This window comes from Thermobia domestica, chromosome 18, assembly GCF_964235325.1.
Source record: "Thermobia domestica chromosome 18, izTheDome1.hap1.1, whole genome shotgun sequence".
Lineage (NCBI taxonomy): Eukaryota > Metazoa > Arthropoda > Insecta > Zygentoma > Lepismatidae > Thermobia > Thermobia domestica.
In genome coordinates this window covers 126,724,192-126,796,280 of record NC_137471.1, presented here as the reverse complement: position 1 = coordinate 126,796,280, position 72,089 = coordinate 126,724,192, and the positions used below count along the sequence as shown (strand labels likewise).

The window sequence follows — 72,089 nt, the reverse complement described above, 5'->3', positions numbered from 1 at the left end:
TCATGCTCCTTACAATATAGCTCATGTTCTTGTAATTGCATCTCATTTTTAAAACGTCTCGTTAAGCACCTATCACAGAAGTATAATTTTTCAGTATGTTTTGTTACTTGACTTCTTATTAATCTCAATAAATCCTTTATGCAACCAAAATGATCGCTATTTTCATCCTTTACATATAATAAATTAACGTGTTTGTCCTGCTTATCTTTTGTGATTTGAAGTGAGTATATATTATTTCAATATATTCATCATAGCTATACACGTTAATGGATATGTTACTTCTCTTTTCAAACTTTACTATATCTTTTAATTGTACAGGAAATTCAATACTATTACAATATTTCTTTTGTAATTCATCCACAATTTCTGTATAATGTGAAGGCCGTTGAGGATCTTTTTCTGCTGGTTTTAAATAACTTGCAATAGGATATAAGAAACATTTATTATCTTTATTTTGAACATTAATTACTGCTTTCTTATCTTTAATTGGTTTAGGAAGGTCAATATAGGAAGAAGCTTTCAATGGTACATATTTATTTAATCTGATTTCTAAATATTTAATTTGGTGCAATGTCCATCCTGATCCTCTACCTTGAAATTCCTCCATCTCTCTACAAAGTTTTTGATTTGCGTGAGTTATATATTCATCTAGGTCAGTTGATTGTAATATTCTTTCATTCATAGTTTTAAAATTGTTCTTGTACTTCTTTATCTTTAATATTATCACAAATGAATGCAAGGTTGACTTTTAATGGGTGGTGCTTTAATTCTTCCTTGATTTTGTTAATAACAACCTTTCCACTTATATTTAAAAACTTCACCGGATCTTTATATCCTCCTATGTTTTCAATTGTGATAGTTTGTAATCGTTTCTGTATTGCTGTTTCCTTTGTTTCTACTTTAATTGGTATTCGGTTTGGTTTCGATTCTTCAAAAACATCTTGTTTAAATGGAAATACGTTTCTAATTTGCGATTTGTTTTGTTCATCTTCATATTTTTTAATAGGTCAATAAGTTCAGCCTTTCTTAATTTAGAATAACCTTTTATTCCTTTCCTTTTACAATGGTTTCTTAATTCATCAACTTTCATTGTGTATATAACTTTCAATTCATCTGGTTCATTTTGATATTGTTCGATTTTTTGATTAATTCACTCTTATTTAAAGAACTATAGTTGCGGATTTTCTTGACTTTACATATTAGTTTTAGTTTTTTAATCGACATCTCCCTCATCTCTTCACCAGTAAAATTAACATTATTTATACTCATCTTGTATGAAAAAATACTGTATCGTTTTTTTATTTATAAAATTTTTTAGATCATTTTAATATTTTTTCATGTTATATATACCAACATTAGCATACTTATTTTTTCTAACACAACTGCTAATACTTGTACACTCCTGCCATTGTCTACATATATTAGTGTGTTGTGTTAGTATATGGCTTTTATGGGATCACCCCATCAAAGTCATTATTAATATGATAAAAACTGAATCATTTTCATAAACTCAATCATCATAATTATCATTCACCTTCTAATCCTATTTACCTTTTATGAAATACCATTTATAACATTATATTACTTTTATTTATTTATTTAATTATTATGCAATTATTAAACCCTAATTATTTAACAAACACTTTATTACCTTTTATTTATTTAATTATTACGCAATTATTAAACCCTAACCATTTAATAAACCCTAATTATTTAACAAACACTTTATTACCTTTTATTTATTTAATTATTATGTAATTATTAAACCCTAACCATTTTATAAACCCTTATTATTTAACAAACACTTTATTTCATTTTATGAAATGACATTTATAATATTATATTACTTTTATTTATTTAATTATTATGCAATTATTAACCCCTAACCATTTAATAAACAGTTTATTACCTTTTATGAAAATATTCATAAAAGTTAAACACATTAAATTTACACTACAACATTTTCCTTATTTTATCAAACTATTATGTGAATTATTAAACCATAACATATAATATTTATAATAGTATATTATTTATTATGTGAATTATTATACCATAATTATAACATTTATAATATTATATTACTTTTATTTAATTAATTATTATGTGAATTATTAAACCATAAAATATAGCATTTATAATATTACATTACTTTTATCTATCCAACTATTATGAGAATCATCAAACCCTAACTATTTAACAAACACTTTATTACCTTTCTTTCTCAATATTATTTCAACCAAATACTCATCCTTATATTTAGTTTTCAAGAATTCTGGTTCATAAAATCTTCCTCTAACTTTTTCATTGTTTAAATCTTTAATTTTATATGTTGGTGGATTAGATGGTATAACCTCATTAATAACAAACACTTCTGCTGGCCAATTTGGTGTATAACCTTTTTCAAACAAACCTTTAATTTTACTTATACGAACATAATCACCAATCTTATACTTTAACTTATCAGACTTATATTGTTTCTTATATACTTTTTTCAATATCACATGCTTATTTTTCTTATTCACTTCTACAGGTTTCACACCAATTGTTCTATGTACTTTGTTATTATATTCATTAACCAAACCTTGCAATATTTTTAACCACTTATAATTACCTTGAACAGTAAATTTCTTCCACATATTTTGTTTAAGTGTTTTGTTAAATCTTTCAACAACAAAAGCTTTTTTACCACTATATGTTGAGTAAAGATTGATATTGTTTTTTCTCATCAGATCTTCAAATTCTTTATTGTAAAACTCTTTCCCTTGATCTGTTTGTAAATTGTTGGGTTTTCTTACTTTTAACACTGATTCAAATGCTTCTGTAACATTCTTCCAACTCTTATCTTTAACAGGAACAGCAAATGCATATTTTGAAAACACATCTATAATCGTTAGCAAATACTTATACCCTTTTTTGATTTTGGAAATACCTTTTAACACACCACTATTCATTTCAACAAGATCTGCTTGCCATAAATCATCTATACCTTTAACAATAACACTTAACCTAGGATAATTCTTTCTAGATGGTTTATGAATTTCTTCTATAATGTCTTCTCTAATACCTTCACCATCATATAGTCAATCGGGCTTTTTAATGAATTGGGATTTATTAGTACCACATACAACACATATACCTTTCTTAACATATCTTCCATTCTTTGTTTGTTCTACTCTAATGGTACCTTTCATTGCACCTGATGATTTCTTACACTTAACACAATACATCATTATTTTTTTAAAAAAATCATAAAGGTTCTCTTTCTATATACATAATAACTTGCAAAAATTTTCCTTCTTCCATAGCTGAATTTTTTGTTCTTGAAACATAATTATATCACCCTTTTTAATGTTTAAAGGAAAATTTACCACTAAAGTATTGTTCAAAAATATATCTAAAAAGTATATATCCAAACTTAATTCCATATGCATTATTTTTGCATTGTAGAGAAACTCATAACCATTAGATAAATTAAATATTTTGAAGATTGGATTTGCGACACTTGTAGTTCTCAATCGACATAATAAATTTATAGTTTCTTTTTGCATAATTAGATTAAAAGTTTCCTTCTTCATCATTTGGAAACCTTCTTTTGTTGTAAGTGTGTTTAACTGGGATGATATTTCTGGCTTATATTGAATAAATTCTGAAACAGGAACTTTTGCTTTAAATAGAAAATAACATTATTATTGGTCTTTTTAAATTCTTCCATATATTCACCTTTTAAAATCTCAATATCTTCTTCCTTTATATGTGTGTCTTGTAATGATTTTAATACATTTTCAAATTTCTTTCTATCACTTTCTAATTGGTTGTAAATATCGCTTTTCTCTGACTCAAGCTGGTTTAACGTAATAGCATCTTGTTGATCGATACCATTATTTATATTAACTATTCTTTTTTGTGTAAAATCAATCCACGATCTATAATTTGTTGTGAAAATTTTATTTAGTTCAGATTTAAAATTTGTACGACTCATTAAATTTTGATGTGTGTAATAATTTTCTCTTTTATATTTTTCAAATTTTTCATTCTTAACAACATTATCTAAATTCCTTAACTGTTACAGCTGCTCTTCACTAATATCACTTACCTTCCTTTTAACATTACCAAAATATCTATATTTATTATATAATTTGAATTGTTTAACGGCAAGTAAAACAGTTATACGAGCTCCACCAAAATCAATCAAATCACCATTCCCATCTTTAATGGAAACTTTCAAATTATTAAATTTATTGTGATGTATTGGGAAAAATATCTTTTCTTTAGAATGATATATAATTTGTTCTCTAAACTTTGCATTTGTTCTAAATGTTGCAATTAAGTCTGTTTCGTTGTGTGTTGTGTCATCATGTTTTAAAATCATACCTTCTGCTAAATCACAGTGAATATTTATAGTATCAAACGGATGAAACCTTAATGGCTTATCTCTAACATGTTCTATCTTTTCAGCCAAGTTTTTTTCACTAAAACCTAATACAGTATTAATGGTATCTAAAGTTATATCACATTGCTGGCTAAATATTTTAACTCTATTTTTCCTTCTATCCTCAGTAAATTGAATATTTTTAAAAGGATCGTTGGTATATGGAAGGTATGATTTAATATATTCTTCTAATTCTTGTAAACTATATTGACCAGGCTGAATTATGAGTTGTTTTGTAAATTTTGAGTTACTATTACAAAATGTTAATTTGTTGTTCTTTTCTGTAATGTTTGGAGTTAAGTATGTTGTGTAAAATCCTGCAACAGCTACTTCTAAATTGTTTTCAAATGGGTAATGCAATGACATGTTTAATACAGATGAATAACCATTTAAATTAAATACTTTCATTTATTATATAATAAATAATTAAAATGAATAATTGAGATATTAAAGTAAGGTTAACAGAAGAAACGTCGAAGAGAAAGAGGAATGGTGAGTTGTTACCTGATGATATAAGATGTTTAATAGTTGGACCTAGTGGGTGTGGTAGGACAACGCTAATGATTGATAATTTTTTGTTGGCACCTAAATGGTTAAAATATGCAAATGTTTATATCTATTCTAAAAGTTTAAATCAACCTAAATACCAAAACTTAATACAACTTTTTCGAGATATAGAACGTAATATTAAAGACACAATAGCAATAATAAAAGGAAACAATGAAGAGATTATTCCATTAGATGAATGTGAGGACTATTCTGTCGTAGTATTTGATGATTTCATATTAGAAGAACAAAATCACGTTAGAGAATATTTTACTCGAGGTCGTCATAAGGGTTTGAACTGTTTCTATCTTGGACAAACCTATCCTAAAGTACCAAAACAATTAATTAGAGATAACCTAAACTTTCTTTGCATCTTTAGACAGGACAATGTAAATTTAAAACATGTATATGATGAATTTGTTGCATCTGATATGTCGTTTGAAAAATTACAATTATTATGTAGCAAGTGTTGGAGTGAAGAACATGGTTTCTTAACAATAGATATGACTAGGAAGGTGAATAATGGTAAATATAGAAATAAAATTAAAGAATTTCTAAAAGTGTAAACTAAACGTATATGAATGCAGGTGAACGTATATGTTATGTTATGTTATGTTATGTTATGTTTTTATTTTTTTCTTTATATAATAAATGGATGTTAATAAAGCTAAGAAGTATATTAAGTTAAAAGAAGAACTTATTAAAAGATTTAAGGAAATTAAACAAAGTAATCGAAGTAAGTATGAAAAATTTAAAGAACAAGATCAGCCTGTTATTGATGCAATTAAAGATTTAGGGCAAGATATATCAAAAGTAGCAGAAGAAAATAAAAATCTAATTCAAGAGTTAGTTCCAGTTGTACATAAAAGTGCGAGAGTGGATTCAAGCTTATTAGAAACACCGCCTATGTATGATAGTTCTATAAATGAAAGTGATACGCCTATAACAGAAGAAATAAAACACATGAAAAAACAAATTAAATATAAAGTAGAAGGAATAGAATCTTTAGCAACAACTCATTTTGGTAATATTGCCTCAAGATATTATGCAACTAGAGATGATAAAAGTTTTGGAATACAACCATATGATGAAGATGGGAAAATTATACATATGATAGGAAATGCGGAAGTTAAAATTCATGGTGATGATTTAGTTATTAATAATCGACATTATACAGGAACAGAAGGTTTATGGGAATTATTGACAAAACATAATCCAACAAATTATAATGATGATGATCTAGAAAAATATAAACAAATAGTAATTGATTCTAGTGTTGCATTTCATAATAATGATCCAAGTACAAGAAAACAAAAATCTAGGATAGGTAAAAAATATAAAGAAATTATCAAACCTATTTGGGATGAATATATAAAACCAACAACACCTTCAAAAAAGACACCAAGAAGGAATAAAGGTATATAACGAATGATCAAAAGAATACATATGGATGGATAATGTGAGAAAACTGATTGATGGCTTGATTGTTATTGATGGAGAAGAAAAATCTAGAAATGATAACTTTTATAATGAGAAAGTAGGTATTATGGATATGATTAATTCAAAACTTTTACAATTTATACCTAATGATCCAAAAGGTATAGGTTATTTGATAAAGATATTGAATACGCTGCCACCAAAATTTTGGAATAGTGAGAAGTATGGTAAAAGATTAGTAAATTATTTGATTAATAAACTTCCATTTGAGTTGCATACTCTAGGATTTCAATATTGTGGTCCGGGTACAAAACTTCAAGAAAGATTAGAAAGAGGTGATAAACGTATTAACCGATTAGATGAGGCTCGTAAAGAACATGATATATACTATAGGGATAATAAAGATACAGAATCAAGACATATTGCAGATAAGGAATTAGAAAATAAAGCTTGGGAAAGAGTTTTTGCTTAAGATGCTAATTTAATAACAGAAAAACTACCTGCTCTTGGAACTGCTTTAGTGATGAATACAAAAGTAAGATTTGGTTTAGGTTTATAAGGAACAAAAATAAGATTTGGTTTAGGTTTATAAGTAACAAAAGTAAGATTTCGTTTAGGTTAATAAGTATTTTTTAGATTTAGGTTTATATGTACTTTTTATGGAAATTTATCATAAAAAGCTTTTAATTGTATAAAAAATATGCAGTTAAAAGGTTTTACATTTACGATTCCTAATGAGGAACTTAAACAATTAAATATAGATCACATTTTAACTAACAAACAACTCAAACAAAAAAAGCAAAAGTAAGTAAAGGACAATGTATGTCTCTATCTCTTTCTATACCACAACTTATGAAAATAATCAAAGAAATGAAGACAAATGATAATAAAGTTCATTATGGCGGTTTTATATTTACTATTCCAACGATTTCAGCTTTAATAGGTGCTCTAGTTTCTGTTTCTGGAGGTGCGGCTGTTATTGCTAAGACTGTAGATGATGCAAAAAAGAATAAAATGGAATTAGAAGAACAAAAGCGACATAACTTAGCAATGAAAGAAAAACAAGGTGGTAAGCTTTCGAAAAACGTAAACTCCAAAACAGTAAAGAAAAAGAAAAAATTAAACCTTTATGTAATTTAGACCTAATACAACTTATTAAAAAACTTAAGATAAGAAACTTTAGAGGTGTATTTATGAGTGATGAATTGCCTAAACAACCAAGGAAGAATGAGTGTGGTATTGTTAATTTTGATACCTCTAAAAATATAGGAACGCATTGGATTTGTTATTGGAAAAAAGGAAATAGAAAGTATGTGTTTGATTCATTTGGAGGTAATCCGCCAAAAACACTCGTAAAATATCTTGGTCATAATATAGAGTAGAATAGCAGCCGTATACAACATTTTAATGAGGTAATTTGTGGACATTTATGCATTACAGTGTTAAAAATGTTTACAGATGGGTATAGTTTTTCAGAAATTATTAGTCAGGTGAATAGGAATAAGGATATTTGGAGAAGTTATATTTAAGTTTTTATGGGTTTATTTTATGGGCTTAATTCATAAAACGATTACAAATATTTTTTACAATAAATATGGATAAGATAGAATCATATGAATTACAATCCTTTAAACTTAATCAAAAAACAATCGAGAATTTAAATAAGCCAAACAGGTCTATTGAATTTGATATTGACGTGGGTGATGGCTTCATACATCCTTATTATGCTGATATTTATGTAACTTTTGAAATTAGAGGTAAAGACGCTGATGTAGAGTATACTGCTGGTCAAAATATTAGACTTATTAATAATTTCTTATCACATTTGTTTTCTCAAATTCAAGTTAGTTAGCATGTACATATATTAGATATTATAGATTATCCTGGTTTAACTTCAACAGCTGTAAACACATGTACGATTTCAAAACCCGAGGCAAATCACTATGATGAATGTGGATGGGGAGGAATTACGTGGGCAAGAACAGATGAAGAAATAGTGTTTTTGCTCAGACTTTTGCCAGGATTTTGTTCAGATTTTAAAGATATTATGTGGAAAGGAGGTTTGAAATATACATTTAAAAGAAGTGGTTCTGACGATAATGCTTTTGTTATTTGGAAAACAAAAAGCAGGATGGAACTTATGAAGACAATCAACCGCATCCAGGTAAAGTTAAGATTACAAATATGGAGTTAAGAATGCCTATTGTTAATTATGAACCTAACTATGCCACCTTGTTAAGATCTAATATGTTAAAAGAAGGTAAGATTCCTATTTCATTCAACACGTATCAATGTTTACAGTAATCAGTTAGTGGCAAATATTTAGTTTGATTTAACCACGCATTTTAACTTAAGTAAATTTGATATGCCTAATTTTGTGATTGCCTTTTTTCAAACTGATAGAAATGATAATCAAGAAAAAGATTCAAGCTATTTTGATCATTGTAAAGTTCAGAATATCCATTTTCGTAATTCTAGAAATGAATCTTTCCCATTAGAATCTTTAAACTTAGATTTTGCAAAACATAAGTATTTAAAAGTTTATGAAATGTATACGGTATATAAGCGAGCTACAATTGGAAACACTGAGATGTTTTGTTACCCGAAAGAGTTTTTAAAAAATAGACCGATGTTTGTAATTAATACAAGCAAACATAAATCAGTAACTGTAAGTGATAGAACCAATTTGAAACTGACTGTTAATTTTGAAAGCCATGTGCCAGATAAAATAATTTGCTAGGTTATGATTGGTAAGAAAAATTTAGAGTATGATGTTGAGGAAGAAAAAATAATTGAGAAGATATAAATCAATTATATGTTTATTAGATTTGTTTAGTTTGTAAGTGTTTTTGTGGCAATATCATAAAAACTTATTTAATAAAATGACTATTCCAGATAACATTCCATATAAGAATTTAATTGCGTTAATTGAAGATACTATATTAAATCTTGAGAAGTTTTTAATGAAAAACAAAAGGAAGTTCAAGAGAATAAAATATGTTTATACTACTCTTATTACGGTATCAATTCTATTATCAGCTTCTACAGGGTTCATCAATATATTTATTCCTGTTACAGTGTATTCAATTATTACAACTGCATTTGCTTCGGCTTCTGCTGTTATCACTGGTCTATCAACATGGTTTAATATAGCTTCAAAGAAAAAATATTATAAAAATATGGTGAATCGAATTGGGCTGTTTAAAGATGAGCTTAATGTAATTAAGCTTATGAATGGTGAATTAACAGATGAAAATGTAAGAGATATTGTTAACAGAATCAATGACATACTTAACGAAATTCGAGACTATTAGAAATAATTCTATATAATAAATATGGCAAAACACGTTGATTTTTTAAACAAGCTTGGAAGTCTTGAACAAAAACAAGTTATTGGATTAAGAGAATTAGAATTAGATACATAATATAAGATTGAGGAAATGGAAAAGATTAAAACAAAGTTTGGAAAAAGCATTTTAGTTGAATGTGAAGAGTTTAAGTTCTTTCTTCCACCTAGATTTATAAAACACTTAACAGATAAGATGATTGATGAAATTGTTAAAGATGGATTAAAAATAAAATATACTGGTTTAAAAGATAATTATCCAACTGTCGAGTTCTGTGTGTAACAAAATTGATGCAAATAAAAACAATCTTATAAAAAAGTGAGCTGTTAGTATGGAGCCTCAGAAGAAATTTATTCTTACTAATTCATTCAATGTGATTGTGAAAGATGTACAAGATCAAACGCAAGTAGTATTTGAAATCAATGGATGTTTATTCAGTTTGAACTATGATCAATGGACTGAGTTTAAGAAATCATTATTTTCAATCGAGAATGAAGTTAGCAGATTTCACTATCAATATACTAATTTGTAACTATCATTATACTAACTTGTAACTATTATGTAATTATGTACAATTTAGTTAACTTTTATGGTAAAATCATAAAAGTGTTTTTGTAATTTTATTTTACTAGATTTAGTGATTTTTTATAACTAGATTTAGTGATTTTTCTATTTTTTAACAAGATTTAGTGACTTTTTAACCAGATTTAGTGATTTTTGTTTTTGTAACTAGATTTAGTGATTTTTTTAAACCAGATTTAATGATTTTTGAAGTCAAAACCGGTTATAACCAGATTTAGTGATTTTTTGAAGTCAAAACCGGCTATAACCAGATTTAGGGATTTTTTGAAGTCAAAACCGGTTATAACCAAATTTTTGTAACCAGATTTAGTGATTTTTTTGTTTCGTAACTAGATTTAGTGATTTTTTGTTTTTGTAACTAGATTTAGTGATAGAATGCATTACAAGTTATTATGAGTAAGACAGAAGTTATTTGAGATGTGATAGAAGTTATTTGGGGGATAGGAAGTGTTAAAAATTATTAGGGGGTAGATTAGAAGATATTTGGAAGCAGGGGTGCGCTATGTTATTGAGGGGTGGGGGTGAAAGTGCGCTAGAACATACATTTATCCCCTACTGACAAACACCGTGTGCCTGGGTTTTCTCGGGGTACTCCCGTTTCCTTCCACTTTCTTCATTCCACCATTTCATTCATTTCTCATCTTCACCGTCTCCTTTAGCCTAACCGGCATAATCATGGGACGTAAAACTCAAAAATTTAATTTTTAAATTTCCTGCATATTTGCAATTTTTAGTGCATATTTGCATATTTTCAGTGAATATTTTCGTGATTTTTAGTGCATATTTGCATGCATATTTTGCCGTTTTTTAGTGCATATCGATCCGAAGTCTACTTATTACATCATGTAAGACCACGTTTGTCATGTGAAGTCTAGGAGACTGACCCAGTAGTACTTGCAGGAACGTTGATTGGCGGCTAAAATTCCGCTCAAGTTTTTTTCACTCAGTAGCAAGTACATGTGGGATAGTACCTTTACAGCAGGCCAAACTATTGTATCTAATTCTTTCCCTGCATTCTATTGAGCGTAAGGAATGTAATCTCTTTCTAGACTTGATATAGTATATTTAGGGTGCAGAGTCTATCACGCAAGTAACTAGAAATAAGCAAATAATTGACAAACGGAAAAGTGTATTATGCTTCAATTTGTTTCAGAAGTTATTGTAAATAAAGCAATAATTCAATCATATATGTACTTCGTATTAAAATAAAGGTGAAAACGACGTCATTTTAAATTAATTTCTCTCCGCTCCTCACAGAAAACACCAAACCGAAACCGAAAGCAAAAATAAACTCGATTTAAAAATTCCTTGAAGTAAAATGCATGTTTCAAGCTTAAGGTAACCAGAAAATCCCTATATTTCAGAGAGCTCCTTCGTGGCTAAGTGGTTAGCGTACGCGCCTTTGACATGAGGGACAAGGGGTCGATTCCCAGCGGGAGATCATGTAGTTCGGATTCCAAGTTAATCAGTAGGTCCACGTCTCATATAGCCACGCTGCTGAACGGTACGTTAAACTCCAAATAAACTAAACTCAACCTATATTTCAAACGCTTTACCAGAATCTTTCCATAATCCCTGACCACATCAAAAATCCTTACACCGCGATATTCCTCAACATGGCAACACTAAATATTGTCCATCGTGTTGTGCACATATAATGTTGTGCACACATATGATACCGCACATCTTGTTATATGAAACGATTTTTTTAGTTACATAGTGTCTTTATTATCAATGATACAAATAATAATAATAATAATAATAATAATAATAATAATAATAATAATAATAATAATAATAATAATAATAATAATAATAGAACAACATCTATAAACATATCTGAATACTAAAAATTATATAATTTGTTTATTGATTGACTGTCAACCTCGGTCGTCTAGAAGTCTTCAAGAGACAAGGACATCGTTCACGAGGTTATGGTTTGAGTTCCAGACGAGCAAGTATTCAGGATCGAGCCAAAAATCGTTAGTAATAGGTCGCGGGCTAAATATGTTCAAAACTGCTCGGCCCGGGTTTACGGTTGTCAACGGCTCAGCTCACAGCTCATTCACTATCGAGCCGAAAAGAGAAGTGAGCTGAGCCAACAGCTCACTCATCCGACCCGACTAGAGCCCTCAAAATTTCTCTCAAAAGCTTTTAATGTGCGTTCATACATTAACGTAAAAGACAAAAGACAGGCAAAATAATTGTTTTATAATTCTAGTCGCTAAATTCTTAGAGTGTCTTGATTTGTTAATACTTTAAGTATATATAAGGTATTCCAATGACAATTAACACACATTTTCTTTATAAGCAGTTAGCGTACGCGCATTTGGCGTTGGAGAACTGGGTTCGATATCGGCGGAGGATGCTGTGGTTCGGATTCCACATTAATCAGTAGATCCACGTCTCATATAGTCACGCTGCTGAACGGGACATTAAAATCAACTCAACTCAACTCAACTCACATTTTCTTTATTGTTCTTGGATTTTGCTGCTGGGGATATCAGTAAAAGTGTTTAATCAGTATCAATTTGGACACAAGAGACATGCTGAGGTTCTCACAGCCTTCAAAGTTTACGCGCGAAAATGCATAAATTATCAGAAATGAATTTTATTAAAACTTAAGCCAATCTTTTGACTGGAAATAGGGTAAGTTTGAATAATATGGGCACAGTAAAAGCAAAATGAAAAAAAATATTTTATTGATATCAAAAGATAATTTGACGGAAACATGAAATGTCTTGTCTAGAGAGAGTTCAATATTGACTAAGTTAAATTCCAAAGCATTACCTTGCATCAAATTTGTCTATTCTCAGCAAGTTTGTCGCCTCGGTTCCAACAAACGGTATGCGCAGAAAGAGACCATTTAGAACACCAATGTCATACCGAAAGGAGGCGCAAGGAACCCATGGTCTCACCCACCTAAACCAATGGAAGCTACTAAACACAGCTTCAATCCATTAATTCATCAAGATAGATATACAGGAAATTTATCAAGTTGGAAATTTATACCTGACTGTACAAGAACTTTAATTCGTAATAGTCTTTTTCACAGCCGAATCAAGGATTTCTTTAAACCAGACCCCAGATACAAGAAGACCCATTGAGCCGAATATACAGTCACTTCCATAAAAGCCACATCTGACCTGTAGCGAACCAACTCGAACATTTGATCACGTTAAATGATCTGAGCTTACTTTACCTACTCTAATGGTGCAATTGGTGTAAATGGGTCGACTCACGGCTTGTTCACCACAGAGCCAAGCTCAGAAGGACCGCTCACATGTCAGGTCTACCGAGTTGGCCGGATCGAGCCGATGGCTCACTTGAGCAGAACCGAACCGAGCTAATGACTCATCCAACAGAGCCGGCTCGAGCCATTGGCTGCTGAGTTGAGCCGGGTCGAAGCGAGCCGATTGACTCGCTTCTACCGAGCCAGTGCTAATCCTAACCGAGCCGGCTCAAGCTGTTCACTCACTTGCACCGAGCCGAGCCGGTTGACATCACTATCCGGGTTCTTCTTCTAATTGGGCTAAAAAATCAACCAGAGCTCCTTCGTGGCTAAGCGGTTAGCGCACGCACCTTTGGCGTGGGAGACTTGGGTTCGATTCTCGACGGGAACTCTTGTGGTTTGGACTCCACGTTAATCAGTAGGTCCCGTCTCATATAGCCTCGCTGCTGAAAGGGACGTTAAAATCAAAATCAACTCAATTTAAAAATTCGACCGTGCAAGTATCAGCCTAGATGGTAAGAACTACAGTAATTATATATTTATTCGAGTCGAGTTTCGAGTAGAGTCGAGTTTTAGCTCAACTCGTGCCCGTCCCTAGTTTTCATATTAGTGGTACTTGACGTTTTATCTGATGAACAATGAATTCAAAACTAATATCTGTCGTTTTCGATTGCTTGTAAACTCTCGCCCGCCTCACTCGGGAGTTGAGTATGACCTTGAAGTTGAAGTGGATTAAAACTATCACTATTCATATCAGCGACCCCAAAAACTATGAATTCAACTCAATTCAGATGTGTTTCCGAAGGGGGAGGCAAATTATTTAGAGCACAGAGGCGCACAATATACAAATACGGGCCTGCATATATGTTTCAGCAATTACTATTATTATTATTATTTCTTTGCCATACGGGATTGGTTAATTCATGTGCCTTAAACCGTTAATTCTGCTTTGTTACATTAGCCTTGTTGTTCGTAAACGAATTCATCCTGAAAATAACGATGATTATTGTAGTAAAATAATGGTTTGTTCAAAACTGCCCCACGTATGTTCAAATCTACCCCATGCTTGTTCCAATCTACCCCCCAAGGGGGTACATTTGAACGACACCCCCTGCGCCTTTGCATAGAATGACAAGATCAAGCAAAGTACTCTATTTTATGGCAAATATAATGTATATTACATTTAGCTTTTGCTACAGTTCTATATGGAAATTTACTGAGTGTTTGGAAGCAAAAACGAATATTCGAAAACAGATGTTCAAATGTACCCCCCTCTCCCCTACCTTATGGGATTTCCAATTGGAGTTATTGTTCGGTTCATTTATCTTCAAAAGGTTTCAAGATATTTCCATGGAAATATTAAAATGGGCCACCCCATATATATATATATATATATATATATATATATATATATATATATATATATATATATATATATATATATATATATATAACTTATTTAAAGTAAAATTTGTAACTAACAAATAAAGTAACGTCTACATACGAAATATTCGATTTCCGGTGGAAAATATTGACATTTGAACCCACTACAGTGGTTCGAATTCCAAGTTAAATGGTCTCTCTGTACTTTATATAGCTTCGGTGCTGAGAAAGGCCTATCTAACCTACTTAATTGAAGATACCTTAGTGAACTTAGATTTAACCGATTACACCAGCTTATCAGCATTCGAAAAATGTTTCCAATAAAATTTACGTATCGAATCTTCAATTAAAATGACGGGGTTTGTAAACAGTTTTTCAGTTTCGCCGTACACCTCTAAGGGGGAAGGGAATTTTAGCATAGAGAAATTTCTGCCTGCAAAATATGAATTTTATTTCGTACATTTTCTCGTCTGATGCTTTTTTTTTTAGATATTTTGCAGTATGGAATAACAAAATTCATTCTATGTTTACATTTTCATCAGTCATTTTAATGAACCTCCTTTAAATAAAAGGTCAGTGGTAGAGCGTTTATCTCTGGTGCAAGGAGAAAATGGTTCGATCCCAGATTGCGCCATGTGAGCTTATTTAGTGATGGGCAGTGGGAATATTCCCGGTGGGAAGGAATTTAAAAAAAAATGGGAATATTCCCGGGTTTTTCCCCGGCCTATAAATTCCCGGGAGGGAATTTATTTCCAGTTCTTTACTTTATCTTTCAAACCATAAGAACTGTATGACTAATTACATTATTTTAATATTTTATGATTTACTTCTAGGTTTTAAAGAATTTGAAGGTTGAAAAATTTAAAATTCTTTGACAGTACTTTATATAACTAGTAATATGATTTCTTAAAGTTTCATTTCCATTTGCAGTAAAATGTAAAGTAATTGTTTAGTATTGGGGGGCCAAAAATAGCCGAAAGTAGGATGATTTATTGAAGAAATGAGTTGAAAGTAGTGTTCAAGTAGTCAAGAAAGTATCGAACACATTTGTTTTTAAGGGCAGTAGGGGATTTGTACAAACCGTAAAGGTAAGTCGAAGTGATTTATGTGAGAAAAGAAAGTGAATTGTTGGTAACGAAGATAGAAAACAACGTGCCCTGCGGGGCTATAATACGCCTTCACTCGCTAACGCTTGCTCGACAATGCTCTCTAAATTTAATGTTGGTAACGTAATTTAACGTATGAAACCGTAAAACAACAACATCGGAATAGAATATTGCAAAAAAGTAGGTGCAAAATTTAGGCAGCCAGAATTTAGGGGGGCTAGACCCCCCTGAATACGGGCCTGGAGACAACTGTAATAATATAGCTACTGTTATATAAAAAAAGAACTTAACTTTGAAATAGAATGCAATAGTAATAGAATGCAATTTTATTTAAGACTGTACATAAATTCTCAGAAAAATTAACATTTTGGGAATCTTCCCAGGGAATATTCCCGAAAGATATCTTCCCGGGAATTTACCCATCACTAAGCTTATTTTTGTGGACCGCGGGGCTTTTCTCGCGGTTCTCCCATTTTCTCACACATTCTTCATGCCACCATTTCCTTCATTTTTCATCATCACCGTTTCCTTTAATCACCCTAGCGGACATATTCGTGGGACGTAAAACTTAAAGATTTAATTTAATTTTCATTTACAGAATTATATTAAAATAAGTTTGCTGATTATTTGAAATCAGACGCTTTTCTAAAATGCACATTATGACTATCTATTCCGTGTCAATACTATAAATTATTGAGCTTTATAAAAGTAGAGGGAAAAGGAAACCAGTCTAGCATATTTTACAACTAACTTTTTATTTATTTATGTATTTTAATCGAAGTCTGTGCAAACCATTGAAACATTTCCAAATTGCAAATGAAATTATTATTTATATACAAAATATATTAAACAAACGATGGGACAATTTATGGTTTAATCGAATATGATGGTGCTTGCTACGATTTAGAAGAAAGCAATTTTCTGTTGGCACTGGCATCAAAACTATTTGTGTACAAACAAGAATTTCGCATAAGCATTGTACTTGACTTGTTATTATAGTTTACTAATAATTTAACAATTAGATATTTGTGTAGAGGCGGTTTAGGTCGACCTTTGCAAAAACAATCACCTCACATATCTATCTAGTTCAATTGCACATATGCGTATGCTGATGAACTAAATAACTGAACGTGTTTCAAAACTGAAGTAGCAACACTGAATGCAAAAAATTTGGAATAGAGACCATGCCGACATCTCATGAGAAGTAGGTAAACTAGAACTATGACTGTGTAAGTCTGGGAGTTCTTAAGTTGACATAACCACAGCAACAGGACATGACGTCACTTAATGTCGTCACTACCCTTGAGCACTTAATGCGCAGTGTATCCATAAGCAAGGCAGCTCTGTTGATAGTATTACTGCTGAGATAATATGCCAAGGTGGATTATAATTTAAGACATACCTGGAATTTGTTCGTGTACTGGTGGACATTAAAAAAAAAGAACATTATGTTGTTACAGCGGTTGTGTGAGTTGCGTTTTACATTCAACAAACGAACAAGATTATACACAAACAATGCACTGAATAATGCGTAAATAATTGCGGCTTGTCCCATCAAAGGCGGGAAGAACGCCGGATGAACTTGTAGGTTTAGTAAGTGTTTTGGAGTGGCAGAAACGGGATTAAGAATACGTGGACATTTTTAAAATTACAATTTACAGGTAAAAGGTGTTAATTTAGAACAAAAGACAAATGTTTAGGGAATTTATTTATGAAGGCGCAGAATATGTAAGTCATCTGTGAACATAGATACAGCAATAAGATGTTGCTTTAATTCTATGAAACTCTCCATAAGGGCGTTATTTCAGGGCTGCAAACTAATGTACGAGGGACTTGAAATATGACTATTTCGCTGCCTGAACCTACCCTAACCTAACCCGAACTACTGCTACTCTACTACTACTAGTATACTATTATTACTACTACTACTCAACTACTACCATTACTGCCTTACTATACTACTACTACTACTGCTACTAGCCTATTATTATACTATCATTGCTTCTACCAAGGCCGAAACCAGCTACAAAGGTTTGGGAGGACCGTGAATATGTTACGGGGGGTCAAGTCTTTAAAATTATCTTATAAATATCTAAATTGTGTTTTTTGTATTAATAATAAAATTTTGTATTGATGTCTGGAGGGGCCACAAAAGTTTAGAGGGACCTGGCCCCCCTCTGGTTGCGGGCCTGGCTACTACGAAACTACTACTCTACTACTACTGCCTTAACACTACTATACTATCATTATTACTACTACTAAGTGTGCACCCATAAATTTAAAAAAAAATGTAATTTTTGAACAATTATCTCTTGTAGCGCCCCTGAATTTTACCTGTTTCTGGTGGATCACTGGCATGCACCAACACATGTACAGTCTAGAAGGCGTGATGACATTATTTTCATCGAGAAATGTGGGTTTCAAACTAATATTAATTTGTCCACGCATTATTGATCGGAAATGCGGAAACTGCTCTATCCCAATTTAAGGATGCACATTAACACTGATGTAATAAAGTTATTATGCAGCCTATACCTAAGCTACACGAGGTTTACGTTTACGCACCCACTGGCTTAACTTTTGAAGTATTTCGTTTTATTTGCTTATCGACTTCGACCATACCCTAGACGCCGCATGGACAAAGTTGCACATAGTACGAACTATTCGCAAAATCAAAGTAGGCGAATCACTTATCGACAATTTTCGCATTTATTACTGCCGTAAAATGGGAACGTCATTAAGTGCCATGAATTCCCACCTATATCTGTGAGCGTTGTGGATTACACGCACAACAATTAATGGATTTATCAAGAAATACTGAACCCACAGGTTCAGCACTCACAGACACAGCCCCCTAAGAGGAAATTGTACTTGAGAATACTGAAAACCCAATAGAATTTTTACATTACTTACAGCAAAATTTGAAACTATATTTGAAACTTCGCTTATAAGGTAAACGCACCGGATTTCGACAGGTTAAGGACCTTTTTCAAAATCAATTGCCTATTGTAGCCATAATATTGGTCGGTGTTGGCCCATTTTTTTCTTGAAATGTACAGTCTCTACTAATACTAAAAGTCATTTCAAGGCTCAAATGCTAATGTTAAATTTTTTATGAAACTGGAACTCGCCAATGGAACCCGAATTCGACACACACCACCTGGTTTCGACAGTTGAATTCGACACCTTCAATTATATCCATGTAAAACATTAAGTCGGCATTATTAGTAGTAGTAATCTCTTCTCAGCTTCAAATATTGTTTTATTATTATGCAGAAATTATCAGACGGGCAAAAGAACACAACTTAAATTTTCTGAACTGAGTAGTTACTTCGATGATCCTCAATTCGACATGAAGGAACCTGATTTCGACATTCCATATCGAACTCAGGTTACAACTATCGGAGAATTATGCAACAAATAGCTTTTTGAAAGATTTTGAACATACTTGTACGTTTAGATATTCAGTTAAAATTATATTTGCACTACTGAGCATGAATTCGACAACCTTGTCGAAATCCGGTTCACGTTTTAAATAAAGGCTCGTGTTTTCGACAACACCCCGTTCATGTTACATCACAACCTTTGTCCTCACAGAAGAAAACAAAACGCACTGATTGAAACTCCTTTACAACATTAAAGTACCACTATTTGCTTGAAGCAAACCTAACTTTAATAAAAGTCTTACGAAAATAACTTGCCGTCTTATGATTTCCTTAAGATTATGTGTTTTTCTCGAAGAGTGTATCACACACACAACAATGTTCTTCTTTTCTTCATGCGTATGACTCATCTACTGTAACCGCACTTTTGACACGAGAAAAGCCACTCCAATAATGTTGCCACTTCTTTCACGATCGCAGGGATGACATCTTACGCTTATTTCACAACATTTAAGCACAGGTATGTCGAATTCGGATGCCTGTCGAATTCAGGCGCGTTTACCTTACTCCCCCCACCTTGGAAACCACAACATGGGCGCCCTTGCTTATGAACTGCACACTAAGAAAAATCCGTTCTCCGGATAGCGGTATATCGTACAAATATACAAAATCCTCTTGCTTACTACAAAAATCAGTATGGAGCATATGCTTCATATGCACTGCCCTTAGATGTTACATCATGCCATTGCAGGATGTCTGACATCTAACAGTTTTCCGTATATCACCTATGTTACATTCTGCAGCTATATTCTATTCTACTATGGACATTCTGCGTCGATTTGTATGTGAGATCCTGACCGCCTATATTGTTTCATATGGAAAGTACGTATAGATGGAACACTTATACGGAAAGTACGTATAGATGGAACACTTATACGGAAAGTAAGTATTATAAAACATGCGTTTTCAGTTATACGTTTGCTGTACGTTAAGTCCAAAAACTACAGGAATTACGCATGTAACCTACCGTTTTGAATACGCTACCTACAATTTTTTCCCTCAGTATATGCTTTGAAAACTAGCCATATGTCGGATTAGGGGAGGAAGCATTTTTTGTTGAAAATCATTGCTGTTTTCTTAAATGTTTTTGAGGTTAATCTACCTAAAGCCAAACATACCACTAACTAAAGAGTTTCAGACAGTATTGCTGAGCATGAGTAGTCGCTAATGCTCTCGCCTTTGATCCTGGGCTCGATTTCCGGCAGGGTCAGTCGGTCGAAAAGGTGTAACAGCTTTTTCAGGCTAGCTATCCTAAATGAGGATTTTCCTGGGATTTCCTCATTCACACCAGATAAATGCCGGGATGGTATCTAATTTACAGGCCTCAGGCCGCTTCTTTCCTTATATTCCTTCCCGGTACCGTGATTGTGTGCTGGTCGAGGATGTCATCCCTTCAACCTGACGTGTTTAAGACCATAGATGCCGGTAATGGCCATGAGTTGTATCAATAAATAAATAAATATTGATGAGCGAGCGCTAGCAAGCGAAATCGGGTTAGAACGCCGCAATGCACGTTATATTTGTCCATTCGAATTAATAGCAAATAGTAATTGCAAAATTTTCCATTCAGCACATGACATTTCCAGTCTACTCAGTTCACAAATTACTCACATATCAATATCAATTATCTTTCCGCATGATTAACTTATTCCACCTCTAAACATTGTGTTTTTATGTAGTTTTGGTCCCCCGTAATTCTACAGAACCCGAGAAATATATTACATACTTCTTTCGTAAATTTTGCAAATTCAAACTCATAAAATAGGACAGCACCATCGTTTTCTACATACAGTAAACGTTATATAATTTTTAAAAATTAGTAGTACAGTCCTCTTTCACACGCAGTCATTCATTTTAATCATAAATTACTGTTTTTATGTTTATGTATTCTACACCTGCATCCATTTATCCAGCGCCGTAACTTAGATTGTTTTCTTGGGAGGGGGTAAGCATTAATACGCGTATTTGGTGCTCCTAAAAAAAATTGTTTCTCTAATCTTGGGCTCCCTCTTTCCATCTTTCTCTTACTCTTTATGGGTCCGGGTCGTTAGTTACACCTTTGATCCCATTCCATACATGACAAATGAATTAAGGGAGCAATATTGACAAATATCAAAGCCATACGAATAAACTTTACTTCTAGGGCCCCTAATAGAAACTTTTTTATTGAAATGGGCCCACGACTCATTTTTGTTTTATTTACCTTTTATGTGTTGTTTGGTTTATGTAATATAGTGGACATATTCGATGCTTCATTTATAATTTCATGTTCGTATCGTATATGGAGTAAGAAAATGTTGTCTTAAAATGGGTCCCCTCGAACGGCGGGGAGCTTCCTTGGGGAAGCATTTGCCCTCTCTCTCCTCAAGTTACGGCAGTGTCACTTATCACATACTAGGCTGGTAGCCAGCCCAAAAATCTAGGGGAAGCCCGGTAGAAGTTTGAGAGGGAGTTCCGATCCAAACGTATTATAGTTAATCATCATATTATAGCTCAGCGTACAAATTTTTGACTAGAAATTTAGAGCTGGCGACCAGTGTTCAGTACGAATCGTTTCTGTCTGAACTCACAGGGCAGCGCATTTTCTGTTTCATAAGAAAATAATTGTCACTGAGTGAGAGAAAACACGGAATGTGAAGTCTTTCTTTGTCAAACCAAAGGCCGTTGGGGGGGGGGGCGAGGACATCTCAATTTGTACGTGGGAGATACTGGCGACCATTATTTTTGGGATTGGCGAGTGCGTCTGACTTTGAAATTTTGCACCCTGTTATAGTTCATTTCCAAGCGTACTGTGAAAATTTTAGGGGACCAGTACCGTAAAAATTTAGAGGGGCCCGCCCCCTAGACCCCATGGATAAGGGCTTGTCACATATTAATATGATGTAGACCTATCATTAATTTTTATGTCAATTACATATTGTGGATCTCCAAATTTTTTGTGGCAACAAATCTTTCGCGGAGCACATCATCAAATATCGCGTGTGGAAATGCTATGTTTTCATACAAATATAGAAAATATCTCTTTAAGTATATTACTTCATTAACACATAATCATTTTTAAACATATTTTCTTTACCGGTCTGTTACTCTAGTATAAAATTAATAAGTTGACACCAAATCAGTTGCAAACACTGCTCAACTTACTATCACATTTAGTGACGTCATATTGTGTGGTGCTCTGGATTTGTCAACTTAAGATCTCCCGTGTAAGTCTAGCTGAGTTGCATTATATGTGGATGGTAGCGACATCCAACGGCGTAGCAGATTATTGTTAGGATTAGGGATGCCTTGACGCAAACCATTTCTGAATATGCCCACTTCATTACACATTCAAATAATTTAGATGGTACTGGCATTCTAGGAGACCCTTTACCAGTGAGCTTGTTGCTAAAGTCAGTCCGATTAAACAAACTAGGTTTGATAACTGTCAGAAGGCACATGTCTCACCATCTCTTAGAAGACACATTCGCGCAAATATATTTATGTTTAAAATATTTGCAAGATACTGACTTAGTTTTATAATTTTGCACTTAACATTGCCACACACGACCTTTCTTCTATTTCTCGAAATTTCATGCATTAATTCACATGTAAAAGAAGTCCGAGCACCTTTACGGAAATTCAAATGAGACAGGTGACAGATCGACATCTATTACTAACGGTGATTCGGGGTGTACTGATAGTACTTCAACTCTATTTCTACATCATTTCTTTATTACTTTACAAACTTGTCCCTTTTCATTGTTTGTTAATAAATACCTTGTTACTTTTTAGTGCAAAGGAAAATGGAACTGAAAATATCATATTATTAGTTGTATAAAGTAACTCAACAAATTATTTTTTTAAAACCTCCAAATTATTTAAAACGTAGAAGTAGATAATAATAAATGAAAATAAAGTAGATAGTCACATGTTTCTTATAATTTGGAAAATAAAGTAAAGAAATGGAATTAAATTCCTTCCCGAGAATTTATATGCCAGGGAAGAAAAACGGAAATATAGAGTCCCTCCCCCTTTTTTTAGGTTCCTTCCAACCGGGAAAATTCCCACTGCCTTTCGCTTTGCCCAGGGGTGGATCCAGGGGGGCGATCGTTCCCCCAGAAGAGGAAACTTTTTAAATTTTATATTTAAATAAAACCCATCCCCGAGTTTGACGCTCTTAAAAGTAGCTCTAGGTACCAGTATTACAACCCACCGCCCCTCAAAATGTCCGTGCTGTATTTGCCCCATTGCGACATTAATATTTATGTGGTACTGGCAATCTGCGTGTATCAGAGGTGGTTTCCTGATAAAAGGCGTCGAATCACAGGAAGAAGTTCGACAATAGCCGTTGGGAGTTCGACAGCGGCTGTGCTAGTGCGTGCATTGTAGCTGGTGGTGCTCCAAAAGGAAGTAGGTTAAGTGGGCCTAGTGATACACCTACACTACACTTACATTTTCTGTTCCACTTACTCGTACATACATTCCCTTCTTTTTATACTCTTTTCTATTTTCATTTTACACTTCCCACTTTCCTCTACTTTTTTGCCCTGTTCACCTTGGCTTTTCGCCCTCTTTCCCTGTCTGAACTCCTTTCCTGACTTTGACTTTGACATTTTCCTGACTTTGCCTTTTTTCCCGACTTGTGTCAATTCTTCCCGATTGTGTCCTGTATATTATTCTATTTTGTTTTTCAATCATAAAACCTCTGTATGAGGTGCATATTTGACCAATTAGCATTAGTAGCACATATGACTAGATAGCTGGTGCACCTACCTATTTGACTGATCATAGTCTTATGAAGAGAAGAGAAGAGAGTGCATCGTGTTTTGTGTGACAGAGGTTACGCATTTTTATTAATTCATGTTGGGCTTACTACATACAAGCAAACAAATCACAGCAATAGGAACCATTGTCATGTGACAATTTAGGTATGATTTCAAAAATTCTCGTTGTCAGATATACGAAAAACACTTACATTTATTGTGCAATAGGATGGATATGTGCGGTACTTATTTATTTATCCGTTAGATTGTTTTCAGAAAGAACAAATGAAAACATACCAACTTTAATTTACAACGTGAGTTTACATTAATTATAAATTCAAATTGCGCCCGTGTGAATGTATATATATTTATAAATCAGGTTGGTGTCTCACGCGAAGATCTCTTATTATTTTGACAGGCCTCCTCATTGTCCTCTAGAATATCTCCCATGGGCCACATGACAACATCAATTTCGCATAGATGAAATTTACGCCATTCACCAAAAATAATTGTAAAATAGTAAATTCTTTCACGATTAGCGTGACAATAGTGAGTCAATAATAATAACGATAATAATAAACATGGAACTATGTTTAGCTAAAAGTCAAACAGTGCATAAAAATAGAGGATTTACAGGAAAAACAAATTGAAGTAAACGGATTGTGCTATAGTTTTACTATACGAATCCATACAGTAATTCATTTTTAAAAATGTTTCTCTCTGGTTTCACTGTTTGTACTTTCAGCAATCCCTGTGTCCCCTTGCATTCTCCGGTAAAGGTTCACTTTAACAAGTCATTTAAAACCAACCAACCTGTGCTAGGTGGCCACTAAAGCAATAATGTCTCATCAGAAACGTACTGTTTTAATGTACGGATCCATAGAATAAGTAGCAGTACTAAAAGTATGAATGCGTAGTAGGAATAAAAGTAGAAGTAGTAGTACTAAGAGTAGAAGTAAGAACAGGTTAGAAGCCCTGCTGGGCGTTGTTGAGTTTTTTCCTCCACATAAAATGGGGAAATCAAAGACTTGCCCAATCTTTTTTTACATTCCTGTTGGAATTTTCCTCTTTAGTTTTTGAACCTAAAAATAGCAATTCGCATGTTATTTTCATCACTACTCCATTGAAATATTAAATATTTCTCCTCTAGATTTTATAAGGTAATTGTATAACCGTGCAACAACTACTTAGTATCTCCTGTGCATGTGCATAGTTCTTACTGCTGTACTACCTACAGAAATCATTCTATATCATGTACAAGTGGAACAGAACAGACAACAAACCCATATCATGTTGTGTTCACACTCCAACACGGAGTGTAAATACAGTCTGATCTGCGTTTGTTATGTGTTGTATTATCACTTGTACATCAAATAGAATAATTTTTGTAGGTAGTACAACAGTAAGAAATATCCTCGTACACGGGACATACGATATGTGTTCAAGTCCCCCTATACAGTCATACATTAAGTACAAGGGCTCATTCTTCTTCACAAACGGTCACACATTAGGTACAAGAGCAGATTTCAAGAATGCAACGAAAAAGAGAATAAGGACTAGGAATCATTCATATACCTCAAATCGTTGAAGGGTATATGCGAGTAACTTTCAACAGAAAGTTGTGAAACCGCGATGCAAGATGATACTTTTTTTTTCTTTTTTGAAAGAATGGAAGCCAGATGCCCAATGAAATTGTGCCTTTTGTTTGCGGTAATTTTTCCCCATACTGAAAGTATCGGTCGGTAATTTTAACCAAGAAATATAAACAACTCTAAATGTTAATGCCTAGAATGACCTACTTACGGGCATAGAAATGGTTAGCGTTACGAAGTTGTGCTGTGCTGTTTGCATTTTACTGACCTAAAATAATAATTCGTAACATGTGAAGAGTAATTTCTTTTTTCATTATAAAAAATTTCACTAACAAACCAATTTGAGAATCACACTTCAAAACTTTCTGCAGTGACAGACGCTCGGCACGTAAAGCATGTGATGAATTCTAATATAATATTGAACAGTATGCACACAAAATTATCACTGATTACCTACCATAGAAGAGACAGATAAACATCGGACTTTTTACAACTTGAGATATATGTGGACGCCACCTCTCGCCATCTTGTCTTGTCCACTTCTTCGGTTCTAGCCTTCTTCCTCACTACATCTGTCACCACCTACATGAATGTGCGTAGACGCAGTTGCATTTACTGACGTCGCATCAAATGTTTCAAAGGCGCAACTTATCAAAACCAACAACAGGAGAGAAAAGTAGAGGTACGCTTTGATTCTTTCAGTGTCTCATTAACTAACCCAAAGTCATTTTGTTACCTTATTTTTAACATCCTAAATAGTTAGTCGATAATTCCTAAAAGTATGGCGTTTTTTTTTTCTCCTTCCCAGACCGGGAAGTTTGTCTCGTATTCTATTTCCTTTTATAAATCTATGGATCCGTATAGTAAAACTGCACCGCTGTAGAAGCTATTTCTACCGGCACCTACTACAGGCGGCCATAAAAGAATATGAATAGAAATATGCTACTAATAACCCTAACCTAAAGCAAGCAAAGTTATGCTAACATAATCGAAACTAGCTAAAGCAATGTTAAAATTAAAAGGCGAAATTTTCTCATCCTTTCCTGAATTAAAGGTGGACCCCTATAACTAAACATAGGCCAAAGTTACAATGCAAAACATCCAAGCGAATTTGTGCTAGGTGGCCAGAAGGGACGAATTTTAAATAATGTTCAAACATTTCCTAAAATCGAAAATATGTAAAAATGCAAGTTCGCTTTTTTCAATTAATATTAGGTTGGATTACATTCTATAAATTAGTCTCTTTCCTCTTTATTGTGGTGTATCATATTTCACTGTGAAGTGTATATCAATAATAAAAAGTGCATTTCGTATTACGTAGATGTACAAATGAAAAAGTTAACGAGACATACACGGAAGCAGGTGTACTATATTTTATTTACTGTGTTTTATTTATAGTAGTTTTTTCTAAATAAAAACATATTTTCACTACACTTCGTTATATCAACTCATAATGTAAATTCTTTTCATAAATGAGAGGGTCACGGTGGCTCAGTGGTAGAGTGTTCACCTCTGGTACCTGCGGTCTCTGGTTCAATCCCAGCTCGCGCCGTGTAGACCTTGTGGTGGGCAAACACCGTGCTCGTCGGTTTTCTCGGGGTTCTCCCGTTTCTTCCCACTTTCTCCATTCCAGCATTTCATTCATTCCTCAGAATCATCGCCTTTAGCCTAATCGACATTTTTGTGAGACGTAAAACTGAAAGATTTCATTTTTTCTTTTCCTTTTTTCTTTTTTTTTTCTTTTTTTTTTTTTTTGTTTTCATAAATGAAAATGACGAAGCATTTTCGGATACAGTGCACTCTTTGCAGAACGAGTTATTTTTGGTATCTTTATTTCCTTTCCCAATCTTGCAATTATAAGAAATTCAGTTCTCCATTGTTAATTAATGAACCATAGTTTACCGAGGGAAGGGCGTGAGGAGCCCAGCAGGATTCGTTTAGTTATAATTTCTATGAATGTTCTGACAAAGTGCACTCTTATGTCATGTTTTTTAGAGAGTGCGAATTTTGTGATGGAGCTTCGTGTAATATTTGCTTTCTGGTGATCAGCCTAGTAACTGCATATCTTTAAAAGTTTCCTGCTTGGATCTTCTTCATTGTACAATCAATCGCTTGCAAATAATTTTCATGAATTCAAAAACAATAGCATGCTGCTGGTAGTTTTGTTGTACAATATACAAAGAGTAACAAAAACCATTGAAATATGTGAAATACCTCTGCAATTAAAAGACTTCCGTCATTTTCGCTAACTTCTTACGAGTATGGCCTCATAGATATCACTATCGGAGAAGAAAACTAACAGAACAGCAAGAACACTGGCACTTCATCTAGTAAGTAAATAACAGTCTATGAAATCTAGGGATAATCCAAGATCCTAACTCCCTACAAGTATAAAAGAAAACTAAATGAATTTTTACATGAGGGATATGTTTATACGTGATCGCAATCCTTTTATGTTTAGGCACTCCCTATATATATGAGATTAGCACTCAGTTCTAATATTTCATTCGGATAATTATCTGTAGCAGTGTTAAAATCAGAAGATTTCTCTGTGAGATTGGAAGAAATAGTTGAGTCCTTTCGGAATAATCAACTGGAAGAGTATCGTACCTCCCGGAGCAGGTATTCATTGTCACAGAAGAAACTCCTTTGACACGTTACAAAGAAATTGTGTTGCCAGTATTATGCAGTTTTCCATAAAGTCATGATGCACATTTAACCGGTCACAGGAATTCAACGAAACAAGGTAGAAATGCGAAATCTTCACCAAATTAAAAAAGAAAAAAAAAATCCCAAGTTTCATAGCTAGTCTGAGCATCTAAGCGATATTCAACTCCTTTCCACACACGGTTAAGAACCTGCTTTGTAACAGAGCAAATAGCATCTGTGATTTTCTCCATAACATTATTAATGTCGTTATTGCGTTCGCTACATTCATGTTGCTTAACAAAACCCCAATGGAGCATTCATGACCACGGGCACAATACAAACAAGCATTTAAGTACCGGTGTCACAAACACTTCCAGGAAAGGATGAGTTTACAGTAGGACAAGGGTCTCAGTTTTTGGTTATGGATCCTAATATTCGTTCTATTTTACTCAAAATAGACGAAATACGCATACTAATGTTAGAGTCGATGTTTGCTGTTTTTATAGTTAACGAAGCGTGGCTTAACAATTCAACCAATACAAGTCATTAATATATCTGGTTTATCCATTCTCCGGTAAGACAGAGAACATAATGCTGGGAGAATTTTAATGTATTATCTTGAAAATTAAGATATAAAACTAGTTGAATTACCTAACTCAGATCAAATAGTATCACGGTAATTGTCAAAATAAGTTCGCTACGCATATGTATTTTATCAATATATAGACCACGAAGTATACCCTACTCCAAATTGTCTGTTCTTGAGAATCTGGTCACACATGTCTATCAGCAAGTTGATTGTCTTTGTATACTAGGTGATCTTAAGTGTGATCAGCTTTGTCCTGATAAAGCAGAAAATAAATATTTGGATCGTATCCTAGATATATTTGGTCTTGGCCAACTCATTAATGAACTAACCAGTATAAGAGAGTTCGCCGAATCATTACTCGATGTCATTATTACCGACAAATTTGACATGATACCATCAAATGGCGTTTGTCCACCCATTTTATCATCCGATCACTCAGTGACACATGATATCCTGAACATTAAAACCCCACCAAGAAAATTTTTTGACATTATTCGTTATCGCAACTTTAATACATTTAAGCGCGAGGCATTTCTACAAAATGTCGAAATCTTGAACTGGAAACAGATTGAATTTCAGGATTCTGTAGGTGCTAAAATGTATTTTTTTTTTTTTCAGAATTCTTTAAAACATCTATTCGATCAGCACGCGGCGATAAAAACAGTTAAAGTTTCAAATAACAAATTACCGTATGTGTCTATTAATACGAAGCTGCTAATTAAAATGTGCGATCGTACGCTCCATAGGTTCAAACGCACTAAGTTGCAGCAACATTTTATAAGTGCAAAGAGCTTTGTAATTTTACTACGGCAGTTATTCGACAAGAAATAATTGCGTATTTTTCCTTTCGTATAAATAACGCGAAAGACAATAAAGACACTTGGCGGACGTTACACAACTTGGGAGTAGGTAGAAAAAGTTGAATGTATAACCACCTTGAAGAACTAAATTGTCTTGATATCATAAACCGTCATTTTGTTAAGGTTTCCGAAATCTGAGTAACAAGTAACGATACATTTGATTAACAAATAAATCGGTACAGTTTACTGTAACACAATGATTCTGGAACTCCTTTCATTTTAGGACCTGTTCATGAATACGAAATTAAAAGAGCAATTTTATTATTAAATCCAATGGCGAAGGTTTTGATGAAATAACCCCACATATCCTTAAAATAGCTTTACCTGTTACCACGTTTCTCTTAACTAATATTGTGAACTGCCCTTATCAAATGGCAAATTCCCTAATGTGTGGAAAATAGCTAAAGTTCTTCCATTACCAAGAAAGCCTTGAATTAAATCAATTAGTGACCTTAGGTCAATAAATTTACTGCCAGTTCTTTCAAGGGTAATTGTAAGGTTAGTGCTTCAGCACATGATTTTATATATTGATAGCTCTGGCATACTTCCGTTAGAACAATCTGGGTAAGCACTTGCAGACCTTTGTTAGGTTAAAGGAGATGTGCTTTGGTACCGTTATGTACGTCGTGGATCGGAACAACTTTCAGTATCTTATTTTATTTTTCCTCTTTTCTTTTTCCAGCTATTCCACGGCGGACATGGTTCATACCCATGCCTGCATCTTTGTCGTACTGGGGCTGGGAACGCAATAAGCTCGGATGCAGACACTGTAGAAGATATTTACTGTATTATATGTGATTAAATCATGCATTAGATTTACAACAAATGATAAAACCAAAATTTAGATGATGAATATATAATATCACTCAATAAACACACATATTACATGCACAATAACCAAGAAAAGAAATGAGTTAATAGCCCTTTGTTTAATATATCATCGAAGTAGGTGGCTTGATATATGAACTAAAGAACTCACGTAAGTCTTCGGCTAGCCAACAATGCTGTCCTGTCGCCGCCCTGAGGTTGAGTCTCTAATGTTGATCCCGCAATCAATATTCCAGACTGGTGTTCATAAATGCCACCCTTAATGTATATCCCTTTTCCCCATGGTACTAATTACTTGTGCGAAATACTAATCTCCTATGTTCAAAACTAAGGGCGGAAAAAATACTTTCCTCTTTTGCGAATATTTCCGAAATTTCCCAAGGATACTATACAAACTTCAAAAATTTCCTGACACGTCCCTAATTGTCGTAGAATGATGATACATACGTCGTTCTCTTCAGAATTGAGTACGATTTCAGGAAGTACCACTCAGATGTCCCTATCATGTATCCGAGCGGAGCAAGAATCGGGAAAGTGGTATTTTTCGTAAAAAAATATCCCTTTTTTACCATTTGACCCTGTGAACCTCCGTTCTATGTTGACGAAGAGATCCGAAAAAATTCTCATAAAAAGTAATTGGTCCACTGATTGTTTAGGGAAAAGTTATTATTTTAGGATTAAAAAGAAACTCACCAAAATATGTTAAAGTTAGACCTCAGTAAAAAAAAGGGGAATTTGTAAAATGATGACGTCATACCCCTTATGTTCTGACGCTCGTAAGCGTATAGACCCTTCCAAGGCTTTCTTGAATGCCTCCTCTTGCAAAATTAAAAAAACTGGTACTAAACAGCATTCTTAGTTCTCTTTTAATCGAATCTTTAAGACACTACACGACCGAAAAAAAATTAAAGGGATACTAATTGAATTTACTTTATATTATTTAAAGCCTACTTATTGTTTTTTCTCGCTGTCCTTTTTCACGAGTTTGAACAATTTACGAGTATTTTACTCTGAGATCGTCCGCTACATCTAGTACGTGACTCAAATTCTAGATTGTGTACGCAAACACTACAATACCTATTCTATATGCGATTGAATATTAACAACTGCAAAGCTAATATTTGAGCAGTATAATCGAAGATTAAAGTCGGTTCTGTCACGGTTGAACCATGTTAGGTTGGTACCGTTTTTTACGTCGTGGTTCGGAACAATTTTCAGTTTCTTATTTTACTTTTCCTCTTTTCTTTTTCCAGCTATTCCACGGCGGACACGGTCCATACCCATGCCTGCATCTTTGTCGTACTGGGGCTGGGAACGCAATAAACTCGGATGCAGACACCGTAAAAGATATTTACTGTATTATATGTGATTAAATCATGCATTACATTTACGACTGATGATAAAACCAAAATTTAGATGATGAATATATAATATCTCTCACGAATAATGACGTCTCTATCCACTGTTCAAAAGCTTCGGGAATACAATAAAACCTGTACAAAATACGAGACTGACTGTCCAAAGATACCAAGCTACTCCTCATCACAAACACTGATATTATATTTGCTTGATTATTTTGATGTTGTATATGGCCCACTTCTTACAAAAAGTAATGCTTTTTTGATTCAAAGGTACAAAATTCAAGCATCAGCTTCTATTACAATATACGAAAATTCGATCATATTTTGCCTATTCTGAACAACAATAGCATGCTGGCAATATCAAGAAGACGACATTTGCATTATTGCTGTCTGGTTTATAAAACTCTTTAAAAGGAAGCCCTGCGTATTTATACACGAAACTCACTGCTATGTCAACTATTCATACTCACTTATCACGAAAATAAATTCGTTCGATATTCCACACCATAGACAAGCAAACCGATGCGGCATTTTCAGTATTATTTGAAGAGATTGGAATTTATTAATGCCAACCCATAGGAGAGGAAGTGCTTTCCAAATAATTTAATGGTTCAGATTCAAATCTTATAGGCGTCGATCCGTCCACCCTGACTCATTTCTTGTATTCTTTCTGGCACACCTTATAAGAAGGGACGGGGTAATGTAACGGGTCGCGCCGTGTATTTCTGTGTGTCTGTGTCATGCGAAGGGCAACAAATAAAGCGATGCGCTTTTGTATGCAGAGTTAGTTATTGTCACAAAGAATAAAACTAGGGCGCACAAGTTGTCAGTAACACCATTTTGTTTCATGATAGTACAGCAAAGAAAATAGAGGCAAGAAAGAAGTCACGAAATATAATCGCCATAATATGGTAAACGGTGGACGAAATGAAGTAATTCTTTGCACGGTTACTGACCTTAGTCAGCTACAGGTTACAGGCTAATTGTTTAATGGAGCTAGGGCTCCAGCTGGTGCCAGTAGGAGTGTTCGGAAACAGCGAAAAGTTTTTTTTTTCCTGCAAGCTTTTCAGCGTGAGTTCGCTAATTGCTGTACGTGTTTATAGGCATTTCAAGGTTGCGGCAAAATAGAAAATTCGGCCGTAGAAAGCTGCGCTAACAACAAAAGGTCGGTCTCAAATCCCGATCTCTAATCATTAAGTATTACTGTAGGACGTGACCTTAGGCATTCCCAATTAGCAGCAAAGAATATGGCGTGTAAGAGGATGGTGGCAAAAAGGAAAATGCTTTAGCAAGTATTTGATGGAAAGAAATCTTTAGTAACCGAGTAAAATTTAGTTTTCTGTTACCGTACAAGTATTAATCCTTTTTGATTGTAATTAATATTTAATTAGGTTTGTATATCTTTAACCTATTCCGAAATATATCAGTAATTTGGTGGAATATGTACCTGCTTCACATAGCCTACATCACACCACAAGCCCAGAAAAAATAAAGAAAAAAGAAAAGTATACTACTGAAACGTATTAAAGTCAGATAAAAAAATGACTGCAAAAGATTTTAATAATGGAAATAATAGGAACAATAATAAGAGTAAGAAAACGGTAATATTAATTATAGTTGTAACATCTCGAATACACTCAATGTAGGAACGAATGTTCCGACTCAGTAGAATTGCGCTTGTTGTAAGGCAATGAAAAGAACGGGGTATGACGAAACAGAGGAGAACATTTTAAACTAAGTTTCATCAAAATTGGACAATCTGTTCGAAAGTTACCGTCGGTCATCACATACAAATAAACAGACAGTGCGATCTATAATAAGGAGCCACGCATCCCAAAGTCTCAACATTTGGTTCAATGATACTCGAAATTTGAATGTTGTACATTTCGACAATCTAAGGAACTCGAAGGGTTTCGAGTGCCGAGTAATATATTTTTAAAATCAAAGTTGGAGAAATCTTCAATCTTACCGTACTTCTTTCATTCACCTATATCAGAAGCTATCTCATCCAGAACTTTAATTTAAACCCTGGAAACCAGGTGCAAAATTCTCCTTTTTCTGTCTGGCCTGTTGTTGGCGATGATTTTACGGTTTGTGGACTAGCTGTGTATTGGATTTCAATCCCCTTCGAATGATCCATGTTTTCTCTTGCTGTATCTATATCTATCTATCTATCTATCTATCTGGGCCGCGGTGGCTCAGTGGTAGAACGTTCACCTCTGGTGCTTGGGGTCCCGGGTTCGATCCCAGCCCCCGCCAAGTGAACTTTGTGGTGGACAAACACCGTGTGCGTGGGTTTTCTCGGGGTTCTCCCGTTTCCTCCCACTTTCTTCATTCCGCCATTTTCATTCATTACTCATCATCACCGTCACCTTTAGCCTAACCGGCATAACCGTAGGACGTAAAACTCACAGATTTCATTTCCTAACCGGCATAACTGTGGGACGTAAAACTCAAAGATTTCATTTTCATTTTATCTATCTATCTATCTATCTATCTATCTATATATATATATATATAATATATATATATATATATATATATATATATCCCTCTCCTCATAGATATTTTAAGCGTTGTACAAGAACATTGGTCGTAAAGACCTGTGGGAGGAAACTTTTCTTTCACTTCATTTCAAGGGAGGTAACTTTCAAACTTAACATCGTGCAAAAAGGCCTATGTAGGAACATAGTATGTACACCTATGATAACCTCGATTGCATTGTTTCTTCCAAACCCACTGATAATTCCAAACTCTTCAATATGTTCGAATTTCTAGATAAAATGAGATCACAAGGAGATCTTAGTCATGTGCTGCTTGCAATCCACGCCAGACTCACGAGCAGATAGAATGTCTCACACTCGTCAAATATTTCTAACATTTTAAATATCTCGAATATTACGAGTCTTGAACACTTGTAGTGTCTTGAATATTTCGAGTCTCGAGCGCCTCCAATATCTCGAACATTTCGAGAGTCTCGAAACTTTGATAATTCTATCAAATTAAAATTCTTTATCGACGAAACAGTTTTGAAATTTTATCAATTTTTTATGGATTACTCGATTATCGGAAAAACCCTAGTCTTGTTTAGCTATAATTTTCGAGCACACACACGCATAAATTTTTACGTCTCCTTAGGTAGCTCTCCCGTATAGACTCTACAGACTCGTCACTTACCGATAGAGTATCAAAACAGGGTTTCTCCAACAAACTACAAGTATCCCTAAACTGGTTATCCCACGAAGTAATGTTATTCCATGTGGTGGCGGTATGTTGTACAAACTGCAGTATTCACGTTGGACTTGGTCACAGATTCGTATCTAGCAAGTAACAGAACACACTGATCTATTACCTGTACCATCCACATCTTGACTGGCTTCGGTGTAGACTGCTGTGCTGTTCGTGATGTTGCGTCATCACCTGTTTGCGCACATGTTTCCATATTATTTTACTGGAATTTGGAGAGTTTTCTTTTTATTTGCTGAAGTTGTCACATTTCTAACTTGGTTTGTTGCTTTCGTTTCTCCGCTCGAAATTGCACCATCTGTTTACGAACACACTATATAAAGTACCCAAAGTTATTCTGACTGAAACCACTACTTATGAAACAAAAGAAAAATAATATACTATTGCCTATTTTTATGGTTGAAAAAAAATACCTGGTTTCTGCATTGAAAAGAGAAAGATATCACGTTGAATCGTAAAATCCCATTAACACGAATCGGTATTTATTTTAGTAAAATAAACTTATTTTTAAAAAAATGGTTAAGTACAATGATAACAGTTCTCTCACCTTTTATTTAACTTGAATTTTCAAAAGAAATGTAATTTTACGTTAGCACACATACCGATAGAACTGCTCGGTGGTAAGATTTGGAGGTATTAACTTTGATGTTTTAAATATCGAAAAACGTCATTACATGGCTAAACAGAAGTACCGTGAGAGCAAATATCGTTTCACGTAACGTTTCATTGCAGTCAAATATACCATATACCTACTCTCGTAACCCGTCTCTTATTTCGTTAATTTAAGGGTTTTTACGTTGAAAAGTTAAAGTGGATATAAACCCTATTATAACATAAATATAAGAGCTCTCTAGCTGTTCGTTTGTTAGCCTGAGCCCCTTCTGTGCTAAAGAATCCGTCATTTCTGGTAAGAACTCATGTTGTTAAGATTCAAAATTAAGCAATAAATACATGTCTCATATAACATTCTTACTAAAATGGGCGCTATACATCAGTATAACCAAAACCATAATTTAGTAAAGGAAACAACCAATAACAATTAACTACTGGCAGAACGAATATATCGAAAATTGGCAACACCTGTAAATCAACACGTATAACAAACAAGGAGGACAAAATAAATTTAACTATAAATTCCTAGCGTTACATTTGAGTGTAGTTAAAGGCTTGAGGGAACATGTAAATCTTTCTTCAAAATCTTACGGTAAGCGTTGAAAACGTTATACTTTTTTAAGTAAAAAATTTGAATAACACTGCTTTTCATATTTTACTTTAGAAGTATAAGCTAGTAATCTAGCAGAGAAAATTTGAGTTTTGGCGTTTTCTTTCCTGACGCAGCACTGATCGTACGTTGAAAATTCCCAACTTTATTTAAAAAGAAATCACAAAAACGCAAGAATTGTACTCTAGGAAAATGTACCTATTTATAGGAGAAAAAAATAATGTACATGGAACATAATGTAGCCCTTATTTTTATAATTGAAGTAGAAAAAAAACGTATTAGATTTAGCTTTAACAAATGGAAAAGTAAAGAAAAAATCTGATACTGAATACTATATTTCGATATTACGGTATGGTTCAGTATTTCCGGTAATTACGTACATTGAAATTTTGCCCGAGTTGTAGAAAAATTTCGGAAATTTGAGAATGTTGGTTTCAGTTTTCACATCCTGGTCCAACCCCAACCGTTCCACCCACGAGCTCCATTTCACCTGAAATTGTACTTACCCTGTTCTTCTCCCGGCCCGTTCATAAATTTTGTTAAAATTGTGATAATATTTTTTATTGCTTGCAGATTAGTTTGGATTCGTTTAACAGTAAACTATAAAGGTTTTAAATCTTCAACTTGAACGATTCTTTGCATGCGACAAGCCTTTCCTTATTTCAAGTTTGCTTCTAACAAGATGGAAATGAAAATAGAAGACGTTCCTGTTAAACTTGAAATAAAAACAGAAAGCCAGCCATTTGAGGAATGTAATTATGAACTATGTAATATTAACTCTAATGATCAAAAAGATCCTCTTGCAATACCTTTGGAATGTAAGAAACAGGAGAGTGCAATGGAAGGAAAGAGTATAGCTTCAGAAAGTAATGAGGATGAAACAATATCAGATTGGAAATTAACTTCGAAAGCAATATGTTTAGTCAAGTGTTTGTCAACAGCTGAAATACTCGTAAATGCCAAAAGTTTTCACAGTAACATCAAGCCAAAATCCTCTGATCTTATACACAACACGAAAGAATCATGCAGCTACATCTCGGCCACTATTGGAGATATGAACGATGACGAAGAAAACATTGAAGAAATTGATAATCGAGAAGAAAGTAGGAATGCTCAGACCCTCAGGTACGTTTAAATGCATTTATTTCAACAGATCTATATCTACATAAATATTTTTTTCTTCACATGTAATACTTAGTTTAATATTTATTTTTGTTTTTTTAGTTTAAACTGAGTTAATGGCATTGTTAATATTGGAACACACAAAATAAAGAAATCTGATGCTTAGCTTTTTAAGAGGTGAGACAGTTCAGTAGTGAAATATGTATGTATCCAAAAGTAACGGAAAATCGGTATAAACCTCTTTTCTAAAAAGGCTTGAGTGTCAAGATTAAATACAAACACGTTTCTGACCAATGTCAGTAGCTATTCTTGTAAAAGAAATGCTCGCAAGTAAAACGATCACTTAGTAATACTTCAAACAATATATAAAACTTCTCTTAAATCTCAAGATTATTTAATATTCGAGTTTTCTGAAACACTAACTGCGATGGGAGGTATGTTTATTGTGTGATAGATAAGTCCGTTATATGTTTTATATTAGTGGGAACAGTTACTCACTGCCTTGAATATAACTTTCCATCATCACTGGCATGGAACGCCCTAATACGATCCCGAAATCCTGACAATTAACCTTTGTGATGTACGAACACTGTTTGTTTGGGTTTCTCGTAATCCTCTTATGCCTTCAATTTTCCTCATTCCGCCATTGCGATTCATCTAGTCATCATCCTCATCTAAATGTGCAACAAAATCAGAAAACGATCACATCCGTTACATGATGAAAATAAAAATATATATTATAACAATAATAATATCTTGTATAATTGCCGTGTGCTGCTGCTACGGTACGGAGTCGCACCGGCATACTTGCAACAAACGTAGAACAATGACCAGGCTTAAGTCGATCACACTGCCGCATCTCGATCATACGGGTTTCTAGAACTTGCTGATTCCTGTCTTGTCTTATCTACCACTCCTGCATTGTGAAAGCCCACAATTTTCGAGTGGGTTGAGATTGGGAGATCGTAGAGGCCAATCCATGCACATGAGCTGTGCATGTTCTTGTAGCCACTCCTGGACTTGCTATGCCTTATGCATAGGGCTGTTGTTGTGTATGAATAGCAACCCATTTTGGTTGCTATGAAAGAAGTATTTTAGACCGGTAGAACTATAATGCAAACTACGAATGATTTACGCAAAGCAAACAAAACCAAGCAAAAACTTTAGTTCCGTTCCGTAAGAAGTCAACTTGTGAAGCGGCTTCTGAACCCATTTTGGAAATCATAAAACCCAAAAACCGTTGTGCATTGGCAGTTCCAGACATTTTGTAACAGAAACACAAATTCAGATTAGCTATATTTGAATCGTTTTTGTCTGTTTGGAAGGAACAGTCCAGATCTGTCCACGAGTTTAACGTTTTTCTGTATATTTGGGGAAAACAGAAATCACCATTTTTATTAGAATCCCAGGAAACTTCTCTATGGACTAATGTTTTCCTTTCCTTAATATCTGCCTGATTTGAACTCCGTTCTCCTACTAGAATGCGATTGCGGTAACCGTTTAATCAACGAGCTCATCGTTGAGAGAGTTGTCAACTTCCGACATTCTGTTCCACCACCACGAATGTAAAGGTGGTACTGTTATATATTTTCAAGTTCAAAGAGGTAGTTTAACCAATTTGTGTGTATAGAATTTAGAAGTACGTAATAAATATAAATAGAAAATAACGTAACCAAAATGGACTATTGTGTTTACACACAACACATGAGAACACTAAACTCATAGCCGTCTACAAACAAACAAGTGATGTAAATCATTTTGTATCCTGCAATACGTCGTGTCTTAAAATCTTTCAGCATTCGTTTCATTACCTAACAAGAAATGGCATGTATCTGGCTAGTTGAATCTGAGATATGAAGAATTGCATTGTGTCGTATGTTTTTAGGGTATATAGAGCCCTGCAAACCATTAATCTTAAATCCAAGTTATTCTATTCACAGTTTCATTCATTTGTGTCGACATGATAGTGTTAGTAGAAGAATGGAGATAAAGTCCGTGTCCAGAAGATACAAATGCGTATTCGAAGTAAGTTTATTTTTTGAACTGACACCACGAACTGTGCGTCAAAATGTCCAAGTTCAGAAGTCTGCGAGTGCATAGTGAGTAGTGTGCGAGGATGTACACTACGTTAGTATACTTCTGTGCTTATCATGACGATTTCTCGCAAAATGATCAAAAAAATAATAATAGTGATATTTTAAATGTTTTTGTTGACGAGAATATTTTTGTGTGCTGAACTAATTATGATTAACTTGATAGGTATATAACTTAGTGATTTTAGTAGTGGATAATAAAAATATTACACAAATAACAAACGTGTTTGTTCTTTGTTTAAGCAATGAAATGTAAAATAGTGTAGGGAGAAACCAAGTTATTTCTTTATATAATGCAATGCGGATATTTGCACGTAAATTGCAAACTTTAATGACATATACAAGTAAATTAAAATGTTAAGTTTTAGCACAGAGTAATGGATACCTAGATTATTCATTACTCTTTAACTACAGGTGCAATTTCTGATTAGTAGGTAGATAAGCCTAAATTTGTAGTTTTGATTCTAAATTAACAAATTTCTTTCAAAGTTTCCATACTTCCTTTCAGTACATTTCTGTGAGAGTCCGTAATATGTCAACTATCGTACATTTAGCATTTTCGGCAGCTGACCAAAAGTGCAATACATGTCAAAAATTACTTTCTTTACATTTATCAGAGACTTCACAATTTCAAAAATTAATTCATATAATCTCATTACTTTACCCACTGTGAAACGATTGTGAACAGACTGTATAGTTGAAGAATGAGAGCCATTACGTAACATACACACTGTATCTTTTACAGAACCGTCTCTTAATTTTCATAAAATTCTGTCTGGAGCTTTCGCAGTTGGCGTGGACATTTTGAAAGTTTTCTTGAGAAGATGCTATTTATCATAACGAGCACGTGCATTACACGTGACCATTCATCTTCCACGACTGTAGAGACACACGCTATCAGCAGTTGTGCGAACTCAATTTCCACCATCATTTTATATGGGGTTGTGAAAATTTAATTTATTTGAAAATTGTGACATGAGAACTTTCGTGATGACTTCCGCTTTATACATATATCTTCCATTAAACCATTAGACCAGTTGTATTTTATAATTGAATGTATTAGTTTCGCTTATGGAACACACTAGGTTTTAAAGGATACGGCGTGGTGTTTTGCAGTGTTCCGACCCAGTTGATTAGCCATGAACAATGAGATGTAAATGTTGAAAAGTGCTGCCGTTCAAACACTTAAACATTTGTAGAGAAACCAAATTTGTTCCACAAATTTGCATTCACAATGTTTGAGTGACTTTTCTGCTATTCTAGAAATATTTGCGTGGATACACTTACCTTCTTTTGTTGAGATATTGCATCCGATTAGTCACGTAAAGAATGTACACGACCTTTCGCTACGGCCATGCTCGGGTTTTTTGATAGGTAATATTTTCTTATCGGAAGAAAATGATTGTTACTGATGATGTGAAGATACACATTGTAAGTGAAGTAACTTGTGAACCTTTGTATTTGAAAGACCAGAGGTAAGCACTTTGCCAATGAGCCACCGAGCCTCCCTTCCGCTACTGTAAAAAAAGAAAAGGAACACTAAAAACCAATAAATCAACAAACAAAATGCTATTAAGAAGTTTTATCACGATTCTGTACAAGATTCAACTGCTAAATGGGTAATTCGCTACTGATGATAATTTTCAAGAATAAATATTTTTTAATTTTTTGCAGATACATTGACATATCTACTTATTCAGTAATAAAGCTCCAGATATTGCTATGAATTTATTTACACCGTAAGAAATTAATAAAACAGGAAACGCTGTTTCAGAAGGAAGTATATTAGGAATTTCTATCAAGGGGATAATTTCAGTATTCACCTGATTTCTTTTTTTTTTTTTTTTTTTTTTTTTTTTTTTTTATCTATAACCAGTCTAAACCGAAATAATCATGATAATAAACAAAAGTCGTTTGAGTCGATAATATATGCTGGGCTCGAGATGTAAATTTTCAGTGTGGTAAATTGATTTATAATTTTATTTTTGACTAGATTTAAAGTATGGAGACCGGAAAGAAGAGTGTGAAATACTTTTTGATTATTTTTTTTAACAACCTCTTCAGATTGTTTGTGGAGCCTAGTAACTAAACGAGAGGAAAACGTGTAGCATATATAATCTAAAATAGGATATATTCATTAAGTGTTTCAAATTTTCTTGGCTTCTTGTTCGTCATTTTAAAAACTAATACGGAATTTCTGTGCTCGTAAATTTCTATTTAACTATTTACCCAAATGGTCGAAATGAAACATTTCTTTGGCTTTCCACACGAACATGCCAATCACCATCTTCGTGTGGAAACTTTGAAAAGATGTGTCTTTAGATTCTCATACTACAGTTACAGCTTTGGAAGAGCCACAGCTACACCCTCACTTCCCCATTTCTTCACCCCTAAGTTGTTTTATTTTCTTGTGATGACTCTGATGCAGTGCAAAATTTCATCTAAGCTATTCACCCTTTTTCCTAAACTAATGAGAGACAAGCTCAACATTAAACTTACGGACTGAGAGATTACTCTCCATATCCCTTTTAAATGCGGTATTTCCCAAAACGGTGCAGGAAGCGACAGTTTATTATAAATGATAAGCTTATAACCTATGTCTTCTTTCTGTGACAAGCGGGATTCTTGAGATGATAATTTTCAACGTAGATGTTCAATCCTTTTTTTCTCCTTACAACACCCATTACGATGAAAGGAAATTTATATGAACACAGATGAAGGTAGACACTTAATATATATGAAAATTTATTACAAACAGTTCAGCTGCCTTACTTTTATAATGTAATTGTAATACCATTCTGTCAGCTTTTAATACACAGTGGAGCATTTGTCTTGACACGCTCATTAAACTTTTAAAATAAGGAAGAGTAAACATTGTAATCTTTCACAGTTGAAATAACATCTTGGAGACATTGTTTGACATTCCTCTAATAGCAGTGTTGCAAATCCTTGATAGAATTTTCATTTAATAGAATTTCATCACATGAAGTGAAAATTTTATTATAGCCCACTTGTTTCTTTGAGCGGCAAACTAAGATTCATCCAGCATGATTACCTTGGATATTCTAGAAGTTTGTCAGAGTAATAACAAAGGAAGACGACTGGGCAATTCAGATCCTAATTTTCTTAGTTTTGAATCCTACAATCATAATACGTATTTCTAGTTCATGAGTTAAGACTTGGAAGCAATTAAAACCCTGATGTTGCTGGAAGGGCCTTATTTCCGAAAAGTGCGTACATATATACATACGTGTATCATATCTAACCACGCATATATATTTCAGTGGACGTAAAGATCGTTATGTGAATTAAAATTTAATATCTCAATGCATTCCGAGGATTTTAAATACACTAATGGAGATTGGTTTACTGTTTCCTTGTTTATTGTACTTCTTACAGATTCCATAAGCATAGTGTTTCCAGAAAAGCGAGTACATTTGTTACGCGAGAAGGGTTTACTCAGAAAAGTGCTTTGACAACTCTCATGTCAATAAAAACAGGTGCATCATCTCATACGTGCAAAGAATGTGGAAAGGGATTTAGGCGGATGCTAAACTTGACAAAACACATGGCAATTCATACAAAAATTATCCCTTACAGGTGCCCAGAGTGTAATAAAGGCTTTACGCAGAGGTCAGCTTTGACAAAACACATGTTAATACATACAGGTCAAAAACCTTACTTGTGCCAGGAGTGTGGAAAGGGATTTAGGCAGAGGTCAGCTTTGACGACACACACTTTCATACATAAAGGAATGCGCCCTCACAAGTGCCAAGAGTGTGGAAAGAGATTTATTTATAGGTCACATGTGGCAGCACACATGTTAATACATACAGGTGAAACATCTCACACGTGCCAAGAGTGTGGAAAGGGATTTATTAGTAGATCACATTTGGCAACACACATGTTAATACATACAGGTGAAAAACCTCACACGTGCGAAGAGTGTGGAAAGCAATTTAGGCAGAGGTCAACATTGACAACACACACGTTAATACATAAAGCAAAGCGTCCTCATAGGTGCCAAGAGTAAATGAAATGAAATGAAATGAAATCTTTAAGTTTTACGTCCCACGGTTATGCCGGTAAGGCTAAAGGAGACGGTGATGATGAGAGATGAGTGAAATGGTGGAATGAAGAAAGTGGGAGGAAACGGGAGAACCCCGAGAAAACCCACGAGCACGGTGTTTGTCCACCACAAAGTTCACTTGGCGGAGGCTGGGATCGAACCCGGGACCACAAGCACCAGAGGTGAACGCTCTACCACTGAGCCACCGCGCCCCCTTAGGTGCCAAGAGTGTGGAAAGGCGTTTACTCATAGGTCATATGTGGCGGCACACATGCTAATACATACAGGTGAAAAATCTCACACGTGCAATGAGTGTGGAAAGGGATTTATTAGTAGAACTCATTTGGCAACACACATGGTAATACATACAAGTGAGAAACCTCACACCTGCGAAGAGTGTGGAAAGGGATTTAGGCTGAGGTCACATTTGGCAACACACATGTCAATACACACAGGAAATAGACCTCACACGTGCAAAGAGTGTGAAAAGTGCTTTACGCGTAGATCAGCTTTGACAAAACACATGTTAATACATACAGGTCAAAAACCTCACCTGTGCAAAGAGTGTGGAAAGGGATTTAGGCAGAAGTCAGCTTTGACGACACACACATTCATACATAAAGGAATGCGCCCTCTTAGGTGTCAAGAGTGTGGAAAGGCATTTACTTATAGGTCACATGTGGCAGCACACATGCTAATACATACAGGTGAAAAGTCTCACACGTGCCATGAGTGTGGAAAGGGATTTATTAGTAGAGCTCATTTGGCATCACACATGTTAATACATACAGGTGAGAAACCTCACACGTGCGAGGAGTGTGGAAAGGAATTTAGGCAAAGGTCAGCATTGACAAAACACACGTTATTACATACAGCAAAGCGTCCTCACATGTGCCAAGAGTGTAGAAAAAGCTTTCCTCGGAGTTCAGCTTTGACGACACACATGTTAATACACACAGGTGAAAAACATTACACATGTGAAGAGTGTGGGAAAGGATTTAGACAGAAGTCACATTTGGTAACACACATTTCAATACATACAGGTGAAAAACCTCACGCTTGCCAATAGTGCGGAAAAGCATTTAGGCTGATGACATTTGGCAACACATATGTTACTGCATACAGTAAGGTCATAAACATAAGCTATGAACCTGGAAGGTGCGAAAAGTATGGCTAAAAGTTTAATATCCAGTCAAGTTTGGCACGACGAATATTAACATATTCAGGTCAAATATCTCACGTCCTAAGAGTGTAAAAAAAGTAAAAAATCACATTTTACTAGGGAAATCTTACATGTACGAAGAGTGCAATATTATATATGATAACATTATAAAATTACGTTTGGAAAAGTACTTAATATAAATGAAGTTATTATCCACGTAGTGTCGGAAGTGCGCGAAAGTACTCAAGGGTAACTCAAAAAGTGCAGGAAAGGTTTACACGTAAAAGCAAGAGACACAATAGGCACTGATATTGTGAGAAAGATTTGGTTTAATTCATGCTTGGTGAGACACACCTTTAATTGCATCGCTAGTACCGTTTCTAAGTCATACATATAAGGCCCTCAAAATAATACTTGGCTGTATATTAGAGGGAGAATTCGATTTTTTTCTTAAACCAGAACCCATTTCCGGAAGTTTGAACTCCATTCTGCCCGCTTAGTTGTAATTGACCTGAAAACTTTTCAAATAAACAACTCGATTTCCCATCGTAGTAATACATTGTTTAGGCGTAGATTACTAAAAGTAAGACTCATAGTGTTGGTACTTTTCAAGCCTTATATATATTACGTATGCTTGAGTGTATAAGCCATTTTATAATAATATTCTGACTACATTACTCAAATCAGACACTGTACGCACACTTGTCATTTGTGTGCAACGGTAGTTTGTATTAAGAGCAAGAGTACACTTATATTTTTAGCTATCTTTTCTTATAGAGAGAAAAAGAAGGAAACAAATCCCTGCTCCAATATTCCAGATTTATTAGCAGTTTAAAAATGCATTTAATTACGATTTTATGTTAACATTGTGTTACGGTTTTCCAGTATCTCTATTGTTCAAAACCTTCAAGCCTATCCCACAACCATAAATGAATTACATTGAAATATGTGCGTGTCAGTATCAAAATGAGCGACTATTGTAAAACTGGCTTTCTCAAAATGATATTGAGTTGACAAAACATGACTGCTTCATACAAACACACCACTTAAAAGCTGATCGTAAATTATTACATGATCTATTTCAATAGTAGTCGTGTAAAAGAAAGTATTCAACTATATCTGAGAAGGCAAAGTAAAATCTATGATAAATGTTATAGAAACAATGAGAAGTATCTTGCGTCACTGTTTAGCAAGCTATTTACAAAATGAAGGCTGGAGAGGTAAGAAAACCTTAGAAACGAAACGAAACAATGTATAGGCATAAAAAATTAACTCACTATAAATGCGAAAAATTACACTCCCTTTGATGTACAAACAAAGTCAAAATTCACAGTTTAATTCCTGATAACGTGGAGAATCAGTTTCTAAAAGTTTGAGCAAATTAAACATTAAAAATTTGTTTACCATATAGAGATAAAACTTATCGGTACTTAGTAAAATCCGAACATCTTTTAATAATATGTCGAAAAATTATATGTATAAAACTGTGCAGTTAGTCGTAGTTTCAAAATAAAAGTTAGTTATATTTTCTGTCTACTTAGTTTATGACTCGATTTTCTAAATTTTGTTTATAACCCTTAGGTGATCAATGTTTGGGAAAAATTCTTGATTCCATTTAATGATGTTTAGAGTATACTTTAGGAGTGTGTTAAGATAGCAGAAGCAATTGCTATCTATTGTAATAAACGGAACATTTCTTTAACGGGCATATTTCAAAATATGATATGAAGTTCCAGAATACATTTTGCTTTTCCCTGTATATGGTAGGCATATTAGGTATTATTCCGGCATTTGCCTGGTATGGATGTACAAAACTTTTAGAAAGCTTCACTCAGAATTGCCAGCCTGAAAAAACTGCTACATATATTTGACCGAGAAATTTTTCGAAAAGGCAAGTATAAATACAAACTTACATTTATTTCTACAATGGAATAGAATCTTTCACATATTATTTTACTTATTTCTGTATTGAAAGATGAGAGAGTGGAAATCACATGCATTGCTTTCGAGGAAATATCGTTTTCTAATAAGTTATTTTAATACTTCAAAACATTAAGCAATATCTAACTTTTAGTTTCCAGTCTACTTATTAGCTCAATAATTTCACTTTGTCTCCATCGAGCATCAAGGCTATAAGGGTCATGAACTTTCAGCTTTATGTAGATTTCGAGTCATATTAATACTCTGACCATATGACCACGAGTGATTTCAATTCGTTTTTTATTCTAGCTTTCAGTTATTTTTTGGATGCGTTAGCTCATTGTTCATATATTTATTGAGATCTTTACAATGTTTTGTCTATACTGAAATTATATTCATTTACTGTAAATAAAAAACACAAACATGCAATGAAAGTATTAATAGTTAACTACCCGCTATTTAACGTAAGAATTGTATTATTCCGTTCAATGTTTAGGGCTATGCAATAATAGCTCAAATATGAAAGTTAATGGATAGGAAATATTACGTGTGCAAAACGAGATTCTAATATTTTCTTTGGTTCGATCCCAGTCCGCGCCAAGTGAACTTTGTGGTGAATAAATACCCGTGTTCGTAGTTTTTCTCGGAGTACTCCCTTTCCTCCAACTTTCTTCGTTCCGCCGTTTCATTTATTTCTCATCGTCGTCTCAATTAGACTAGCCGACATAATCCTGGGACATAGAGTTTAAAGAATTTCATTTTTTCGAATATATTGAACCAGACACTTTTGGCGGAAGATATTCCTAGACCACAAAGATTATTAACGAATTCAAATCTAGTATTACCAAATAAGAAATGATTTCTAGATAGTTAGGGGAAATAGCTACTGACGCCTATCTTTCGCAGTAGAAGCTTCAAAGGACTTTTATTTTTCAATATTAATAAAATATTCAATAAATTAAGAAAAAGAAAAGGAAGGTTTGACTATTTTCTTTTTTAAAAAAAAAACGTAGAACGAAATCGAAAGAAAGCGTATTTGTTTGCACGTAACACGTATTTAAAGATGTTTGTTTGCACGTGTTCTTAAATATATTTGAATAACCCTTGTATAATACAACGGAAGGAAGCAAGAACAGCTGTCACTGCAAGTTGGTTGTTGCTGAGTCAGAAATTGTAAGTCATATTCAAACGGGAATCGATCATAAGGTTACCTACTGAAAGGGTGGTACTAAAGTTCAAGCGAAAATATCAGGTTTACAAACAGAAGATTGCTACTACTTGAGTTTCGTGTTATTCGTTCTTGAAGTTATAATGTTTGAAATTAGGAACCTATTAAATTTTGAAGTTAACTCGGTTAGTGTGTGTAGTGTTGATTGGAGATAGTAAGCTAGCGGTATTATTGGATTATATATATATATATATATATATATATATATATATATATATATATATATATATATATATGTGTGTGTGTGTGTGTGTGTGTGTGTGTGTAATACGCAAAGCGGAACAAGAATTCGTTTGGATTTTACAAATAAACATTCCATTTGAGGTACTTGAGTCTACCGCAAATTACCTGTACATGTTGATTGTGATAGTATAGGAAAGAAAATGGAGAACCGTTGAATTGACCTTGGCAAAGACTGTACACTAAAAGTAGCTAGATCATGCAGAACTTCTTTCTTTGTTGCTAAGTGTGACTCTTGATTGAGAAATTGTTTCCATGTTGACTGGTTTTCCTTCGGAATTTGTTGGCTTTCTTAGCTTTGTTCACAAAGCGAAATTTCATTCAACGTTTCTATTTTACGTTAGCACTTACTTGCAAGAATATAGATTCTTCGTCACGTTGTGGATATACAATAATTATTTGGAAAGAATAATCAAATGCTTAGTATATTTAAAATCGATAACTTCGACGATAATCAGTTCAAAAATTTGTAAATAATTTCTTCTACTATAGAAAAAATATATCCACATTGAAGTACTACTCTCTTATCGCATTAGATAATTATTTCTGTGAAAAATATTGCACGTAAAGGGTAAGGATCGTTGAGGTTGAGGTTGACTACAATAAGGGAGTAGTGCGAAATGATTTTGTAACAAACACCGTGTGCGTGGGTTTTCTCGGGGTTCTCCCGTTTCCTCCCACTTTCTTCATTCCACCATTTCATTCATTACTCATCATCACCGTCTCCTTTAGCCTAACCGGCATAACCGTGGGACGTAAAACTCAAAGATTTCATTTCATTTCATTATGTAACAATAGTATACGAATTTGTACAAGAAGCTAAAATTGTAGTATAGAAATCAAGGCGGAAAATTCTATTAAGATTTTCATATTTAGGTGCTGTTCCATTGTACTGTAACTCTTTTGGACAAAATTCAAACTAGTCAAAGCAAAATTTCTTTATTGTTAAATTTGTTACTTCGATTTTGCAAAAAGAATTCTTTGGAAGATACTCAAGCTGCATTATGTTAAAAAGAAGAAATATTAATTATTCATTAGAATTTCTCTTGCGTTCCTTAAAGATTTTGTTACGCTTTTTGTATTTTGCATATGAATTATTGTTGATTCTTATCTATTTCTTTGCTCTTTTCTCGCAAAATACAGTTGTTTTGTTATCTCTTACGATAAATTCAACTTGTAAATTTTACGCACTGGATTATTATATTCTTTAGTTGATTTGATTGCTTTTGTAATTATTATATTAGTGCTCCTATTACCTGCACTCCTATTCCTCGTATCAGTGAATTAATATAAAAGTTGAAAACTAAGTTGACATTATAATGTCATGCTAATTAACGAAAAAATGTATCGAATTTGTAGTGATTTTTAAGAACTGTGTTCAGTTCCAATTGTTAAGCCACCCACTATATTTGCTTTATGATTATTTGCAGCTTACATTACGCTTGTAAATCCGTGTACTGTTTTTGGGTGGTACTAACTTAAAAAGCGGGGACTCATTACATCGAGAAGAGATAAAAACATCGCTGGAATTCTATCGCCGTACCGAACAAGAAACCATAATTTCGTAACTTTCCTCTCTGACATTCCTCAAAAAATATTACTATATTGAGTTTAATCCCGAGACAGTAAGGGGTCTCTTTGTCAATTTCGGGATTCAATCCTTTGATTCACTAAACGAGAGGTCATTGTGTGTCATTCTTTTAATATTGGATATAATTCTATTAGTGTATAGCGTTTTGTTCCACCATAAAGATCGAGTTATTATCACACACAGAACACCAGTTAGATTCTGCCATCAGCCTCTTTCTTAATAACTAGCCGTACACTAATTTATCATGAAAGTTGGGAGAGGTCTACTAGTCTCAGCAGTCGTCACACAGTGGTGATGTCCCGAAGAGCAAACCCAACACAATAATGCCAGAATACGGTACCTAATAAACGACAGATGGTCTAGTGGTTAATTAGACAAGAATAGGCAAACTGATTGCTCATTCCTACACTCAGTGGTATTAGTCTCATTTCTTAACAAATGATATATATATATATATATATATATATATATATATATATATATATATAAAGTCTGACCGCTGGTTATTTGTTCGGAAACGGATAGGTAGATGGGAAAAACAGTGAACACCTTTCCCATTATGTTTAGAGGCACATGATTTGAGTGAAAAATGTTGCCTCAGATTCCCACATGGAGTCCAACTCGTAATTTTTAAATGGCAAGGGTGTCAAGTAGTAAATCATGGAAAGGTATTGTTAAAAAAAATGGTCCCAATCTTGAGTCGCTACACGAACCCTGTGCGAAATGGTTGTCGGTCAAAATGCCAGCAGTGTGTGTTGCAAATTCTGTGACCACTGGTAGTAATTTGAAACAGTGAATCATATTTCAAAGGCAATTATGTGTTGCATCATTTCAAAAGTACAACATTTCCAGGTAAAAGGTTTTGCTAGACTGTCCCCATTGGGAGGTACTAGATGGTGTCCAATTAAAGTTTTCAAACAGTTAGGGAGTCAAGTAATATATCGTTGGAAAGGTACTGTTAAAAGGAAGAAGTTGGTACCAGTTCCGAGTCTCTACACGAACCGTGTGCAAAATGGCAGTCGTTCAAAATCTCCGCCGAACAGATCTAAATATCTTTTCCCGGTTAAAGTACCATCAATGAACAGAGACCCTATGGTATGGCTTCCTAAAATACCCACGCAGACATTTACTTTATGTGGTTTTTAAGTATGTCCTCTGAAAATATGGGGGCTTGTATCGCTCCTGTAACGTACATTTTGGTTGTTTACACGTCCATGAAGAAAGAAAATGCTTTCGTCGCTAAAATAGATGTATACAAACTGATTATTTGCAGCTATTCGTGCAGTCATTACTTCACAAAACTTAAGACGACATCGAAGTCATCGTCACTGTGCTCGTGGGTAATGTGCATTTTATATGGCTGAAACGAATGCTTTCTCGGGATGTTGCCAATTATGGGTTTGGGAATACCGAAAGAGGCACTCATTTCACTCAAAGATTGCTGGGGTGTTATAATAGCGTTGCCAAAATCTTCTAGCACTGTCCCCTCATCCACTAGAGTTCGACCCGAGCGAGGCCGCTCTTATACACTTTGCGTTTCGCGAAATTTCTGCACTAAATCGGATACGTACCTATGACCGATTGATCGGTCAGGGAATTATTGATTGAACTTTCTAGAAGTTGCTTTGCAGTTTCAATAACATACACAATAAAGGAAAATTATTTCCAATTTGTCTTCAGCTGAGCGTACCATCGTATGGCCGGTAAGAGCGAAAACAAAGCACGAAATGGCATAAGAAATAAAAGTGTACATAATTCGATATTGTTGCTTTAAACTAATGAAAAAATCAACTATTTACTCGTACATTCAATGATTTACTACCGCAGATATCGATGTTGCTGACTAACACGTAAACGATACAGTGTGCTACACAGGCGCAGAAGCAAACTCTTAAGCACGAAGCTCGAGAAAAGATTTTCAGTCCCTGTGTGAACGGAATGTACAGAAAGACTTTATCAAAGATGCCAGTGACCGGGAGAACTTCGGTCAAATCTTATTGTAGTTGTGATTTCTGAATACATGATTATCCTCCTCCGTCTTTTCATTATTATTATTATTATTATTATTATTATTATTATTATTATTATTATTATTGGCGATTCCTGACAACTACCGTTACCCTTTTCAAAGCCTGGTCTCACATTATTTCTGCGTGCAATTCTTCGAATATTTCTACACTAAACCTACATTATATCGTACTCGGACGGCTAACAGAGTTGAGCTCAATACCTCCAACATTAATTTCCTACAATTTTTAAACCCATGTCTGTTACGTAGTAATTTCGCATTCATTACTAATTAAGTGTTATACTAAGAAGCATGATTGATCGAAATTTTGACGCAATTATTATTTTAGGACAGCCGTGCTATAACAATACTTTTCATTCTGGTCTTTCGCACGACATACAATTTGACATATCTGTCTGTTTGGAACGTTTGAGATTAAACCCGTTTCATATCGTAAGGGTTTAGCAATGACGCGGCAAGTGTTGTTCGCTTTTGACATCTGGTTCACTGTTTCAGATTGCTACTGATGGCTACATAATCTGCAATGCACACCCTGTTGGCATTTCGACCCACCGCCATTTTGTACAGGGTTCGTGTAGAGACTCGGGACTGATACCATCTGTTTTCTTTTAACAATACCTTTCACTTGACTGCCCTTGCCATTTGAATAATTTGTGTTGGACCCCAACTGGGACAGCACTTTTTGATTAAATCGTGTGTCAATAAAAATAATTTCATAATTGTTCGGTGATTTTTTTTATTTGCCCGTCAGTTTGCAAACAAATGACCCGGGGTCAGACTTTATACAAGTCCTCTATATATATATATATATATATATATATATATATATATATATATATATATATGGGTAGACAAAAATCTAAAAACACTTCATGCTGGACACGTAAGTTTGGCCCTCCACTGTACAACCCGTGTTGCGGTTGGCGATCGTTTTTTGTTTTGAATGTGTAATGTGGATCTTCCTTTTCCGTCAGCAGTAACCAGTTCAGTTGTGAGTGTCGTGATGTGAAAGTGGTGCGGTAAAATGTGTGACATGACAGACTTCCAAAGAGGCATGATCATTGGTGCCCGTCTGGTTGGAGTTTCAGTGCCAACAGTGGCGAACATTGTCGGGGTATCGAAAGGCACTGTGCCCAATGTCACGAGGACATACACAATTCATGGGTAAACGACGTCTACAAAGCACAACAGTGGTCGAAAACCAATTCAGTCAGAAAGGGACCGGAGGGCATTAAAACGGATTGTAGCAGCTATAAAGAAGACCAATGCAATGAAAATTACGTCTCAACTCAATTCTTGTCTATAGAACCCAGTTACAACGCAAGGTTACTAGAGAACAGGTTGCCTCTAAACACTTCGGTTTTCGTTCGGAGGGAGTCGGTGACGATCGTAATACGTCACCCGCAGACCAAACGCGTTGAAGACACTTGAAAACTCTATGATCATTCTACAGCTTTAAATGCACTAAATAGAATTAGAATGATTATTTTATGCAATAACCGAGGCGTACTGAAAATTAACAGAAACGCAAATACTATCGAAAATGAAGAACTTATTTTAAGCAAATTTCTTTAAAAATGTGGTGGTGTATGTACTGATGAAATGCTGAAGACAATGACCGAAGGTAAAGATGTTCTTAAGTAAAGTGTGCTACATTGAGAGACAATTACCAATGGAAGATGTATTGGCGTATATAGCAGGTTGGCTTGCAATAATAATAATAATAATAATAATAATAATAAAGAAAATGCAAAAAATATACCCTCATTTAAGTAATCAGTACAATAAAAATGTTCCCGTTCATCACTCTTCACCATCATCGATTCAAAGCAGTGGTGTAGCCACGGGAGGGGGGGGGGGGCTTGGGGCCAAACCTAAATAACCAGCTCTTAAAACACCATCGTCAGATTACCTCGCTTCAGTCATTTAAAAATAACAAAGTACATATAATTAATAATCGTTAAATTATTTACCGATCCTTAGGCCTACCGATCGAAAAATAGTATGGTATCTCTTCCATGTAAGGAATGACCAAATGTAGACCTTGCTGCCACATTTGCTACAATCGATTGGTCTAGTGTTCCTGTGCTGATCATGTCCAATATGAGCATTAAAATATTTTATATAGGCCTATTTTAAAATAATTGTCAATCTATGCTAATACGAGAATTTGTATGATGTTTAAGTCAAGAATAATAAATAAATGTTTTTGTAAAAAAAATCTTAAAGAAATTAAGCGAAACTTCAAAGAAAATCACTTTTATGTAGATAGGTTCTGTGTAAAGGGGCTTAAATTGTAATAGTTATGCACAAAGGCATAACATTTGGTCCGGAGCTGTAGTTCTTAGTTAAGCATAATAAAACCTAGTTGGTACATAATATTTATGGAGAAAAAGCAAAACCCAAAGCTTATAAAATGTTTTTAGTTTTCCAGACGGAAACGAAAAATTTCCGTTTTTTGCAGGCCTCAAAATCATTAACTGTAACCCTTTGTTTTTGGCTTTGTAAATTGTAGTTGTCTTCCTCCCCCCCCCCAAAAAATGACGGGCCCCTCCTAGATAAGCCTGCTGGCTACAGCCCTGATTCAAAGCTTGTCTCATGGGCATCTCACACAACCCACTGAAGAGTGCTTTCGTGTGTAAAAGATATGAAAGAACAGTTTTCATTTTACCATGGAAGAACAGTGCGTAAGGGAAAAGATACCGTGAAATGTCTAAAGAGAATTATTTGTGGGAGTAATTAATGCTAATCTGAATTCTGAAATAGTGACTACATTTGTGCGAATGAGAAAATATGAGAGAATAAAGTTTTTGAATAGTTTGGCAAAACAGAAAAGTGTTAAGATTTCTGTAAAAATAGAGGAAAGCTCTCAGGACAAACGGGAGAAAAAGCTCAGGAAACTTGTCCAGTGAGGTAAGCTTTCTAACAATATTATCGTAAAACACAATTATTATTATAAATTCTGTTCTCGATCATTATTCTGTGTAGTAAATTACAAACACTTAAAATTGATTCTGCATGCAAGCGCAAAAAGGATTTTACTATGTAACGTTAATTCAGTATAGGCCTCCTTTGCGAAGACCCTCTTCCTTATTCTTAAGTGGGAAAAAAAGCAGACGACAAATTTTTTGCGCGCTTCACGGGTCTATAAGTGACGTCATTCCGGCACTGCCTATGACCGTACAGCATGGTTAAGAGGCAACCTGTTTTCTAGTAACCTTGGTTTCAACGAAAACAGTGTGACGAGAACTTCATAAAATGAAAATTCATGGCAGGACCGCTATACCAAACCTCTGGTCACAGCAGTAAGTGAGAAGAGGGGTATCCAGTGGCAGAAGGACCACAAGGCGTGGACTCATGAACAGTGGAAACACAAGATGTGGTCGGATGAATCGGTTTTCCCCTTCTTTCCAACAACCAGTCGTGTTTACGTATGGAGAGCACCGTCGCAGGCTTATGATACAGACTGTCTGCTCCCGACTGTAAAGCATGCGGAAGGTTTTTTTTTTACAGTATGGGCAGTGATATCGTGGTTTTTAGCAGGTCCCATCATAGCTCTAGATGGAAGGATGAATGCTAAAACGTATGAGGCCATTTTGGGGGACCAGGTTCTACCCATGGCCCAAATATTTTTCCCTGAAGGTGATTGCATCTACCAAGATGATTTGGAACCCTGTCACGCTGCAAAAACGGTGAAATCGTGCTTGGAGGAGCATGAGCAGGAGTTATCACACCTCCCCTGGGTCCCACAATTATCAGATCTGAACATCATTGAGCCATTGTGGTCTGAGTTAGAAAGGCGTGTTCGGTCTCATTACACTCCACCAGCGTCCCTTAAGATAACTGGAACATGTTTTGAAGGAACAATGGTACAAAATTCCACACGCCGCGATACAGAAGCTGTATACGTCCATTCAACGTTGGATCCAAGCTGTTCTGAACGCAAAAGAAGGCCCCACACCATACTAGGTATGATTTTCACACTTTTGGAAAGGTTTTAGATTTTTTTCCAACACACACACACACACGCATATATATATATATATATATATATATATATATATATATATATATATATATATATATATATATATATATATATATATATATATATATATATAGATAGATAGATATAGATAGATAGATAGATAGATAGATACAGACCGAGAAGGAGAGTAGATGAATAGGTAGATAAATATAGCACTCTTAGGAAACAAACAATACAAGGTAGACAAAATTGAAAGTTTTACAGGATGGAACAAACGACTAGCAGTGATCTAAACAGCATCCCAATACAAGTTGGTGTAACGATATTAGATAGTACTGCAAATATCTTGGAACAATTAACAAAAATAGATGCTTGTCAAGAAGTATTGGGAAACTCTCAATCCAGCAATGGATAGACAATTGATGATAATGTTTCGTATGCGTTTCAAGTGTAGACCTCATCACTACACTCATGTGATCCAGGTTCTCTTTTTTTATATTTCAGCGTTTGAAATTATGAAATAAACGCTTATGTCCTGTTGTGAGGGACCATATGTTTAAGCCTGTAGCAAAAAGAATTTCTAAAAACAAAGTAAGTTAAAGTAGAATTTATTATACTTGGGTATAAATCGGTAGAATTTACTGTTATGTCTCAATATAGAAAACGGTTTTGCGAACTCTAAATTTTTTAACAACCGATTCTAGCAAACCTGTTCTTACCCTACTGCTATACTACAACTAATATTGCAAATCTACTCAGAAAGCTGCTTCTTACAAAACATGATTCAACTTAAATACATTTCCACCTTCAGGACTTTTATTGGATAGAAAGCTGTAATATACGGAAGTTAATGCACAAAGCGTATCAGAACTTTAATAGCAACAATTCATTTCGAAAATACTTGAAAATACTTAAAAGGTGTGAACAAATGTAATTACATCTTTTAAAAGAATAAAAATAGGTGATTTAAGTATATTGTGTCTGAAGGGAACAGGCGCGTCAGCGAAGATGGTTATCCGCATAAGCGACGTTAGTGAAAACAAGCGGGTTTTAACAATGACACGAGTTTCAATAGCGTTTGTCATGGTTTCATACTAATAGCGTTCCACTTGTAAACAAAATAAAACTTCTTTAAACTGTGCAGAAATTCACCGCCGGTGGAAAATAGTTTCTTTACAGGCATCTTTCATATCAACTCACTTATTTTATCCGTCGTAAAGCACTTGTAATAACTTTAGACTAGTAATCCTACACTTGTGAATATAAAAATCAGATGTGATGCGCCAAAAGTAACCAGTGCCAAAAACAGAAACAATGAGACTTAATTGTCACCAGTGTTATGTGGCTTTCTTGAAATTTTAGAGAACAGTTCTACAATGCTGGTACAACACAAGAATTCCGGTTGTAGTGCATGAGATCGGTTCCCGACGCGGTATAATTTTACTTCAGGGGCTATGTGGGCATTTTTTGTGGGTACTGAGCTGAGCGGATGCACTCAGTACCTATACTATATAATTGCTCTTTCTTCTTTATTTTAGCTTTCCGCGCCTGATAACTGCCCTCATTTACATATTTGGACAAGTCATTTGATTTTCAGTTCTACAATCTGGTGGATCCAAGGATCTACAGACCATTTGTCAGTTGATAAATATTTCCCTCATGTTCGTATCTCGCTCCTGAATTTTCGGAGTTACTAATTTCAATAACGTATGGAATTTTGAATAATCCATTCTGTAGATGTTTTTTTATAGGAAGGAGGATCTTCTGTAAGTAGTTCATTATTCACCATTGAAAATACGGTGCTTTGCTGTGCATTATTGCAGCGAAGAATTCACTCTCTGGTCCACAAGCTCCTCTACTCTTTGTCTTTCTCGTTTTTTAGGGAGAGGGCAGGGCGGATTTTGTGTCAGGAACAGAGCAGATATCGCTGCTATGTCTATTTCATCCTATTCGGATGAACTTTCATCGTGAGAATGAAAAACAATAATATTTACGATTACGACAGTTGATTGCCCTGTGCGTAAAACGTTTTTTTTCTGTTTAATACAGCGACTACGAGAGGCTCTGCTGGTAAAACCTACCTAGTTTAAGGGATCGTCTGAGACCCCTACATCACCTCAGGATAAAATCACTTACATGGAAGTTTGAGTTAAGTAACACTGTTAAGTTGTAGCCTGGGTTGAGGCTTTACTTCAGATCCGTGTGAGACGGGCTTTATTTAACGCACTGTACAGTTTGTACTATATCAATTTGATGTATGTTATATATATATATTTAAAAAAATAACCAAACATCACTGAGAAAAAAACACTTAAATCACTCACGTTAACAAATAATGAAATATAGCACTATACCAACAATCAATCAATCAATATTTCACCAGTAGTAAACATAGACGAAGAATATACACACAAGAAAGAGCTAGTTTGTCAATATGTAGGTATATGTGTCTTAAAAGCATCATGTTTCAATGTCTTCGATAGTTCCTGTCTTTTCTTCCGCATTGGATTTTCACGTAACATTTAAGATACATAGCAAAAGTAAACTAAAGCACATGGTCTTGTTTTATAACACTGAACTTGAAACTGTAGAATGCTGAATCAGCTCAGCTTCAGCTGCGAGGTAGTCTAGGCCAACTTGATCGTTGGCCATATACAAAGGACGTAGTGAAATTGAAATAGCTGCCACCAGATGGCACATGTTATCGGCTAAGCTGGATGTGTGTCGGTGGGCGTGACGGAATATATCGAGTGCTTGAAGATATATGACAATTATGTATTTGTAATATCTTATTTTTTAAGCAAAAACTTATTTGATGTGTGATAAAGTGAGTATTATGTCCATAAAAATATAAGAGTGTTAGTAATCAAGAAATAACGTTCTGCAACGTATCTTTCCTACGTTGGTTTGTGGCCAAATTGTGAGGTTCAAATTGTAGTAGTGATATCTCTTGATCACTAGCGGATCCAGAAGGATCGTTTGAAGGGGGCGATTCGCTTCCTGGAAGATGAGTGTAGAATAGAGTGCAGCGTTTTACCACTTTTTTCTCGGACGAAATGTAATACCAGCAGAAGTGACCAATCCACATGGACATTTCAGGTATAGATTTTTTTAAATTAGATAATATCTTCTGTGAGAACTATTGCCTCAAAGTTTCAAAATTTACCTGAAAATTCCAAAATTAACAAAGTTGTTCATTAATTTTAGTTATGTTAAAGTAAACATATTTTTGGTTAAATACATCTCAGTTGCTATGAAAACTGACATTCAAGTAAAAAAAAATGCCAGTTATATGCCCTTGGGGGGAATAGGGGTGCATCCTCTGGGGCCAGAAAAGGGGCAAATTCAGTACAGTTAAGAGATTGTGTAGCTCCTCGCTCACCTGGCAATATAGCCTGGCGAAGTGACCCAGAGACCACCATGTAGAGGTGGCTGCACCTAGGGCTCCTCCGCTAGGCATATCCAATCAACCAACCATATGTTGGGCCGCATGAATTGATCCGATTAGTCACTGTCAGGAAAAATTGTCACAAATTGGGAATTTGATTGAAATTTAGATGCAGTTTGCCTAGAAAATAAGGGTGACCTGACTATTCCACCTCTAGCATCAGTGGCACATACTCGAGAGGTTTCTTCAGTGAATAATTTCACAATCTGTTCTACTGCTACCATGTGGCACGGATGGACGGTGAAGCACCATTCTGGCACAGTGTTGTCAGGAGTGAAAGTTTGACCATGAGCTGTTTGTTTGGTACCGTCCATAGAACTTACTGGTAGCACAGTTATTGAAACATCAGTGCTTTCACAGAAGATCACTGCAGTGTAATCGGTTGCCTCAAAATTCAGTCTGGGAATGATGTTATATCTAATGGAGTTATGGAGATTCACTGCGTCGTGTTTTCGAGCACTAAGAATCTTATGTAATGCATCTTGTCGGACAGCAAGTCGACCATCAGTCATCGTGGCGAGAAGAAATTTTCAGTTAGTACAAAGAATGCATTCGTCTGGATGAATGAACGGATTACAGCCTAGTATTCCCTTGGTAAGTATCTAGACCTATTAATGGTCTCAAAGACGTGAGAGGACCATCAGCAATAGAAGACTGTTCTGATGCGGTATTGCATAACCACACAGACTAAGTATGAATGCCGCAATTTCTATTAATTTCTTGGTAGATTTTTTGTTTCATTATACAATGTTAAAATTCTGTTTGCACTAGTCAACCAGCTAGCTTTGTTTAGTTTGTCAGGGATCATTGAAATAAGCTCTTAGGCGCATACTCCGGAGTCAATGGCTTGAGATATCTGGAACAAGCATCTCAGGTCTTTACTGAGTTTTCTGTGCTCTACTGCACTATGATGAGGTAAGTCATAGTTTATTGGTTTGAATAGTTGGTTTTGTTGGTCTGAAAACTTTTCACAGTTAGATAGTTTTGAAACTATGGGGCCTGTGTAAGAATAGGGGCTTGAATAAGCGCCGTGAATATGTGTGAAGAGAGCTCGGGACAGCAGTTAATTAAAATGCAAGAGACAAAAAGTCCATTGCATAGGTTTTTCTGTTAGTTCCACTAATTTTCGAAGAACAACTTCATTCAAACCAGTATTAGTGTATGTTCCATCACACCCAAGAACCTCAACTTTATCAAAGCCAACTCTGAGTTGGTTCATGATGCATTCGAAAATAGATGTTGTCTCGTTATGTGCAGAACCAGAGGATGGTGCAGAACCAGAGGATGTGCAGAACCAGAGCTAAATTTTTGGGAAGTTATAATTCCAGTCTTTGAAGCTGCCTTAAGCACAGTTGTTATATGTGCCGCAGCCCTCTCGCTTACATTGTATCTCTGCGCAATCACAACAGTTTCAGTCAAATCTACGAAAGTCGTTCCGAAAGTAATGCCTCCTTTTTTATGGAAACTAATGGAGATACATAACTAACAACAATACAGCTAAACAGAGCAATATTTCAGCTACAGACTCATTTTCCCACATAGTTCCCACCATTTGTTATGCACTTTTGACAACGATGAACCAGAGCCTGCATGTCGCTCTTATAAAAAATCGGCATTCTATGTACTATGTTTTGGATTCCGGCTCGTAGTGATAACGCCACGTATCATCTGCAGTGACGATGCTATCCAAAAAATTGTCACGTTCATCTTCATATTGGGCCAGCAGGTCCCGAAAGAAAAGGCAAGGACGAAAACTGTAGATACGCTTAATTGTACTGAATTTATCCTCTTTTCCGGTCCAAGAGGAGGCACCCTTTCCCCCCAAGCGCATATAACTGGCATTTTGAGACTGGAATGTCAGTTTTCGTAGCATATGGCATGTATAAGCCCAAAAATATGTTTACTTAAGTTATATGTAACATAACTTTAAAAAATGAACCATTTTGGTATTTTTTGCAATTTTCAGGTAAATTTTGAAATTTTGAGACAATAGTTCTCACAGAAGATGTTATCTGATTTGAAAAAAAAATCTATACCACGAATGTCCATGTGGGTTGGCCACTTTTGCCAGGTATTACATTTCCTTCCGAAGAAAAAGTGGCAAAACGACCCACCCTAGTGTAGAATCAAGGTGACCATAATTTTAGTTTGCAAGAATGGGACGCTAATGGATCCGGGGCTGAATGGGGGGTAAACCTGATTCCCAGATTTTATTTGGGATCCGAATTTGCATTTTTTTTAAATGAAAGTGTATTCTTTTCGTAGATTTAAATTAAATTTGCACTTTGTTTTGGAGGCGTGGCGGTGTCATGATTCACTTCACAGATAGTATCCGCCATATATCAGATGCGCTGTCTTGCACAGTACTTGTACAAAACAAAATACTATATTGACGATGGCATTCATTTTAACGAAAGAGTGTACAATTTGCTCTAATAATTTATATTTTAAATAGCAATTGCGGGACAACAGTTGAAAAAAAGGGACCGGTCTACGCAAAAATAGATAACGGTATACATGCATAAAGTATAATACAAAATGTTAACAAATTACAAAAGACATTATGATATTTCTATGCATTTCTTGGTAGCTTAAAAATGACACAATAATTAATTATAAAGTGATGTTCAATAGTATATAGTACACAGTGTTCCAAGTGGGCCAAAACATAGGAAAGCAATCTTTACACACTGCATTCATTTCTATTTATATCAGGATATAATTCAGCAGATTGAAAATTTAAAAGAAAAAATATAATATTCAAACTGAACTCCAAGGATGTATTAGTGGCACCGTCAATATTCCTCTTGGCGATTGCCCGAAAATGATTTTCGTGGTTTTTCTCCGAAATAAAGATGTTATGGTTTCTTCTTAAAACAACTAGCCTGCTCAGTCAAGAGCACAGATCAAGTACAGGAGAATGAAATGAATACATTTTCTAATGCATAATACTAATCATCACTGTATTTAAACACTATTGAACTACTAACAGGAACCCAGAGCGACGGTTTGAAGTCAAACTACAGCAGTAACATATAAGGAAATGGATTGTGAATAAAAATTCTATATAAATATATTGCAGTACTCCTTAACCATATAAATTACTAGTTAATACGAAGGAAAGTGCATAATTTATTCAATAAAATACTCCAAATAATGTAATAACAAAAATATCAATACCAAGTGTTCTCTTATAAAAACTCAACAGAAATTTTGTCAATCTAGTACGAAATGTGCATACGTTTTACATGAATTAAAATATGAATTAAAATGATATGGAATCACAAAATAAGCCATTATAATGCATAAATAGTAAAAAAAATCCTCTGGAAGATTAGCAAAGCCTACAATAAAATGAACGAAAAATCAGAAATATAAAACCAAAATGATATTTCCGTTCATTACTGCGCACAAACCATGCTTCTTTTACATACCGACTGATGATAATATTGAAAAATTTCACCGTTAAATGAAATTACAGTGGAATACGTTTTCTTTCATGTCAGATATAATATGAACCCCTTTGGCCTAATGGCTAACACGCTTACCTTTGGCGCGCGTGGTCCTGGGTTCGATTCACGGTGAGATTACAGTTAAAAGAAAAAATGTGGTTCGGATTCCGTTATAATCAGTAGATCCACGTCTCCTTTACCCGTCTTGGCATAACGGTGGGACGTTAAACAAACAAAGCAAATATCATATGCATAATATATAACTGCTTATTAAAATATACTATATATACACATTTGTTTACGATTGTAGCTGTGCCCTTTTGTTTAATTTAAAAATTTAGAAAAGCAAATTCTAAACCTTTTTTTTGAATTCGTTCGTCTTTCTTGATTTTGTTTGCGATTCAGGTACATCCAAGGAGTTCAACTGTAGACTCAGACTCATGACTTTCGGGGATTACCCACGAGTTGAAAATGATTATGGGCAAAAGCCATGACGAGCGGAAACGCACAGAACGGTCTTAGTCACCTTGCAGTCCATCTCTGTAAAAAGTACAGCACAAAATCAAATCTACGTCCTTTCTTGTTCCTGGCAAATTCCATGTTTCTAACCTTCAAAGATTCTTAGATATTGATATCATTTTATAATAATTGTAATTCCCGTCTCTTTTCTTTCTGCTTCTTTTCCCCTCATTTTAATAAATTATCAAAAAACGCTGAAACGCGTGTCAAACAATTTTAAATGAGAAATCCAAATATCAAATCTCAAGTTTCTAACCTTAAGGGATTCGGAGAGATAGCCACCTTATTAAAGTAATTTCTACCCCATCGCCCCTTTCTTTCGTCGAATTTCCAAAAAAACAAAATCCTTTGTTAATGATACCCTATCACAAATTTTTTAAACTGTCCGAATTTTCAAGTTTCTAGCTCAAGCGGTTTGGCCTGTGCGAAGATTAGTTTTTCACTCAGGACTTCGTCTTTTATATATGAATTACAATAACAGCTTGTATTGTTTCGCAAGAAAAGATGAAATTGCCATTATAAGTCAATGAATCCCTGATGTCTTCCTAAAGTTTCCGTGTTGAACCCCAAGAGACATTGCTCTCTTTGTTCATCTAGTAGCTAGCAAAGCTACCTTTGATCTTTGATGCATGATGTTCTGTGGTTTGATTCCAGGTGAGTATGCATCAAATTCTATGCAATGGTTTAGATTCAACTTAAACTCTAGTTTTCGTTCTCTAAAGCATCGCTGTTGACAAACAACATAAATACATATCAATCAATCTACCAACTAAAAAGTTTCAGATTCAAAGAGCTTTTCGGTAAGGAGCGCTGAACACTCTGATTCTGTTTATTGAAGGTAAAGGTAATTGAAGTTCGGAACCCGATTTCAATTTCCATTTCTTTTTCTAAAACACAATTTTAAAATATACATTTTTAGTTCAAAGAGTTAGCCATCTTACTCTCCTTCCTACAGCTGTTCTTCCGTCGAATGAATTATATTCTCGCTAGTTTGGGGTTAATGGTGACCGCTTCAAGGAACTAGGGACAGAAGTATTCACAATTCAAATATGTCTATAATAAGTACTATTAAATACCACACATTTTGACTAGACTCTGCTAGGCTTGTCACACAGATTGGATCGGTCGGGAAAAGACCATATTTGTATTTCTCAACAGTAAATGCTGAAAGTAAACAAAAAAACACTTTTGGGGGGCGGTCGCCCCCACGTGGATCCGCCAGTGCTCTTGATGTCCATAGGTCCTCTTCTTCTTAGCCGTGGTTTGCTGCATTTTGGTACGGAAAGGGGTTGTGGGGAGAAAACAAAAAATAACGGGGAGAAAGGGAATACTTTTTGAGGTAATCAGAAACATGTGACTCTGTATATGTGTATCTAGGATGAAGATTAAGAGAGGGTGTATATCAAAAGGGACAAAAAGTGAAAAAATAATTGTGGTAAAATATAAGAAATGGAAATTGTAGCGAAAATTTGGCAACGGAACACAGTTTCAAAACCATGGGAAAATGTAAACAGGAAAATCTCCAAGATGGCTGCCATGACGCTATGAGGGAGAGATGGATTTTCGGAAGACTGTCGGTATAGTAATGGCCAATGTTTGTTTATAAACAGAAAGATGTGAGCAAAACGAATGAAAAGTTATAATAGTTGGTTCGGGGTGGGGCGGCACGAGAGTTCAAAAAAGGATAAGGATGTTGGGAAAGTAACATTTAATGAAAATAGCTAATAAAAATGTGGAAGTATCTGGGTGGATCCAGTGACGTGTTGGGTGGTTGGTCGGAAAAAGTAGTGCAAATAAGGGAAAGAATGGAAAATAAGAAAAATTAGGGTGGAATGTGGTAAAATGAGTAGGGTATCAGGTAACATTATTATGCGAAAACTTACTTCCAGTGAAGAGCATGCTTGGCAACTCTGGTAAAAATATAAAGGTGTCGTAAAAAATTGCTCAGGGAAGTTAAAAAAGGACCTGTCTTTATTCGAGGACTGGGAGAGTGATTTCTATGAGAATATGAGAGTGATCAAAGTATTTCAGTAGAGATGGGTAGGAGGTTGTAGAATTGAAACAATAGAGAAACATGAAAAAAGAAGAAAAATAATTAGTATTAGTATAAGTACTTCATATTCTTGATCTGACAAAATGCGAAAAATCCTGTTAAGTTGGGAATACCAGGTAACTAGAGGTTGGATTGGGTTTTATCGCCCAATACTCGATTCTGTTAGTAAAATTAAGTTGAAACTAAAATAGGGAAGAGGAAAAAGAAAAATGGGTCTCTAAATTTATAAAAATAGGTATTTCCTGTAATGATTCTCAATTTTACATGGTCATGCTTAAATACTGTCTAATATCTTCTTCTAGATGCTGTTTCACAAAATGAGTTAATTGTACAACACCTCGGTTTCCGTATCCACTTTTAAGAATACACTATATAATTTGAAATGTACGAAGATTTTACATTAGAATTCCTTAATTCTGAGACGGTAGAAGGCGGCACTATAATCTCTGTAACAAAACTTCCGCCACTAACTATCTGTTCTGCCGGAGGTGGAAGTAAACTCAATTCTGACACTGAATGTGCATCCTCATTTCTGTTCGAAGTGGTGAACTTTTCTGGGATCACTTCAGATTCTTGATCTGTTTTCTCAACCCTCTCATTATATTTATTCTCAATACTCCTCATCTGCAGTATCATCACCAATTTTTGCTTAAACTTTTTATTACTCTATAGCGTAAAATTAAACTTACAATTGCAATAACGGTTTACACAATATCTAGAAAGTAGCTCAATTTTTGCAAGGAAAATTCCGTAGACGCACTACATTTCCTACAAAACCATATAAAATTGAAAATCCCATGTTCTCTTAGCAAATAAATAAGTAGAAGAGTGATGACTATATTCCAAATCATAATAATTCCTGGTATATTCATGCTTATACATAGGCATCTTAATGGGCGTCTGGTCAATTATCGTAAATGCAGATACATTCATATGTCGGATCGAAGAACTCCAAACATCATTAAGTAAAGATGAAACATTAAAACATTCATTCCCTTTTAATGCCGTATATCGTAATAGCATCACATCATTAGAGACAAGCTGGCTCGGAAAAAGATGTAAAAATACAGGTTCTGTAAGATAATTGTCGATACACGGAAAGTACGATCTGAAGAAAAGATTTCTCTCCACAATTAATTTAGTATTGCATGGTATTCGAATTTCAAGAGCTCCGTATAATCTGGCTTCTTCTGGAACTCGAACAGTAGACACATTTCCTCTAGTCTTCAAAGGTAAAAATTCTGGCGGGTGTGTTAAAACAAACTCATGCTATACAATGTCTATAATCCGTGCCTCTTTCGAATCATAGCACGAATGGTCATAGTTGTCTAATATTTAACTGACTGTACTTGCGTGAGCACAATTTATTAAAGGAGATCGTGCCATATTGTGTGTAGGTATCTCACATAGCTTCGATTAGCTATAATGACAAAGAAGTAGGCTTGTTCCTGTTATTGGTATAAGATCTTTTTTATCTTGCATTACCCTAACTAAAGGCTGGATATCCACGGTACAAGTTTTGTTATATACGGCAAACGGAAGTAGCTGCACATCATAAATGAAGACTGTATTTCAAGATCGGAATTTTCATCTGTAGGTAAATGTATGTGTTGTTGATAGAACAAGTCAAAACAATTGAATAATACATCTACAATAACGACTTATCTATGGCTAACTTTTATCCATTTTTCAAAATGATTTCCTGAAATTCAGACAAATGTGCGTACAACAATTTATAAGAAATTATATTATGGTTTAGTCCTTTCAACTGCACACATTTGAATTGTCAGATCATAATTAAAAATTTGTAGAAACTGTACAAACTATGTTAAAATCGAATAAAACTCTTGAATGAACGAAATTGCCTCTTTATGGACTCGATTCGCAAACTTATGAAGGTGATCTTCTAAATTATGTTCTTGATCCAATAATTTTGCCGAGAAGATTCTAATTATATGAAATTTATCTTGTATCTTATCTTGAAAACTTAAAAATTCTAGTTGTGTTCTAAATATATAGGTTATTTTTCAATAATTGTTGTTGTAAACCCAGTACTGTTTGTTCCAAATGAAATTCCTTTTCATTTATCGAATCAGTAGAAGAACTGTCAGCTATGTCCCAAGACCAGTTCAAAGCTTTCCCAATGAACCCTAGCAGTGAACGTGGACATCTTGTTGATAATCGATGAAATCGTGGATTTGGAGGCTTTAAAAAATAATCCTTAATATTGACTTGAGATCATGTAAGTCTTTCGCAGCTTCGCAGACATCTGGAGCTAGAGCGTCAGTTTCGTTGTAATGCAGATACTCAAAAAGAGAAGAAACCTTAACATCATGCGGAAAGAAAAATGCCAAATTTAAAGATATCGGTAATGAGTTTTGGTACAAAATAACATTTGGGAGTTTACGGAAATATAAACCAGATGCTATTTGGAACTCGGTGTTATTAGACGTCACATGTGACAAAGAGAAAGATAGGATAATGTAGCTCAAAACAAGATAAATTATCGGAAACACAAATTAAATAAAATGAGAAATTTAGAGTTTTCACATGTTCTGTACATTATTATCTCTGTTAGCCTAAGTATATATGTTCTTGTTAAATTTCGTTACTAATTTCAAGGTTTCTTCTTTTTAGGTGAGTGGAATGCCTACTAGTACACCTCAGCATTTCACCTAATTTTATTTTCAACAATGAAGGTAGAGAAATCGTAGCTTTTTTGGACCTGCACTTTAACAGAACAATGGACAAAGGATTTTTTATGGTGGTGGTAAAAGGTTGTACTATTATACTATAAATTAACACAGAAATAACTAACGGCAAAATTCGGTATTAACGGCAAAATTCGTTTTTTTTTACATCAGCCATCGACTTGGTATCGGGTGCGGACTTGTACCATGAAGGAATGTCGGACATCAATTTCACATCTCAAATAAACAACGAATCCGCTTCCCCCGTGCCTTCCTCTTCCTGATACTCCATCAAAAAGAATTGGACTCCTTCTGCTGCTGAAAATCCTTTTCCTGGACTCCTTCACCCAATATTTGTGTGTCTTGATCCTCTAACGTTTGCAACTCCTAAGATATTCCCTTCTCAGGTGGATAATACTTCTTAAGCCGGTCTATAGAGAAAGAGTCTATCTTAATCTGTCTTTTAGGTGTTCGGAACTTAACATAATAGCTGTTATTATGTTTCTTGGATACAATTTGACCAGGTCCAAAATACATTCCTGAAAAAACTTCACACTGTCCCTGTTTTTTAGACAGATCAAAAATCTAAACCGCTTCACCTTGCTTTAGTTTCTTTTGTATCGGCCACTTGTCATAAGATTTCTTGGAAGTGAGGTGTCGGTTATACAAATTTTCCTGAGCTTTTTCGGGAATATACCTCAGTCATTCCAATCTGTCTTGGTTTTCTGAAAATTGACATTCCGTGCCCAACATGGCGGAATGCAACAACCGAGGAGAAAAAGCATGGAGAAGTTCGAAACGAGAGTATTTCATGCTCAAATTGTATGTGACGTTATAGGCAAAGGTCACTTCTGGTAAAAGTTCAATCCAACGTGATTGGTCAGTTTTGTCTAAGGCGATCCTCAGTTGCTGCTCTATATTTCTCACTGCTATTTGTACGCTCCCAATAGAAAAAATACCTTGAACATCAGCGAAATGTATTTGAGTCTCCAGTATTTTACCTAACTCCTTAAATACCTGACTGGTAAATGTAACACGTCTACCACAACAAATTTTAGTGGGTATCCTATACTTCAATATGGCATTGTCATATATGAAAGCACTAAGAGAAGCTGCAGAAGGAACTGGTAGAGAACCAGCAATACAAAAGCAAGTTCCTTCATCTATGACTATGATTAGAAATTTGTGGCGTAAGATATTATTACCACGGTAGGTCCCCCCGAGATCCACATAAATTCTAGAGAAACGATGGACGCTAGGATGTGTCTGAAGACTACCGAACTGTTTTCCACTCCTCTTTTTAACAACTGACAAGTCTCACAAGATTACCAGTTATCATACACATTTTTTTTTCATATTAGGGAAATAGACAGACTTTACTAAGAGATTGTATGTTTTCGAAAATCCACCATGGCACGCACCCAGTTTCACGCAATTCAGTTTCTCAAATACAATGTCTCGCAATTTCGATGGCACTGCTAACAAATAAACTTTACCAAGTGGCGTCTTATTAAATTTATATGCTACATTATTCTTCAAAAAAATACGATTCCTGTCTTTCTTAAGCTGGATCCTTTTATGCTCGATCCTCCAAGTAATCAATAATTTTCTTCAATACAGCATCTTCTCGCTGTTCTTTTGCGATATCAATGAGATCCATGTCTTCGATTAAGAAAATTCTCGGGTTCGAAGCACTCTCTTCTTCATCTTCCTTGTCGCGACTGTTTCACAAAACGACTCAAAATGTCAGCCTCTATGTTGTCGGTACCTTTAAGGTGGGCGATGGTAAAATCGTAAGTATCAATCTCAGACATCCAGCGCGCTAACTTCCGTGCCAGGTTCTTACTGTGGTGAAGGAACGTAATAGCTTTAGAGTCTGTATGGAGACAGAAATGTCGACCCACCACGAAATATTTGAAAGATCTCAGGTGCATACAGCAGAGCCAAGGGTTCCAAATGGTACACAGACAATTTTTTTTCTGAAGGTCCATATGCTCGACTGGCAAATGCGACCGTCACTAATTCAGCTTCAGGATCGTCTGAAATAGGTTGCTTTGCTACAGCTGCGAGGCCCTTCTTGCATGCATCGGTGTAGATATGTACATCCCTCCCTGGTTTATATGCCATCAAAGTCGGGGCTTCCAAAATTGCTTTCTTCAGAGCTACAAAATTTTCTCGTTGCTGGGTTCCCCACTTAAAATTCTGGTCTTTCCGAAGCAGAGTTTGAAGAGGGTAAGCGATTTCCGAGAAAAACTTAACATTGCGTCGCAAAAAGGTGCACACTCCTAAAAAACTTTTCAAATTCTTCTTCGTGCGTGGACGTTGGAAACTCTGAATCGTGGCTAACATTCGATCCGATACTTCCACTCCAAATTTTGATAATCGATGTCTCAACACTATTTAAGCATAATGAGCGATATTTGTCTTCTCGGGAGACAATTTTAGTCCCCGTTTTCTAAGTTTTTCGAAAAGGATCTTGCATCAATAAATCATCTCGTCTACAGATGACGCGATAACATAGAAGTTATACACATAAATGCATAATTTGTGCTTGGAACGCCTGCTAACGTCAATTTGACCAGTCTATTAAGCGCTGCTGCGGAAGAAATATGTCCCATAGATAGAACACAATATTAATAACTTGATATGCCTGGTATCGAAAAGCCTGTAAACTCTTTCGACTCCTCTATAATTGGAATTTAAAAAAAACCTTCGGTCAAATCGCTCGAGGTATAAAGCAGATGACCTGCCATATGATTGATTATGTCGTCCACGGACGGTGTTCCAAATTCGAAGGTTTGATTGTATATTCAATCCACGTAAATCACTTACAAAACAAAATTGATTATTACGTTTCCTAACCAGCAAGACAGGGTGGTCTCAGGGCGAGATTTGTTCCCTAAGGTTCCCTTGACGAAGCATCGTGTCTAACTGCTGCTTGAGTACCCCACGGAGATGATAAGGCACTGAGTAGGGCCCCTTATTGACATGAGTAGGATCGGATAGACGAATTTCATGAAGGTAGCCTCGTGTGGGTCCTTTGTCCTCCTCAGACCAACTCCAAACATCAGGAAATTCTCGTATGAGATTGTAAAATCTTTCCTTGTCTTCTGGAGATAGCTCGGGTTTGTAGCCGACACGACTAGGATCACAAAGTTGCCTGGACAGCCCATCTTTTCCGGGGACGGTATGCTTTCTTCTACCGACGAAAAACTCCTTTCCTCAGGCTCCTCCGGAACCTCCTCAAAATTTTCAGCATCCCCAAGATGTGTACCTTGTCGCAGTTAGATCTCCTTAGTGGTGGGATTCGTGACACACCAAGGGGCATACGCCATTCACTATCGCAAATGGAATAAAAATGTCCTTCATTTCTTCTACCCGGCGAGAGGCCCACAATCATAATGTTTTCCCCCGAAATATCCAACAACTGTGTAACTTCACCAGAGTATGCAAGCGAGGTGGTAAAATCGTGTTTTGCAATACTCTAAAATAGCTCGAGATTCCTGCGCATGCGTAGATTTTAAGACTTTTGACAAATTAAATTCTAAATTCCACGGAGGCAACGTATTCGCAGGAGGGTGTCCAAATCGAAGGATGGTTAAATTTTGCTTATTGAAATGTAAACAGCCCTGTGCTTTTCCAAAAATTAGGCGCCAATCAATGGCACATAATCAAAATTTGGAATAACACTAAATACAGAGTAAACCATTTTTTTTACCAATCCTAAATTATAGTAAAGCTACCAGAAACTTGTCTGGACTTCCCTGTTTCTCCCCGAAGTCTAGTATTAATACGAAAACGTTTAGTACTTTCCGGGACGAAATTACCCCCCAGGCAACTAAATTGGCTGTCAGTCATCAATTCTACGTCTTTCCCGTTCATAAA

At 34.9% G+C, this 72,089-nt stretch overlaps 1 protein-coding gene across 5 annotated transcripts; it reads left to right on the top strand.

Annotated features, from left to right (window-relative positions):
• The first annotated feature begins 23,930 nt into the window (after positions 1-23,930).
• On the top strand, positions 23,931-68,478 carry LOC145674774 (uncharacterized). 5 transcript variants are annotated; one of them, XM_081744968.1, is made up of 4 exons: positions 24,214-24,418; positions 37,174-37,725; positions 43,416-43,835; positions 44,104-48,380. In XM_081744968.1, exons 2-4 carry the CDS (start codon positions 37,241-37,243, stop codon positions 44,951-44,953), a joined length of 1,755 nt encoding a protein of 584 aa, XP_081601094.1. In that variant the 5' UTR covers positions 24,214-24,418; positions 37,174-37,240; the 3' UTR covers positions 44,954-48,380. The 5 variants fall into 5 exon arrangements, with proteins under 5 accessions (XP_081601096.1, XP_081601097.1, XP_081601094.1 ...); XM_081744967.1 differs by having other exon boundaries at positions 24,217-24,418; positions 43,215-43,835; positions 44,104-48,379; XM_081744970.1 differs by lacking the exons at positions 43,416-43,835; positions 44,104-48,380 and adding an exon at positions 39,663-41,625 and having other exon boundaries at positions 23,931-24,418.
• Positions 68,479-72,089: the final 3,611 nt, after the last annotated feature.

What these genes read in the sequence shown, in the direction of transcription:
- LOC145674774 (XM_081744967.1), top strand. Translation starts at nt 37,241, where the DNA reads ATGCGACAAGCCTTTCCTTATTTCAAGTTTGCTTCTAACAAGATGGAA. An exon ending in AGGAATGCTCAGACCCTCAG is followed by an intron (nt 37,726 to 43,214) that starts GTACGTTTAAAT and finishes TACTTCTTACAG; the next exon opens with ATTCCATAAGCATAGTGTTT. An exon ending in AAAGCAAAGCGTCCTCATAG is followed by an intron (nt 43,836 to 44,103) that starts GTGCCAAGAGTA and finishes GCGCCCCCTTAG; the next exon opens with GTGCCAAGAGTGTGGAAAGG.